The 72,089-nt window shown below is 43.3% G+C and overlaps 2 protein-coding genes across 2 annotated transcripts; both read right to left on the bottom strand.

Moving 5' to 3' along the window:
• Positions 1-7,257: 7,257 nt before the first annotated feature.
• On the bottom strand, positions 7,258-15,745 carry LOC309561973 (olfactory receptor 1G1-like; the record flags this gene model as incomplete). Its single annotated transcript, XM_082266065.1, has 2 exons — positions 7,258-7,333; positions 14,880-15,745. 2 exons carry the CDS (start codon positions 15,743-15,745, stop codon positions 7,258-7,260), a joined length of 942 nt encoding a protein of 313 aa, XP_082122191.1.
• Positions 15,746-35,056: 19,311 nt separating this feature from the next.
• LOC309561882 (olfactory receptor 2A12-like) lies at positions 35,057-56,553 on the bottom strand (the record flags this gene model as incomplete). The annotated part of the gene is made up of 2 exons (XM_082265945.1): positions 35,057-35,530; positions 56,323-56,553. The coding sequence occupies 2 exons, from the start codon at positions 56,551-56,553 to the stop codon at positions 35,057-35,059; spliced, it is 705 nt and encodes a 234-aa protein (XP_082122071.1).
• Positions 56,554-72,089: the final 15,536 nt, after the last annotated feature.

Below are 72,089 nucleotides of genomic sequence, written 5' to 3'. Positions count from 1 at the left end.
TCCACCTTTCCAAGTTGTTGGGGTTCATCTCATACTTCTGAAGGTTTGAGGGTGCTGCCTGTTCCATACTCCCCCTACTCCTAGCCTTTTAGGGGTACAAACAATAGTAATTGGGGCCTAGTGTGGTTGTGTACGTGTGATATACATACACTTTTTTGGGATCATATTTTCTATTCCGCTATTTAATCAAAAACCTTTGGGGATCAGTTAAATTGGGGGATAGTCTGTGTTGGTACGTGTGAGAGAGATCCACCTTTCCAAGTTGTTGGGGTTCATCTCATACTTCTGAAGGTTTGAGGGTGCTGCCTGTTCCATACTCCCCCTACTCCTCATCTAGCCTTTTAGGGGTACAAACAATAGTAATTGGGGCCCAGTGTGGTTGTGTACGTGTGATATACATACACTTTTTTGGGATCATATTTTCTATTCCGCTATTTAATCAAAAACCTTTGGGGATCAGTTAAATTGGGGGATAGTCTGTGTCGGTACGTGTGAGAGAGATCCACCTTTCCAAGTTGTTGGGGTTCATCTCATACTTCTGAAGGTTTGAGGGTGCTGCCTGTTCCATACCCCCCCTACTCCTCATCTAGCCTTTTAGGGGTACAAACAATAGTAATTGGGGCCTAGTGTGGTTGTGTACGTGCGAGATACATACACTTTTTTTGATCATATTTCCTACTCCGCTATTCAATAAAAACCTTTGAGGATCAATTGAATTGCGGGATAGTCTGTGTCGGTACGTGTGAGAGAGATCCACCTTTCCAAGTTGTTGGGGTTCATCTCATACTTCTTAAGGTTTGAGGGTGCTGCCTGTTCCATACTCCCCCTACTCCTCATCTAGCCTTTTAGGGGTACAAACAATAGTAATTGGGGCCCAGTGTGGTTGTGTACGTGTGATATACATACACTTTTTTGGGATCATATTTTCTATTCCGCTATTTAATCAAAAACCTTTGGGGATCAGTTAAATTGGGGGATAGTCTGTGTCGGTACGTGTGAGAGAGATCCACCTTTCCAAGTTGTTGGGGTTCATCTCATACTTCTGAAGGTTTGAGGGTGCTGCCTGTTCCATACCCCCCCTACTCCTCATCTAGCCTTTTAGGGGTACAAACAATAGTAATTGGGGCCTAGTGTGGTTGTGTACGTGCGAGATACATACACTTTTTTTGATCATATTTCCTATTCCGCTATTCAATAAAAACCTTTGAGGATCAATTGAATTGCGTCATAGTCTGTGTCGGTACGTGTGAGAGAGATCCACCTTTCCAAGTTGTTGGGGTTCATCTCATACTTCTGAAGGTTTGAGGGTGCTGCCTGTTCCATACCCCCCCTACTCCTCATCTAGCCTTTTAGGGGTACAAACAATAGTAATTGGGGCCTAGTGTGGTTGTGTACGTGCGAGATACATACACTTTTTTTGATCATATTTCCTATTCCGCTATTCAATAAAAACCTTTGAGGATCAATTGAATTGCGGGATAGTCTGTGTCGGTACGTGTGAGAGAGATCCACCTTTCCAAGTTGTTGGGGTTCATCTCATACTTCTGAAGGTTTGAGGGTGCTGCCTGTTCCATACTCCCCCTACTCCTCATCTAGCCTTTTAGGGGTACAAACAATAGTAATTGGGGCCTAGTGTGGTTGTGTACGTGTGATATACATACACTTTTTTTGGATCATATTTTCTATTCCGCTATTTAATCAAAAACCTTTGGGGATCAGTTAAATTGGGGGATAGTCTGTGTTGGTACGTGTGAGAGAGATCCACCTTTCCAAGTTGTTGGGGTTCATCTCATACTTCTGAAGGTTTGAGGGTGCTGCCTGTTCCATACTCCCCCTACTCCTCATCTAGCCTTTTAGGGGTACAAACAATAGTAATTGGGGCCCAGTGTGGTTGTGTACGTGTGATATACATACACTTTTTTTGGATCATATTTTCTATTCCGCTATTTAATTTAACTGGGCCTCCATGCGAGACCTGTGTGCCTTGTTGCGCTGTTTTGAGTACTCCACCAACATGGCCAGTGGCAATGACGCCGTTCTCAGCTTAACTATCCCACTTCCATGCCTCCTTAAAAAAACAATTCGGGCGATGATGGAAGAGGATGTGGCACAGGATGAGGAGGAGGAGGAGGATGAAGAGGTAACATTTCCAAGGCTTTCAGGGCAGTCATTCGCAAGGGGCTCCGAGGGTGGGTTCCTGCACACGCAAACGCCAGGGACGCAATTGTCCAGCAGGGGCACAGTTCTGGAGGATGAGGAGGATGAGGAGGAGGAGGAGCTGGAGGAGGAGATGGAACCATGTTCACAGCAGGGTGGCACCCAGGCCAGCTCATGGCCATCACTGGTGCGTGGCTGGGGGGATACAGAGGACACGGACGATACACCTCCCACAGAGGACAGCCTTTCGTTGCCTCTGGGCAGCCTGGCACACATGAGCGATTACATGCTGCAGTGTCTCCACAACGACCGCCGAGTTGCCCACATTCTAACTTGTGCTGATTACTGGGTGGCCACGCTGCTGGATCCCCGTTACAAGGACAACGTACCGTCCTTAATTCACTCACTGGAGCGCGATCGCAAGATGCGCGAGTACAAGCGCACGCTGGTAGACGCCATGCTGCTGGCATTCCCATCTGACAGCGGGGCCACAGTGGAAGCACAAGGCAGAGGAGGAGGAGGAGGAGGTCGCCAACGCAACCAGGGCACCGCCAGCACCTCAGAAGGCAGGGTTAGCATGGCCGAAATGTGGAAAAGCTTTGTCAGCACGCCACAACAAACAGCAGCACCAGCAGCTCAGATGGAACGTCTTAGCAGGAGGCAGCATTTTACCAACATGGTGGAGCAGTATGTGTGCACACGCCTACATGTAGTGAATGACGGGTCTGCCCCCTTCAACTTCTGGGTCTCCAAATTGGGCACATGGCTTGAGCTTGCCCTTTACGCCTTGGAGGTGCTGGCGTGCCCTGCAGCCAGTGTATTATCTGAACGGGTATTTAGCACGGCTGGGGGCGTTATAACAGACAAGCGCAGCCGCCTGTCCAGAGACAATGTGGACAAGCTCACGTTCATTAAAATGAACCAGGCATGGATCCCACGGGACTTTTCCGTACCTTATGCAGAATAGGAATGGATACCGACCTTACCCACCCATTGTTCCATTTTTGCTCTTTCTCACTCTTTTGGGGTGTACCCTCATTTAAAATTTTTGAAAAGAAGCAGTGTTGGCTACCTCGTCCTCCTCCTCAGGGCCAGATTAATGTAGGGGCTATTGGAGCTGCAGCTCCAGGCCCCTACCTTTTATATAGGCCCCGGGTTGGCCATATTCACTGTTACCGCTCTTCTGTCACTTGTAAACACAGAAGTCTGGCTTCTATGCTCGCTTCCCCAGGCAGCACCCTCAGAACCTCCCCACACAGCGTGAAGGCCGGACAAGGAGGGACAGTTGGCGATGCATGGATGTGTTTATGGGCTTCAGAGACAGCATCCCATGTTGAATTAGGCATGCATGGCTGCACCCTTCCTCCTCTGGGTGCATGGCAAGGCACGGCCCTTAAGGCCCTTCAAAATCCTCAGCACCAAGCCCATGATGCTGTTAATCCGGCCCTGGTCCTCCTCCACCGCCGCTTCCACCTACACCGCCCATAGGTGTGCGCAGCCTATTGCATTAAGGTGTGCACCCCAAAGTTGAAATACACATGCATGTGTTTGCCAGCAGGGAGAGTAATGTATCGGGGCCATGTACCTGTAGGCAAGGAGAAATAGAGCAGAGCAGGTCCCAGGGAGATCTTTCCCATCTCCTCACTGGCAATGCTATGTGCCCTAGGTGATTAGGGTGTGCCCAGGCACACCCAGCACACCCTGTGCGCACGCCTATGTCACCGCTAGGCTTGTGACGGTATCAGATTTTCATGCTGCGATTAATTGATTAAGGTTTTGCCACGGTATACGGTATTATCACGGTATTCTATTATTAAATTTAAATTATTAAATTTCCACCTCACTTCAATTTCATTGCTGAATTTAGGGGCTTTGGTTCACTTATGCACATTATTATATAGTCAGTCAGTACAGACTCTGTGAACCAGGCCTAAAATAGGTCATCAAGCAGTGTCTGGCCTAACTGGTGATAACTGGTTCTGGCGCTCGGCTCCGATCCGATGGCCTGGTCATTAAGAGGGCAAATCCTTGTGGTCAAGAAGTGGTTAAACCTGAAGGAGGTGTTGTTTATAAATTACTTTACTATTGCTTTAGGCCTGGTTCACATGTATGCGGGTTGGTGGTTCACATTTGCACAGGCATAGCAGCCCATTGATTTGAATGGGCTGCTATGCCCTCATTTTCCGCAGAAAAAAGGTGCATGCAGCATTTTTTTAAAATTCAGTGGCCTTGAAATCCATCCTGCTTTTGCACCATGCGACTAACCTGCAGTTCCTGCTCTGGCAAGCTTTCTGCATTTTTTGTATACGTGGGCACGGCATTTAAAAATAAACAGTTTGCGTGTGCAGCAACGGCAGGTAAGTCGCATGGTGCAAAAGAAGGATGGATTTCATGGCCACTGCATTTTTTTAAATTCTGCATGCACCTTTTTTCAGCTGAAAACGCAGGCATAGCAGCTCAAGCCCATTCACATCAATGGGCTGCTATGCCTGTTCAAATGTGGGCCCCCAACCCGCATACATGTGAACCAGGCCTAAAGCAATAGTAAAGTCATTAATAGATAAAAACACCGGTCCTCCTGCAGGTTTAACCAATTAATGACTTTACTATTGCTTTAGGCCTGGTTCACATGTATGCGGGTTGGGGGCCCACATTTGCACAGGCATAGCAGCCCATTGATGTGAATGGGCTTGAGCTGCTATGCCTGCGTTTTCAGCTGAAAAAAGGTGCATGCAGAATTTAAAAAAATGCAGTGGCCATGAAATCCATCCTTCTTTTGCACCATGCGACTTACCTGCCGTTGCTGCACACGCAAACTGTTTATTTTTAAATGCCGTGCCCACGTATACAAAAAATGCAGAAAGCTTGCCAGAGCAGGAACTGCAGGTTAGTCGCATGGTGCAAAAGCAGGATGGATTTCAAGGCCACTGAATTTAAAAAAAATGCTGCATGCACCTTTTTTCTGCGGAAAATGAGGGCATAGCAGCCCGTTCAAATCAATGGGCTGCTATGCCTGTGCAAATGTGGGCCGCCAACCCGCATACATGTGAACCGCCAACCCGCATACATGTGAACCACCAACCCGCATACATGTGAACCAGGCCTAAAGCAATAGTAAAGTCATTAATAGATAAAAACACCGGTCCTCCTGCAGGTTTAACCACTTCTGGATCGCAAGGATTTGCCCCTTTAAAGACCAGGCCATCGGATCAGAGCGCCAGGACCAGTCATCACCAGGTAGGCCAGACACTGCTTGATGGCTATATAATAATGTAATGTGGGCTGCTAGGCGTGTGTGTGTGTATATATATATTTATTAGAGCTGCACGATTCTGGCCAAAATGAGAATCACGATTTTTTAGCTTGGAATAAAGATCACGATTCTCTCACGATTCTCTGTGTAACAAAAAAAAAAAAAATTGGGATAACTTTACTGTTACGTTTTTTTTTTTTTTTTTATTCATTAAAGTCTAATCATTGCGTTTGAAAGACTGCTGCGCAAATACAGTGTGACATAAAATATTACAACAATCGCCATTTTATTCTGTAGGGTCTCTGCTAAAAAAATATATAAAATGTTTGGGGGTTCTAAGTACTTTTCTAGCAAAAAAAAAACTGATTTTAACTTGCAAGCAGCAAGTGTCAGAAAAAGATCCAGTCTTTAAGAGGTTAAACTTCCTTTCTCCCTGGCAGAGGGAAGGAAAAGATACAAATGTAATCATTTTTGTTTATAGTTAGGAGACTTAATGCTGAAAGGTGTTAGCTGAGTGAGTGAATGAGTCATCCAGCTCACTGAAATGTATCAATTCACAAGTCAGGCAGACTTGACAGAGAAACTCGGTATTTTAAAAATGCCACAATAACAATACCGTGGCTATGCAATACCGCGATATATCGAATTACCGAAAACCGGCATATGTCTAGTCACCGCCACATCCACCACCACCTCAACCTCCCTCCTACTCCATATGGGCCTCGTCCTTCAGAGATGAAGAAGAACATTGTTTTATTTTTCTGTTTTTTTTTGTTGTTTTAAGTTATTTCCCTATCCACATTTGTTTGCAGAGCACTTGCCATGCTCTTAATTACGTTTTGCTGCCATTTGCAGCACTCTAGCCCTTTCCTTTGGTGTTTTAGAGCCATTTTAGTGCCTTAAAGTTCGGGTCCCCATTGACTTCAATGGGGTTCGGTGTCCGGGAAAAGTTCGGTAAAAGTCCGGGACACGGACCCGGACTTTTTTTTAAAGTTCGGCCGAACCCGTCGAACACGGACATCTAGGTGTTCGCTCAACCCTAGTTGTCAATGATCACCCATCAATCCATCGAAAAACAATATATTGGACTTGCTTATCAATAACCATACAGCTCTGGCATATATATAAAAAGTTATAAAAAGTTTCAAAGGAAGACCTCTACCCATGCCACATCCAAAATTCTAATAGGAAAAAAGGGGGTTGCAGGGACACACCCTGCTTGTACTGGACATTTAAAAAAAAAAACACACTTTTTTTTATCTTTTTGTACAGTTTGTGTACTTTACAATTTATTGCATTTCAAAATGTTGTAAAAAAAAAAAAAAAATTATAATTTTATGAAAATTTTCCTGGTCTCGTGTGATGCCATTAAAGTCCAGTACAAGCAGGGTGTGTCCCTGCAACCCCCTTTTTTTTCTCATATAAAAACATACACATATTTGGGGTCCCTGTACTTGGGATAAAAAGGAGAAAACAATTTAGTGAAAAAAATTGGGAATAATATTATTTTATGCAAAATATGTTGCTCATTATTCAAACTAAACATTCTTTTTTTTTTTTTCAATTTATCAGGTTTGTGCCATTTAAAGGCTTTATAGATGCAATTAAATCTTTGTAAAAAAAAAAAAAATATTACAATGGGCAAAATAGTCATTTTGAAGACAAGAAAAGCAAACTGAAACTGCTACATTTGGTCTGTGGGTTACAATGATCCCTGGTCATGCAAGGGTAAGGTCAAGTACGAGCCCCTGGCAGTTTTACATTTTATAAAGGTCATTACTGATATTTTCAGTCAACTGAAAATGGAACAGAAATACAAAAAGTGTCACCTTTTGCAATTATTATTTTCAGAATGATGCCTGGATTAACTTTAAGTGATAATAAGACTTCATAAGTGCCTCCATGAGATCTTTGTTCCTCAGGCTGTAGATCAGAGGATATAACAATGGGTTAGTGAGGGCAGATATGACTGAAAACATATTGCTGGAAGTAGGAATCAAATAAATAAAAAGTATGGAGCCATAAAAGATGGAGACTTCATAGGCTATAACAGTTTTTTAATGGATGGCCTGTTTGTGATTTTGAGTATCTTCATTTTTTACTGCTTTGCATAACCCAATATTTTTAGCCTAGAAATGTCTGGTAATAAATAATTCAACACAGTCTAATATTTTTTTTATTCATCATGTTTACCTAAGGCAAAACATTATTTTAAGGGCTCAACAAGCAAACACAAGGGCGCACCGGCCTAGTGTATTATCCTTTGAAAGGTTTATTTAAAATAAAAGTTAAAATATTCACAAACGAGTTCTTGATAAAAACATATCACACAAGGAACGCAGTCCTCAGCATTGAGATCCATTATTTTAGTGTTGGACAGACTGGAGAGAGATTAGAACACTTGTTGGGTTTTTATTGCTGTTGTGCCGCCATTAGGGAGATTCACCCTCTCTAGTTTTCACCCTCTCTGTTTGTCCTGTTTATCTTTATCATCAAAAGTGAAATTTAAAGAACTTGATCCTCAAAATAGAACTAAAACTTTATTTTAATTTTTGAGAAGGATTAGAACACCTGTTGGGTTTTTTATTTCTTTCTGTGCCACTGTAAGAAAGATTCACCCCCTCCAGTTGTCACCTTCTTTAATTGTCACCGTTATCATCAAAAGTGAAATTAAAAGAAAATCACATATTTTGGGTTTTCCCCAAAAAAAAGTATTAGAGGGGAAACCTTCCAAACGGGACACTAGCTCTGGTGAACTAGGAGGCCCCAATGGATTCCTTTACCTTGCAGGAATTTTCTCTCATTTTCAGTTTTGGCTATGGGAGAGGAAGTGAAGGTAAATCTCCCAAATGGGACACAGATGGCAAACCCCCCCCCCCCCCCAAAAAAAAATACTGGAAGTGGTTATAACCCTCACTTACAAAATCAAAATAGTTTTGCCTATAGTTCTACTTGAATGGTTACAGGTCCATTTGTGTAATAGGTAAAGAGGCAGCTAAATGATGATGCATTTTGCAATTTGGGCCCTTAAAATATAAAAAAAAACGTAAACATAAAAATGTTATGATAGTGTCTCTTTAATATTGTATCCAATGTGTTGTCAATGATAGCCCGTCAACCCATTAACAACAATATATTGGACCTTTGCTGCATATATATATCTATATATAGAGATAGATAGATAGATAGATAGATAGATAGATAGATAGATAGATAGATAGATAGATAGATAGATAGATAGATAGATAGATAGATAGATAGATAGATAGATAGATAGATAGATAGATAGATAGATAGATAGATAGATAGATAGATAGATAGATAGATAGATAGATAGATAGATAGATAGATAGATAGATAGATATACTGTATTTAAATGACTCATATTTGGGAACCCTGTACTTGGAAAAAAGAAGGAGAAAATAGATTAGAAAAATGATTGGGAATAGTATTGTTTTATGCAAAATATGTTGCTCATTAATCAAACTAAAACACATTTAATTTTCACATTTTTTTTTATTTGTCAGTAAAAAAAAAAAAAACTTCTTGCCACTTAACCACTTACTGCATACTGACGTAGGGCTACGTTGGTAAACTTTGCGGTGTTATACCAAGATGATGCCTCTAGCTAGAGGTATCATCCCGGTACCGTGGTTTAGAGCCGACGGTTGGCTTTCCGTCGGTATCGACCGATGCGGCTACCCGGGGGGGCGGGAGGGGACGCCCCCCCCCCCTCCCGCCGCCTTCCGTGGCTTTTACCGGGGCTCCCGTCCCACCGGGAGCCCCGAGCACCCAGCCGGCATGTCCGCCGGCTGGATGAAGTCCCGATCAAAGCCAGAAACGGCTTTGATCGGGTCTCCGATGACGTAACCCGGAGGCGGCGTCCATGACGTCACGTCCGGGTTACTGTGCTGCAAAAGGCGGCAAATTTGAAAAACGGCTGTATGCAAAAATGCAGTTTTCGGCGTTTTGCATACAGGGAAGTGTAGTGGAGGGGTTTGGGGTCTTTTAGACCCTCGATCCCTCCATAAAGTGTACCTGTCACTGCATATTGGTGTCACAAGGGATGTTTACATTGCTTGTGACAGCAATAAAAGTGATCAGATTTTTTTTTAAAAAACTTTAATAAAGTAAAAAAAATAAATAAAATAAATGGGAAAAAAAAAATAAAAAATGTAGCCACCCCCGTCACCGTTAGCTCGCGCACAAAAAAAAACGTATACGGAAGTCGAGCCGCAAATGAAATCGCTGTTCAAACCACACATGTGAGGTATCGCCGCGATCGCCAGAGCGTGAGCAATAATTTAAAAAAAAGAGCTACACTCTAACTCTAAACCGGTAACCGTTAAATAAATTTAAAGCATCGCAGATTGAGATCTCTATTGACCGTAGTTTGTCGCCATCCCATGGGGGGGCGCAATTTTAAACCGTAACATGTTGGGTATCTATTTACTCAGCGTGACATCATCTTTCACAATATACAAAAAAGATGGGCTAACTTTACTGTTTAGTATTTTTTAAATGCAGTGAAATGTGATTTTTCAAAATTTTTCCAAAAAAATGGCGCTTTAAAGACCGCTGCGCAAATACCGCGTGACAAAAAATATTGCAATGACCGACATTTTATTCTCCAGAGTCTTTGCTAAAAAAATATATATAATGTTTGGGGGTTCTAAGTAGTTTTCTAGGAAAAAATACTGGTTTTAACGCGTGAACAAAAAGTGTCCGAAATAGGGCTGGGGCTTAAGTGGTTAAAGGCCTTATAGATTCATAAAAATATATGTAAAAAATAATGGTAAGAAAAAAAGTCACAGAGTTTTTTGAGGTTAACCAAACTATACCGAAACTGCTACAGTGGGGGGGATTAGTATTCGATCCCATGTAGATTATGTACGTTTGCCCACTTACAAAAAAATGAAGATTCTATAATTTTTTTTATCATAGGTGTATTTAATATGATAGAGACAGAATAGCAACCAAAAATCCAGAAAAAGCACATACAACAAATGCTATAAATGAAGTTGCAGTTCAGTGAGTGAAATAATTATTTGATCCCCAAGCAAAACATGGCTTAGTAGTTGGTGGAGAAACTCTTGTTGGAAGCACAGAGGTCAGACGTTTCTTGTAGTTGGTGACCAGGTTTGCACACATCTCAGGAGGGATTTTGGTCCACTCTTCTTTACAGATCTTCTCAAATTCATTAGGGTTTCTTGGCTGTCACTTGGAAACTCGAAGTTTCATCTCCCCTTCATAAATTTCCAATAAGATTAGGGTCTGGAGACAAGGCCGCTCCATGACATTAATGTGCTTCTTTTTGAGCCACACCTTTGTTGCCTTGGTGATATGTTTTGGGTCATTGTCATGGTGGAAGACCCATCCATGACCCATCTTCTGGCTGAGGGATGAAGGTTCTCATCCAATATTTTACAATACATGGTCCAGTACATTGGCCCCTCAATGCAGCAGAGTCAGCCTGTACCTTTATCAGAGAAACAGCCCCAAAGCATAATGTTTCCACCTCTGTGCTTGACTGGTGGGATGATGTTCTTAGGGTCATATTCAGAATTTTTACTTCCTCCAAACATGATGAGTTGATTTAATGCCAAAGAGCTCAATTTTGGTCTCATCTGACCACAGCACTTTCTCCCAATCCTTCTCTAAATCATTTAGATGTTCATTGGCATGGCTGTACATGTGTCTTCTTGAGGAGGGGGACTCGCTGTGTTTGGAGGAAGAAAAATGCTGACTATGAACCTAAGAACACCGTCCCTACAGTCACCTTCCCTACAGTCACCATCCCTACAGTCACCTTCTCTACAGTCACCATCCCTACAGTCACCTTCCCTACAGTCACCTTCCCTACAGTCACCGTCCCTACAGTCACCGTCCCTACAGTCACCTTCCCTACAGTCACCGTCCCTACAGTCACCATCCCTACAGTCACCATCCCTACAGTCACCTTCTCTAAAGTCACCATCCCTACAGTCACCTTCCCTACAGTCACCTTCCCTACAGTCACCATCCCTACAGTCACCTTCCCTACAGTCACCGTCCCTACAGTCACCGTCCCTACAGTCACCTTCCCTACAGTCACCGTCCCTACAGTCACCATCCCTACAGTCACCTTCCCTACAGTCACCGTCCCTACAGTCACCATCCCTACAGTCACCTTCCCTACAGTCACCGTCCCTACAGTCACCATCCCTACAGTCACCATCCCTACAGTCACCTTCTCTACAGTCACCATCCCTACAGTCACCTTCCCTACAGTCACCATCCCTACAGTCACCTTCCCTACAGTCACCTTCCCTACAGTCACCATCCCTACAGTCACCTTCCCTACAGTCACCTTCCCTACAGTAAAACACAGAGGTGGAAACATGATGCTTTGTGTCTGTTTCTCTGCTAAAAGTACAGGCTGACTTTGCCGCATTGAGTGGTCCAATGGACGGGGCCCATGTATTGTAAAATATTGGATGAGAATCTTCTTCCCTCAGCCAGAACACTGAACATGAAGAGAAGAGGGAAGCGCCTCTTGAGTGTGGTAAAAATAGATTTTAATACAAAGCAATGTAGTAACTTACATGTGGGTAAGCATGTCAGTGCATAACGCTCCGAGGGCGGCTGCTGGTGATTGCATCCAAGTGTCCAGGCATAAGCTTGATGTCCGGGAACTGAAGGAGACCCGCTCTAGCCTTCCGGATATGCCATGCAGCGATGGAGACTGGTGCCAGCACTGACATGCTTACCCACATGTAAGTTACTACTTTGTTTTGTATAAAAATCTACTTTTACCACACTCAAGAGGCGTTTCCCTCTTCTCTTTATCTACTGCTCAGAGTCGACTTCACTCTTATGGACAGCAGCCCTGAGTGCCCTGTGACCCATCCATCCATCCATCCCTGGATCAACCCTGTGTCTGCTTATCCCCCATCGGATTCCAGGTCATTTTATCTCCCTTTTCATCCTCAGAGACTTGCACACAGACTTATAATTCCCACCTTGTGCTAGCGTCATCACAGCCTATTAGCAATACGCTGATTATTGTCCTGGTTATCCACCTAGGACATACTATTTCACCCTGCATTGTAACTGTTATCTCCCTGCATAATCTATGAGCGCCATAGTACCACAATAATTTTAAGAACACTGAAGATGGGTCATGGATGGGTCTTCCAGCATGACAATGACCCAAAACATATCGCCAAGGCAACAAAGGAGTGGCTCAAAAAGAAGCACAATAAAGGTCATGGAGTGGCCTAGCCAGTCTCCAGACCTTCATTCTACAGAAAATTTATGGAGGGAGCTGAAACTTTGATTTGCCAAGAGACAGCCAAGAAACCTTAAGGATTTAGAGAAGATCTGTAAAGAAGAGTGGACCAAAATCTCTCCTGGGATGTGTGCAAACCTGGTCACCAACTACAAGAAACGTCTGACCTCTGTGCTTCCAACTACAAGAAACGTCTGACCTCTGTGCTTCCAACTACAAGAAACGTCTGACCTCTGTGCTTCCAACTACAAGAAACGTCTGACCTCTGTGCTCCCATCTACAAGAAACGTCTGACCTCTGTGCTTCCATCTACAAGAAACGTCTGACCTCTGTGCTTCCCAACTACAAGAAACGTCTGACCTCTGTGCTTCCCATCTACAAGAAACGTCTGACCTCTGTGCTTCCATCTACAAGAAACGTCTGACCTCTGTGCTCCCATCTACAAGAAACGTCTGACCTCTGTGCTTCCCAACTACAAGAAACGTCTGACCTCTGTGCTTCCAACTACAAGAAACGTCTGACCTCTGTGCTTCCCAACTACAAGAAACGTCTGACCTCTGTGCTTCCAACTACAAGAAACGTCTGACCTCTGTACTTCCAACTACAAGAAACGTCTGACCTCTGTGCTTCCCAACTACAAGAAACGTCTGACCTCTGTGCTTCCAACTACAAGAAACGTCTGACCTCTGTGCTTCCATCTACAAGAAACGTCTGACCTCTGTGCTTCCAACAAGGGTTTCTCCCCCAACTACTAAGTCATGTTTTGCTTGGGGATCAAATACGTCTTTTACTCACTGAACTGCAACTCCATTTATAACATTTGTTTTATGGATTTTTGGGTTTTGTTTTTTTCCTGATTTTTGGTTGATATCCAGTCTCTATCATATAAAATACATCTATGATAACAATTATACACCCGCCATTTCTTTGTAAGTGGGCAAACTTACACAATCTGCAGGGGATTAAATACTTATTTCCCCCACTGTATATTTGGTCTGTGGGTTACAACGACTCCTGGTCATACAAGTGTAAGTACAACTATGAGCCCCTGACATGTTTATATTTTATGAAAGACGGTACTGAAATTATTTTTATTCATTATTCAATCTAAAACTACATTTTTTTCAAATGTTTTCCATTTGTCAACTTTGTGCCGGTGAAAAGCCTTATAGATAAAAAAAAAAAAAAATGTTGTTAAAAATGATATGCAATATTCTCTAACCTTGTATTCCTTTACTACATTAATAAAATTGTTTGGAATTAAAAAGGATGATAGGCAAAATAGTAATTTTTGAGGAATTGCAAAGCATCCTGAATCTGTTACATTTGGTCTTTGGGTTACAATGCCCCCTGGTCATGCAAGGGTAAGCAGGGCCGATGTAAGGATTTTTGTCTAAACAGGCGAAGGTGCATTTTGCCTAATTCTGCCTAAGCCCCTTTATGCTGATTCTGGCCCTGAGGGTAAGTAAAGCTATGAGCCCCTGACATCTATACATTTTATAAATTACATTAATTAAAATTTTAGCCAACTGAAAACGGCCCAGAAATAAAAAAAAAAATAAAAAATAAAGTTCACAATGATGTTTTCAGTGTGGTGCCTTCATTAAACTTAAAGCGGAGTTCCACCCTAAAAAAAAAAAAACTTTGCAGCATCAGGTAGAGTAAAAAAAACAGAAAAAGAATTGGATAGTTAATAATTATTTTTTTGTTTCTCTTACCTTGTTTTTAATGAAAATTAACTTACCTTCCTTCCTCTTCCTCCTTATGCGGCCGCAGGCCCCCGACGTCACTTCCTCCTTTGCATTGCATCCTGGGAGATGAGCGTCATCAATCCCAGGATGCAATGGCAATGGCCGCTACTCTGATTGCCGATCGCAATCTACAGTGCATGCGCGAGATTGAGATCAGCATTCTGGATAGCTGAAACCAGGAAGAAGGACACAGCGGGGGACACAGCGGCTTCAGATGCCCAAAACGGAGATGGCCGCGCTCTTCAATCAATTTTTTTTTTAAAGGTAAGATTTTATCTATATTAATTTACTGTACACTACTGTAATGGGGGGTTAGTGTTAGTGTAATTGGGGTTAGCTTAGGATTTGGGGGGTATTTTTAGCTAAAAAAAAGTGTATGTGGCCGAAACTCCGCTTTAAGTGATGATAACCCCTCAGAAGTGCCTCCATAAGGTCCTTGTTCCTCAGGCTGTAGATCAGAGGATTCAGCAATGGGTTAATGAGGGCAGATATGACTGTAAACAGTTTGTTTAAATTGACCATATTAGTGGAAGTAGGAACAAAGTAAATAATAATGAAGCAGCCATAAAAGATAAAGACCACGGTGAGGTGTGAGGTGCAGGTGGAGAATGCTTTTATCTTTCCAGTCTTGCTACGGATACTAAGGATGGTACTGAAAATATAGACATAGGGAAGGAAGGTCAGAAGAAAGGCTCCCAATCCAAGACCACCGCCTGCTACAAATACGACCACCGTGTTTATGAAGGGGACAGTACATGTAATTTGATATAAGTGTGGAAGATCACAGAAGAAGTTGTGGATGGAAGCTGTCCTGCAGAAGGACAACCTGAGCGAAAATAAAGTATGAACTAAAGAGACAGAACATCCTACAACCCAGGCCAAAGAGGACATCTGAATACAGACTCTCCAAGACATAATTAGTTTGTAATGTAGGGGGTGGCAGATGGCAATGTAGCGGTCGTAGGACATAGCTGACAGCAAGAAAACTTCTGAGCAAGCAAAGGAGAGATAGAAAAAGATTTGGGCTATACAGGCAGGAATGAATATTGATCGGCTTTTTGTGATCAAATCAAAGAGCATCCTTGGTGCGGTCACTGATGAATAGGACATGTCCAGAAAGGCCAAGTTTGCAAGAAAAAAATACATTGGGTTGTGCAGATTGTAGTCAGTGAGGACCAAGAAAAAAATAAGAAGGTTTGAGATAAGAGTCATCAGATAGATCAGAAGGAAGAGCACAAAAAGCCCATTCATGGTCAGTGGATGGTCTGATAGACCCACAAGAGTAAAGGAGGAAATCTCTGTCTTATTCCTCATATTATTCATTTTTTTCTTTGTTTAAATTCATCGCTATAATACGGTGATAAAATGAAGGATCTGAGGAATTAATCATTGGAAGACATGTCCGGTGTGCCTACACATTACACTCCGGTTTACATGTAGACATCTTTACCAGCGAATGATTTATTCTTATATAAAATGTTGGCATTCCCTCAGGACGGTCTGCTGTGTTGTAAGAACACAAAGCTGAAAGTCTCATTAAAAATCTCTAAAGACATAATTTATAACACCTCTGTGACTTGAGAATCCTCTTAATATAATTTTGTACAGTTATAAACATTTGAATTGTAAATAAAATCCACTGAAATTGTTTTAATCTTTTTTCCACCCTTTTAAAGTTCAATATTTCTTTATTAAGAATTTCTCATCAAATACAAAACACTTTGGGAGCCCTTTTTCTATAATTGAGAAAAGTCTTAAAATATTTAATTTAAAATCCACTAAAAGGCTTTTTTTTTTTTAATATTTTCGTCACCTATTTTAATTATTGGCTAGTAGACAGAGTGACCTAAAACACTACAAAAGAAAATTATAAATCAAAGTTCCAAAATTATTCAAAATGCACCCGCGCCTGGATAATAGTGTAGAACAGCAACGCACGCAATTTGTTGATAAACAAATTTAAAAAAAAAACAACATTAAATAAAGTGAAGACCCTAAGAGCCCATTCACATTAGCGCGACTTGTCAGGCGACTTGTCAGCGTGACAAGTCGCGTTCGGTCACGGTCCATTGAGTAGTACAGGACCCGTTCTAATAGGAGCGACACAAGTCGCTCCGACTTAGAAAAAGGGTCCTGTACTACTTTGGGGCGACCTGGGAGCGACTTGCATTGACTTCCATTATGTAAAGTCTCTGCAAGTCGCGCCGAAGTCACGGTGCACAGCGGTGCACGCGACTTCACAGGTCGCCCCCCGAAGTTGTGTCGCCTCAATGTGAATGGGAGTTAAGACGTAATACTATCATTAGTAAACATTTAAAGCATGAAAAGTCCCAGTATAAAGTTCAAGAAAGGCTTTAGGCACCTCAAATGTGCCAAAGAAAAACACATGTGAATATAAGCCGTCCACACGTCACATGTGAGTACACAGAGGGATTGATTTACTAAAATTGAAAAGTGCAAAATCTGGTGCAGCTCTGTATAGAGACCAATCAGCTTCCAGGGTTTTTGTCAAAGCTTAATTGAACAGGCTGAGGTTAAAAGCTGATTGGCTACCGTGCACAGCTGCACCAGATTCTGCACTCTCCAGTTTTAGTAAATAAACCCCAAAGCCTCTTACCAGCACACATTGACCATTAACCTCCCAGGCGGTATGATTCTGTCAGGAATTCTGTACCAAAAGCGGTACAATTTTTTGCATGGAAATTTGGCGTTATGTATTATAGGCCTACAATTCTTAGTAATTACTGACTTAAACCTGACCAAAACAAGACTCTAGTAGACATCCCAGATGTGATAAATTTGAAACACAAACGCATGAATTATAATCTAATCAATAATATAATTTTATTATATAATATATATATATATATATGTGTGTGTGTGTATATATATATATACATATATACATACATATATATATATATATATATATATATATATATATATATATATATATATATATATATATATATATATTATATATAAATGTTATGTGTTTGTGTTTTGTGCAACGTTTGAATTTCCCTCCCAGTTCCGCTCCCATGCAGCATTGCTGCTGCAGGGAACGGAACCAGGAAGTCATCATACCGACGGACGAGCGGCGGGGATCTCGGCTGGCGGTCACAGCAATGAGAGATCATCGCTGGATCGCCAGGAGAAGGTAAGGGACAGCGCTGCACTCTCTGCACATCCACCCTGAGCGTGACTCGGGGATACCGATCCTAGCATAGAAAATCCACCCCGAGTCACTCTCGGGGATACCGCTAAGGGGGTTAACTTATGGAGGGGTCAAATAACTATAAAGTAAAAAGTTGCCACGCTAAATAAGTGATAATCCAAAAATAACTTTTTCTTAAAACAATAGTCCATATAGTGCTCAAACAGTTAAAAAAAGAATAACGAGCAAACAGAAAAAGAAGTCCTTGAGTGTCCAAAGAAAGTGAGTATTTATCCACTTTACCACCGGAGGATTTTCCAGGCCACTTTTTGCGATTCGGCACTGTGCAAATTTAACTGACAATTGTGCAGTCATGCAACGCCGTACCCAAACAAAATTTACGTCCTTTTTTTCCCCACAAACAAAGCTTTCTTTTGGTGGTATTTTATCATCTCTGCGCTTTTCATTTTTTTGCGATATTAATAAAAAATTGCGACAATTTTGAAAAAATAACAATATTTTTCTACTTTGACAGTTAAAAATATCCAATATATTCAATGTTTGTCATATATTTAGGCCAAAATGTATTTAGCTACATGTCTTTGACAAAAAAATTCTCAATGAGCGTATTTTTAACCGCTTTAAGATTGGAAGATTTTACCCCATTCCTGACCAGGCCATATTTTGCGATTCGGCACTGCATTACTTTAACGGACAATTGCGCAGTCCTGCAATGCTGTACCCAAATTAAATTGACGTCCTTTTTTTTCCACAAATAGAGCTTTCTTTTGGTGGTATTTGATCACCTGTGCGATTTTTACTTTTTGCGCTATAAACAAAAAAAGAGCGACAATTTTGAAAAAATAACAATATTTTTCACATTTTTTTTTATATGAAATTCCCCCCCCAAAAAATGTAAAAATCAAAATTGAACATTTTAGGCCAATTTGTTTTCTGCTACATATTTTTGTAAAAAAAAAAAATTGCAATAAGCGTATTTTGATTGGTTTGTGCAAAAGTTATCGCAGCTACTAATTATGGGAAATTTATGTCATTTTTATTGTTTTTTTTTAACTAGTAATGGCGGCGATCTGCAATTTTTTTTGCGGGACTGCGACATTGTGGCGGACAGATCGGACCCTTGACTGACATTTTTGACACTTTTGGGGGTACCAGTGACATTACTACAGTAATCAGTGCTATAAATATGCACTGTTACTGTAAAAATGACACTGGCAGGGAAGAGGGTTAACTTTTATTGGTGATCAAGGGGTTAAATGTATGCCTGGTGCTTACTGACGTGTGTGGGGGGAGGGGATTGTGTGACACAGACACAGATCGCAGGTTCAGCTATGCTGAATCCTGTGATCTGTCCCTGCCTGTCACTTAGGAGATCTGCCCGCTTTGTTTACACAAGTGGGCGGATTTCAAAACTCGCTCCACGACGATCGGGGAAGAGCAGTGGTGATCACCGCCTCTCCTCCCCTGGCCCAACTCCCGCTGTGTCTGAATACAGTGGGAGCAAGCCTCCGGCGGCGCGCATGCGCCACCCACAAGGGGAGGAGTCCAGCGACGTAGACCTACGTCGCTGGACGATAACGAACCACTTTGCCGCAGTACGCTCCATGTGAGCGGTCGGCAAGTGGTTAAAAGAATACCCACCAGATGCATCTCCACTGTGATAATTAATATAATGTATCCTTACCAGAACTATAGACTCCACATTATAAGAGTCTAGACAGGCATTATACTATGATCCAGCTCTTTGAACGAATCCCTCAGTGGTTTGAAGGTATCATGGCTGACCCAGTGGCAGCCCATCCATTGAGGGCACAGGGGCGTCACCCCCTATATAAATGCGTCCAGCCCCCTAATCTACATGCAGGGCACCAGACGCATGGATTCCAATAGGGGATTTTTTTTTTCGAAGCACGTGATTAGAGCCAGAGGCTCTAATAGGCTTCTGCGCCCTGAGCTCACCCAGTTGTATGAAAATAGTGAATGAATATTCACTATTATCAGGCTGATTTTCTTCCCAGCCAATCAGGAAGAGACCCCTTTCCTGATTGGCTAAAAAGAGAAGGGATTTTACTGGACATTGGCCAGGAAGAGGGAGGGGATGTACTGCCGGAGGAGACTCACAGCCGCTCGGAGAAGGAGCAGGTAAGGATGCTGGCTGTCAATCTCGGCAGCCAGCCGGCCATCCATCCCGGGAGGGGGGAGGAGGGAGGGGGTGGTAGATCTGATTGCCGGCCGACTGGCCGTCCTGCCGGGGGGGGTGTTGGTTTTGCCACCCCCCCAAATTTTCATTCACAAGCCTCCACTGGGCTGACCAGACAGACCCCTAGTAATCCTCAGACGTAACCAGTATGGAAGAGAAAGGGGTCCACATAGTGTAAAACCATAAACACCTTTATTTTGATAAAAGGTCACTAAACACTTACATAAATCCAGTAAAATATCGGCATTAAAACAGTAATTTCCTGAGAAGAAATCCACTTGTATACAAGCTCGGATGGCATGGTCACTTCCGACATAGACTCCGCCCAAATGGTCAAATAGCGCTTAATGTGGTTGTAAAGGCTGAAGGTTGCTTACATTCATGCATTCAATGCAAAAAAGGTAAAAAACCTTCAGTGTGCAGCTCCAACTCCCCCCCCCAATACTTACCTTAGCCTAAACTCAATCCAGCGATGTACATGAGACCCGAAGCTCTCCCGGATCTCTCACTAGTGATTGGCTGAGATGCAGCAGCAGGAACCATTGGCTCCTGCTCATGTCAATCACAGCCAGCAAGGCAAGAGTAGGGGAGGGGCTAAGCCGCGCTCTCTGTGTTAAATGGATGCAGAGAGCCAGCTCGGGAGTGAGCACGCACAAGTGCTCAGGATTACACAACTTTCACTGGAAATAATCCCCCACAAGCTCATCTGAACTGCTCACTTGTGATCCCAGCATTCACTCCACGTGATTCCAAAAAAAAAATCCAGCTTCCATGTATGTCACCCACATAAAAGGCAAACATGACAGCCTCATTGGGCAGTATTTTAAAAACCTCAAAGGTTTTTAAGAATAGCTAAAATACACTCACGTTTGAATAAAATATACAGTATAATGCATAGAAATATCCAAAAAAGTCACCAACAAGATGGCCACAATCCCTGGTGTCCTAGCGTGATGACATCACATGTCCTATAGTTTCACCCTATACATTTTGTCATATGGTGATGTCGTGGTCAATGCGCCTCATCACGCTATAAATGCTCGCAAGCTGGAAGGGCGGCTTCCCATCGCACCGTGTGCCTTCCCGGGACTGACATACCAAGCCAGAACCGAAAATCACTGCAGCATTGCAATGACCAGATAACAGAATGAGTCAAAAGATGGAGGCATCTCACCACCCCCTAATATAGCGGCACCGCAATAATACAACATTTAATAAAGGCTAACTATGAAAAACAGCAAAAATTGAATAGAAGTTGAAATACAATGTTATAGTTACACATCATCTCAAAGTAAAAAGGATACAATTAATCAGACCACTGCCATCTTGTGGATAATAAAAATGTTACATCCCAATAGTAAATACAGTATCGCACAAAAGTGAGCACACCCCTCACATTTTTGTAAATATTTTATTCTACCTTTTCATGTGACAACACTGAAGAAATGACACTTTGCTACAATGTAAAGTAGTGAGTGTACAGCTTGTATAACAGTGTAAATTTGCTGTCCCCTCAAAATAACTCAACACACAGCCATTAATGTCTAAACCGCTGGCAACAAAAGTGAGTACGCCCCTAAGTAACAATGTCCAAATTGGTACCAAAGTGTCAATATTTTGTGTGGCCACCATTATTTTCCAGCACTGCCTTAACTTGGGCATGGAGTTCACCAGAGCTTCACAGGTTGCCACTGGAGTCCTCTTCCCCTCCTCCATGACAACATCACGGAGCTGGTGAATGTTAGAGACCTTGCGCTCCTCCACCTTCTATTTTGGGAGTACCCACAGATACTCAATAGGGTTTAGGTCTGGAGACATGCTTGGCCAGTCCATCACCTTTACCCTCAGCTTCTTTAGCAAGGCAGTGGTGGTCTTGGAGGTGTTTGGGGTCGTTATCATGTTGGAATACTGCCCTGGGGCCCAGTCTCTGAAGGGAGGGGATCATGCTCTGCTTCAGTATGTCACAGTACATGTTGGCATTCATGGTTCCCTCAATGAACTGTAGCCCCCCAGTGCCGGCAGCACTCATACAGCCCCAGACCATGACACTCCCACCACCATGCTTGACTGTAGGGAAGACACACTTGTCTTTGTATTCCTCACCTGGTTGCCCCCACACACGCCTGACACCATCTGAACCAAATACGTTTATCTTGGTCTCATCAGAGCACAGGAGATGGTTCCAGTAATTCATGTCCTTAGTCTGCTTGTCTTCAGCAAACTGTTTGCGGACTTTCTTGTGCATCATCTTTAGAAGAGGCTTCCTTCTGGGATGACAGCCATGCAGACCAATTTGATGCAGTGTGCAGCGTATGGCCTGAGCCCTGACAGGCTGCCCCCCTCCCCCACCCCATTCAAAAGAAAGCTCTCTTTGTGGGAAATGGACATCAATTTTGTTTGGGTACAGCATTGCATGATCGCGCAATGGTCAGTTAAAGTAATGCAGTGCCAAAATTCAAAAAAATGGTCTTGTCATTAAGGGGGGCAAATCCTTCCGGTCCAGAAGTGGTTAAAGACTGACAAACTCCTATGGCCGCTACTGCTGGTTGTATCGCAGATCCAGCAACAGCAAAGGAGGCTTTCAATAAAGATAACCACTTTTTATCTGCTGGAGCTTTAAAAACCTGGGCATTATCCACAGGCAGGTTTAACCGAAGAAATGGCTGCATCCACAGTGGGAATATTCCATCTCTTAGTAAACCTTTTTCTCCATAGGATACAATAGAGAAAGCCTTTCAAGAGAAACAAAAATCCTATCAGGATGGTCCCAATCATTATACATTTCTTGCTCCATGAGCGGATGTATTGGAAACGTTCGAGGACTATGAGGAGGGTGCAATGAGCCTAGAGAGGAAAAAGAGACTACAGCCTGTCTCTAAGGGAGGAAATTTTTATCCAGACCGAACCATTTCAGTAAGAGACTGAACCAACAATCTTTGGGTTTGAGAGGCTGATAGAGACTCCTCTGACCCTGACTCCCCAGAAGTGGAAACCTCAGCTTGACCTTCTACAGGGTCATTTTCAGCTACTTCTTCCACATCCTCTGCCCAATCCTGAACTGATTCAGGGGGTGGCTCAGGTGAGGGGGATCTATCACATTACCTCCGTCCTTGTGATGCTGCAATCATGCCAGCAATTTTACCCTCAAAGCTGGCTAATGCTGATGCCAAATCCTCCTTGGTGACGTAGGTTGCGGAAGAAGCACCTGGGGTGGCTACTATGCCTGACAACTGTAATGGTTTAGATTGGCTAGCTGCCTCTGGCTCTTCAGGGGGAGAAGACACAGAGGAAGCACGGCTACGACTTTCAAGGCCTGACGGTGGCATCACATTTCCCCTTTCAGCTGTGCCCCCCCCCAGCCCTTTTTTGGGCAGAAATTGCTTTGTAGCAAGACAAACTTGAGGTACTAACTTCAGTGTACTCAAGGCCTGTGCCAAGCTTATACAGCTTATCGCACACAGCACTGACTATCCCAAAGATACAGAATCTGTTTGTGCCAGTAAACATACACCCACAGTGACTCACAGAACCCAGCTGCTGCTGCTCTGTGTCCTCTTTAGCCTCTGACAGAGGCCTGCGTGTTGGAAACAGTTCCTTATAAATCGTGCCGTTTTATGCTGTATTGCACATGCATGGAGTGCTAGGTGGCATCCCAAAATGGCATTCAGGTTGTGTCAACTTGCCTCCACTCAGGGGAGATCCAACCAGGGTGGGAGTCTGATACTGAGGTTTCATCATTCGGAGGGAGTATGCCCCATTTTTTGCTTAGTTGCAGTCCTCCTTCCAGAGATTTACCTGCGTATGTGCGGCCATTTTTTAAGACAAGTAGTTTAGTTGGGAACTCCCACAAATAGAAGAAGTGGTTGTTGCGTAGTAATTTAGTGAGTGGTACCAGCTTTTTGTGGACCATCATGCATCATGGTGTATTGGGATAGATCAGTGTAAATTTCTATTCCAGTGTAGGGGTCAGGAAGTAAAGTGTTGTCTTGCAAAGTGCATCAAATTATCTTTCACATGAAAGAAATGTATGCTGGCTATGATGTCCCGGGATATCTTATCAGGAAGGTGCTGCGGTTTGGGTAGTCTGTGGGCCTGATCCACTACAATTTCCCCCACAGGAGTGTCAGGCAGTAGGTCAGTAATAAGTTGCTGTAAAAATCACCTTAATTCAGAGGGAGACACTGATTCTGCTACCCCCCCCTCCCCCCCGCAGTTTAACGTTGTTTCTGCAGGACCTATCCTCCAGGTCTGCCATTTTAAAGCGGAGTTCCGGGCACAAAATCGATCTTTTTTTTGTGCCCATCCGCTTGTTCTCCTTCACCTGAAACAGAATTGGATAGTTAGGTTTTTTTTTTTTTTTTGTACTCACCTTGTAATTGTAGATCGAATATACTCACCTATTCTTCACTTCCTCCCTCTGCGCCGCGGCTCCGCCGTCACTTCCTGGCTTGCAATGATTCCTGGGAGCTGAACGTCATCGCTCCCAGGAATCAATGCGACGGCACCGGCCCCGCTCGTCACTTCCGGGGCGACGCCGCATTCCCTGATAAACAGCTTCTGGGTGACGAGAGGGGCCGGTGCAGGCGCATTCTGGGAGAAGAGGACGCGGAAGAAGACGCAGAAGAGGATCGCGCCGGCTTCAGCTGCCCACAACAGAGATGGCAACGCTGTGGAAGAAATGTTATAAGTGAGTATTTCTTCTTGCAGGTAAGTGCGAACCGGGACAGATCAGATCCTAGCCATTGTGGAATGTACTAGCCCTGACTGTCCCGGGGTTATGTTCACTGAAAAGTTTTTTCTGTGCCCGGAACTCCGCTTTAATTTTAGTGACTCTAATTCCTTGTCTTTTTCCTTATGTGCATCCACTAATTCATTGTGTGCTATTGTGAATTATGCCATTTTACCTAGTGAGAGGACCCTGAAGTGTAAAGGGGCGCAGTGGTTGGCCCCTGAAGAGTTAAGTGTTCAGCATCCAGTGTACAGTGTTGAGAGTTGCAGCAGCACAAGCGGTTACAAGGAGCTACCTCAGCCAGTGAAGGGCTGGAGGGAGCGGTTCATCAGACTTTTGAGCTAAAAAGAGTGTCAGGAGTCAAATGTCCTACAGTCCTAGATCTTCTGAGTTAACCAGTGTGTTAAAGTCGAAGTTCTAGCACAGTTCAGCAGAACAGTATCTTCAAGCGCCAGGGAGCGTTGGCCGGCATTCAGCCGGCGTCAAGAAAGCGCTAACAGGCATTTTTCTGTACAGTGTCCCAGTTAAACCTAGTTGAGCCAGAGGAGTATCCCACTCCTTCCCTTCTCCCATCCCCATTACAAAATAAACAAAACAAAACAAAGATGCCGGAATGGTCATTGTCTCCAATCTCACAATTGGGTTCACAACTTAAATGTGTTGGAAGTGTAACCGGTAACAATGGCAGACCCACCTCAGGCCCAATGCCTGGAAATATTGCAACATAAACATGACTTTTTCATATGGACTGCTCTCCTAGTCTCTATGATACTAACCGTGGTTAGCGCTTTTTTTCCCTTTTCTTACAATCTTCTTATAGCCTACCAGTGTTTCTCAACTCCGGTCCTCAGGGCACACTAACAGGCCAGGTTTGCAAGATAACTGAAATACATCACAGGTGATATCATTTGCTGCTCAGTGATCGCAGTATTCTAGTCTGCATCTCCTCAAGGTAATACTTAAAATCTGGCCTGGTTACCTCTCCCAGCTATTCAACCCCACAACAGGAACACCTCTTTCTTTCCAAACTCTCAAACGAACTTACAATCTACCTACAAACCATTTTCTCTATGTACACCAGCTAACTGCACACGCGACCTCCCTTTGTAGAGATAAGACGAGAAGATTCAGCTCATCGATACTGGACACCATACTCCCCCTAGAGTCTATCAAACTATCTCAACTCTACCGCCCCATCCAATCATTCTTGTTGTCAGCCTCCAAGACTTTGTCACTCACCTCGTGGGATAAAGCTCTGTCTTGCACTGGATCCAAAACGTACCTCCTAAAGGGTTTCAACTCAACCAACACCTTTATACATAATAAAAATAAAATAAAAATAATGAAAAATCGTTCTTGCCAAACCAATCTATTAACCTTCTACGATGAAGTGAGCTGCCACCTAGATAAAGGAAAGCCTGTGGATGTGGTGTATCTGGACTTTGCAAAGGCCTTTGACACCGTTCCCCACAAACGCTTACTGTACAAACTAAGGAAGGTAGGTATGGACCATAAGGTGAGTACCTGGATAGAGAACTGGCTCCAGGGGAGAGTCCAGAGGGTGGTGATTAATGGGGAGTACTCGGATTGGGCGGGTGTGGAAAGTGGGGTTCCCCAGGGTTCTGTCCTGGGACCAATCCTGTTTAATTTATTCATAAATGATCTAGAGGAGGGGATATCTAGTACAATCTCAGTATTTGCAGATGATACTAAATTAGGCATGCCAATATCTTCTATGCAGGATGTGGAAACCTTGCAAGCAGACCTGAACAAAATAACGGGGTGAGCAACTACATGGCAGATGAGGTTTAATGTTGAAAAATGTAAAGTAATGCACTTGGGGGGCAAAAACCAGAAAGAAAGCTACTCACTAGGGGGGGAACCTCTGGGTGAGTCTAGGATGGAAAAGGACCTGGGGGTACTGGTAGACAACAGGCTTGGCAGTGGCATGCAATGCCAAGCCGCTGCAAGCAAAGCCAACAGAATACTGGGATGTATAAAAAAGGGGATTCACTCCAGAAATAAAGAGATTATTCTCCCACTCTACAAGACTCTGGTCCGGCCACATCTGGAGTATTCCGTCCAGTTCTGGGCACCGGTCCTCAGGAAGGATGTGCTGGAATTGGAAAGAGTCCAGAGAAGGGCAACAAAAATAATTAGGGGAGTGGAGGACATCAGCTATGAGGAAAGACTACAAGCATTGAACTTATTCTCTCTGGAGAAAAGACGATTGAGGGGGGATATGATATCAATGTACAAATACTGTACTGGCGACCCTAGCATAAGGAACAAACTATTCAGAGTAAGGGAATACAATAAGACGCGTGGCCACTCACTAAAACTAGAGGAAAGGCGGTTTAACCTTAAAATGCGTAAGGGTTTCTTCACTGTAAGAGCGGTAAGGATGTTGAATTCTCTTCCACAAGCAGTCGTATCAGCAGGGAGCCTTGATAGTTTCAAAAAACTTTTAGATGGTCACCTTAGAGACCACAACATACAGGGGTATACAATGTACAACATACAGGGGTATACAATGTACGGTTAAAAGCAAACACACACACACACATCATAGGTTGAACTGGATGGACTGTTGTCTTTTTTCAACCTCACTAACTATGTAACTATGTAACTATGTAACTATAATGAATTTATAATTTATAATGAGGGAACAGCAACTCAAGATCCTCCACCACGCTTACTCGCCGTTTTCATCTTCACCGTCTCAGAGCTGCTCTTGGTGTCGGACGCACCGCCCCACCCTCCTCCCCAGACTATGGACCTGTGATCGGATTTCGTCCTTCTGGGACCGAGTGGAACTTCTGGTTTCCACAGTTATGGGACTCCAACCTACAAAAAATCCATTCTCACTTCTGTTTGGCTTTCTGGAGGATAGCCCCACCTCACAGCATAACTCGGAAAAAACTGCAAGCCTCCATCTTACAGCGCCACATGGCATGGATTGCAACGTGCTACATGATATCCAGAAGAATTATCCTCAGCAATTGAGCTTCCTCTTCCTCACCTAGTATAAGTGAGCTTAAATCGGACATGGACGGACTCCTCCGAAAGGAACACCTTGATCTAACTGTTTTCCAGTCCAGCCCCCAACGTTACAAAATGGGAGGCGTATGTTGCCAAATTCTATCCCAAACTGCAAGAGGACTGTCGTCTTAATCCGGTTGCTGTTGTAGGCTTGAGGCCCCCTCCCCCCCTTGATCAACATTCCCTCCTCTTCTCCTCTGCCTAAAGGCACCGAATACCCTGCATATGCTTCTCAATTGCCTTCCAGGTCTGGAGGTTACTCGGACACTACCCAATCTTCATTCATTCACTAACCCCCCCTTGGGTAATTTCCCCCCCCCCCTGCCCCTACAGGCCCACTTGCAGTTTGTTCATTTTTGCTCACCTCACTGCTCAGGGCCTCCCTGTTCATTACATAGATGAACACTGTATAGTTACTTTTCCATATTTCTTGATTGTTTCTCTGTTGCACTCTGATTTTGATGTATGTCTTACCTAAAAACCCAATAAAGTTTCTTTAAAAAAAAATAAAAAATCTGGCCTGTTAGTGTGCCTTGAGGACTGGAGTTGAGAAACACTGGCCTAGGCCATCTTTATGTAGAGCAACAATTTTTTTTTTCAGATCCTCAGAGAGTTCTTTGCCATGAGGTGCCATGTTGAACTTCCAGTGACCAGTATGAGAGAGTGAGAGCGATAACACCAAATTTAACACACCTGCTCCCCATTCACACCTGAGACCTTGTAACACTAACGAGTCACATGACACCGGGGGGGGGGGGGGAATGGCTAAATGGGCCCAATTTGGACATTGTCACTTGGAGACCAGTGACACTAATACAGTAATCAGTGCTAAATAATATGCACTATTCCTGTAAAAATGACACTGTCGGGGAAGGGGTTAACACTGGGGGTGCTCAAGGGGTTAAATGTACTGTAAGAGCAGTAAGGATGTTGAATTCTCTTCCACAAGCAGTGGTGTCAGCAGGGAGCATCGATAGTTTCAAAAAACTATTAGATGGGCACCTTAAAGACCACAACATACAGGGGTATACAATGTACAACATACAGGGGTATACAATGTACAACATACAGGGGGTATACAATGTACAACATACAGGGGGTATACAATGTACAACAAACAGGGGGTATACAATGTACAACAAACAGGGGGTATACAATGTACAACATACAGAGGGTATATAATGTACAACATACATGGATATACAATGTACAACATACAGGGGGGTATACAATGTAACACATACAGGGGTATACAATGTACAACATACAGGGGGTATACAATGTACAACATACAGGGGGTATACAATGTACAACATACAGGGGTATACAATGTACAACATACAGGGGTATACAATGTACAACATACAGGGGTATACAATGTACAACATACAGGGGGTATACAATGTACAACATACAGGGGTATACAATGTACAACATACAGGGGTATACAATGTACAACATACAGAGGGTATACAATGTACAACATACAGGGGTATACAATGTACAACATACAGGGGGTATACAATGTACAACATACAGGGAGTATACAATGTACAACAAACAGGGGGTATACAATGTACAACATACAGGGGTATACAATGTACAGCATACAGGGGGTATACAATGTACAACATACAGGGGTATACAATGTACAGCATACAGGGGGTATACAATGTACAACATACAGGGGTATACAATGTACAGCATACAGGGGGTATACAATGTACAACATACAGGGGGTATACAATGTACGGCATACAGGGGGTATACAATGTACAACATACAGGGAGTATACAATGTACAACAAACAGGGGTATACAATGTACAGCATACAGGGGTATACAATGTACAACATACAGGGAGTATACAATGTACAACAAACAGGGGTATACAATGTACAGCATACAGGGGTATACAATGTACAACATACAGGGGTATACAATGTACGGTTAACAGCAAACACACACACATCATAGGTTGAACTGGATGGACTGTTGTCTTTTTTCAACCTCACAAACTATGTAACTATATGTATTCCCTATATGTGCTTTCTAACTGTGTGGGGGATGGATTGAACAGAGGCACAGAGAGATTGGCGATTCAGCTTAGCTTTCTCTGCCTCTCTGACAGAAGAGCCATCTTGCATTGTTTACATACCAGACGGCTCTCCTGTCAGTTTTGCTGAAGATCGCAGGAGGCCGGCGGCGGTTGAGCCCGCTTCTTCCACAGTCTGCCTCCCGCTGTGTCTAATCACAGCGGGAGCACGGCTCCGACGGCGCACGTACGCAGCTGAGACCGCGTGCACATAATCACATAGATCTACGTGATTATGCGCAGCCGAGCTGCCCTGCCGCAGTGAATCTGTGTGGGGAGGTCGGCAAGTGGTTACGGAAACTAAAACTGTGATTTTTTTCTCTATTTTTCAGCTCTTAGGCTGGGTTTACACTTGAAACGTATGCCACTGAAGGGGTAAGGTGCGTCCATGGTCTCCGTTTCAGGGATGAATCAGGCCCAAATTTTTGGCTGAATTCGGATCGGAAATTCAGCCAAAGATGCACAGGACCCTTGAGCCATCTGCTGCGCAGCCGCCCCAGAGATGTGTGAACCGGCTCCATTGAGAACCGGTCACAATCTCCTGTCATGCGAATTAAATGTGGGGAAACCCGCATCCAATTCGCATAAGTGTGAACCCAGCCATAAAGAATCTGATCTGGGAATTTATTAAAACAGTTTCTAATTAACCTGTTTACGACCGCCCGCCGCACATGTAATGCAGCAGGCAGCCGCTCCCAGGCAAATCGCTGTACATGTACGGCGCTCGCTCTTGGGAGACTAGGGGGCGAGCGCGCGCCACCGGCAGCAGGGAAGCCGATACAGCAGGCAGGTGGCTTAGATTGCCGCCTAACACCCGCAATCGCTCCCTGCTGAGAGAGGACGGTCGGATGTTGTAAACACAGCCGACCGTCCTTCTCCCTGGAATAATCACAGAGCGCCTGTGATCCTTCTATATAGGAACACAGGTCTCTATGGTCCTCTCAGAAGCCATGCCCCCCACAGTTAGAATCACTCCCCTAGGCTTACATTTAACCCCTTGATCACTCACAGGGTTAACCCCTTCCCTGCCAGTGACATTAGTATAGTAACAGTGCATATTTTTGTAAGCACTGATTACTGCAGTAATGTCACTGGTCCCCCCAAAAGTGTCAAAAACGTCAGTTAGGGGTCCGATCTGTCCTCCGCAATGTCGCAGTCCCGCAAAAAAATCGCTGATTACTAGTAAAAAAAAAAAAATGACATATTTTTCGTAGTTAGTTGATGCGATAACTTTTGCGCAAACCAATCAAAATACACTTATTGTGATTTTTTTACCAAAAATATGTTGCAGAAAACAAATTGGCCTAAAATGTTAAAAAAAATTTGATTTTTAATTTATTTTTGGGAATGTCATAAAAGCAGAAGTGAAACATATTGTTTTTTTTTTTTTTTTTTCAAAATTGTCGCTTTTTTTTTTGTTTATAGCGCAAAAAATAAAAATCGCAGAGGTGATCAAATACCACCAAAAGAAAGCTCTGTTTGTGGGAGAAAAAGGACGTAAATTTTATTTGGGTACAGCGTCACACGACCGCGCAATTGTCCATTAAATGAATGCAGTGCCTTGTTGAATTCTCTATGCTGCAATGTTTTCCAGTGATTCGTTGTATATAACCTGCTATGTTTTATTAGCATTGCTCTGAGTTATTGTTCTTAACCACTTTACCACCGGAGAATTTTGCTGTCTTACGTCCAGGCCACTTTTTGCGATTCCGCGCTGTGCGAATTTAACTGACAATTGCGCAGTCGTGCGATGCCGTACCCAAACTAAATTTACGTCCTTTTTTTCCCCACAAACAGAGCTTTCTTTTGGTGGTATTTGATCACCTGTGCGATTTTTACTTTTTGCGCTATAAACAAAAAAAGAGCGTTTATTTTGAAAAAATAACAATATTTTTAACATTTTTTATATGAAATTCCCCCCCAAAAAATGTAAAAATCAAATTTTTTTTAAATTTTTGGCCAATTTGTTTTCTGCTACCTATGTTTGGTAAAAAAAAATCACAATAAGCGTATTTTGATTGGTTTGCGCAAAAGTTATTGCGTTTACTAACTAAGGGAAAGATTTTAGTCATTTTTGGTGTTTTTTTTTTTAACGAGTAATGGCGGCGATCTGCAATTTTTTTTGGGGGACTGCGACATTGCGGCGGACAGATCGGACCCTTGACTGACATTTTTGACACTTTTGGGGGTACCAGTGACATTACTGCAGTAATCAGTGCTATAAATATGCACTGTTACTGTAAAAATGACACTGACAGAGAAGGGGTTAATTTTATTGGAGAGGGAGGGGTTAATGTATGCCTGGTGCTTACTGACGTGTGTGGGGGGAGGTGACTGAGTGAGTCAGGGACAGATCGCAGGTTGAGCTATGCTGAATCCTGTAATCTGTCACTGCCTGTCACTTAGGAGATCCGCCCGCTCTGTTCACACAGGCGGATCTCCAAACTAGATTCCCCGACGATCGGGGAAGAGCAGCGGCGATCGCCGCCACTCCTCCCCTGGCCCGACTCCCGCTGTGAATGAAAACAGCGGGAGCGCGCCTCCGGCGGCGCGCGAGCGCCGCCTACAGGGGGAGGAGTCCAGCGACGTAGTACTACATCGCTGGACGATAACGAACCACTTTGCCGCAGTACGCTCAATGTGAGCGGTCGGCAATTGGTTAAAAATTTATAAATAAACCCCTTTCAAAAAAAAAAAGTAACGCAATGCCGAATCGCAAAAGAGGGCCTGGTCAGGAAGGGGGTAAAATCTTCCGGGGCTGAAGTGGTTAATAGTCTTGTAGGTGCATTAATGAATGGTAGACAAATTAGTCACCGTTATTTTGAGGATAACCAAAGTCTATTGAAGCTGCTACATTTGGCCTGTGGGTTACAATGACCCCCTGGTCATGCAAGGGTAAGTACAACTATGAACACCGGACATTCTCTACATAAATCAAAAGAGGAAAAAAAAAAACGCACTAAAAAGTGATATACAAAACAAACAAAAAAATGTCCAAAAAGTAGCAAAAGTTCCAATAGGATTACAAATGTCAATCCTTGATGAGGGGTAGAAAAAGAGGTTATTGGGTATCTATCCCTAACTTTAAACAAAAAATGATCCTCAGGAGGGTCAGTTTATAGGGGAATGGGATTATGCGACACCCAGACAATGTAAGTAATGGAATATTTACAAGAAAGGTGAAAATATGTAAAAAAGTTTGGTATTTTTATTAAACACAACATTCAAAAGGAGAAATACTCCCAAACAAGCAGTGAAAAAAAGGTTGTATATACATTGATCAATTCGGTAAGAACAAACACAACTTGTATCCCCTACAGCATGCAGCAATATTGTTAATCTGGTATGGAACAGAGCATGTGGACAAGGAGACCCCAACGCATTTCAACACAATGTCTTCCTCTGGGGGAAGGATGTCCACCATTTACCAATGTCTGTAATTAACGTACCATGCCCGCAGCACTGCATTCTCCTGTACCATGCCCGCAGCCCTGCATTCTCCTGTACCATGCCCGCAGCCCTGCATTCTCCTGTACCATGCCCGCAGCCCTGCATTCTTCTGTACCATGCCCGCAGCCCTGCATTCTCCTGTACCATGCCCGCAGCCCTGCATTCTCCTGTACCATGCCCGCAGCCCTGCATTCTTCTGTACCATGCCTGCAGCACTGCATTCTCCTGTACCATGCTCACAGCACTGCATTCTCCTGTACCATGGCCGCAGCCTTGCATTCTCCTGTACCATGCCCGCAGCCCTGCATTCTCCTGTACCATGCCCGCAGCCCTACATTCTTCTGTACCATGCCCGCAGCACTGCATTCTCCTGTACTATGCCCGCAGCCCTGCATTCTTCTGTACCATGCCCGCAGCACTGCATTCTCCTGTACCATGCCCGCAGCCCTGCATTCTTTTGTACCATGCCTGCAGCACTGCATTCTCCTGTACCATGCCCGCAGCACTGCATTCTCCTGTACCATGGCCGCAGCCTTGCATTCTCCTGTACCATGCCCGCAGCCCTGCATTCTCCTGTACCATGCCCGCAGCCCTACATTCTTCTGTACCATGCCCGCAGCACTGCATTCTCCTGTACTATGCCCGCAGCCCTGCATTCTTTTGTACCATGCCTGCAGCCCTGCATTCTCCTGTACCATGCCCGCAGCCCTGCATTCTTCTGTACCGTGCCCGCAGCAATGCATTCTCCTTTACCTTGCCCGCAGCCCTGCAGGGCACTGTGGCACTATAGACAGTAGCCTGGTGCGCTCATCTGCCCAGTTTCTACTGCTCTGTCCTGCTCCTGCTGTCACTCTGTACACACTCACACCCCTCTGACTGCTTTCATAGTCCTATAGAATGTGGGGGCCTCTTGGAGGGCGTGAATTTCTTTTTTTGGGGGGGGGAGGGCAGCATTTCATTCTCAGACCCAGGCAGCACAATGTCTTGGGCCAGCCCTGGTGATGATCCAAATAAAGTGTTTCTAACTTAAAAGTCCAACAAATGTGATATTATCAAGGTTAATGACACCACCATCCGCCACCTTGAAGAGTGATCATGTATGTGAGCCCCACCATCAATGAGTGAAAGACCTCCCTTACCGGATCCTATAGACCTCTCATTACAAAAGGTCACAAGCACTTTTGGCTCAAAACCCAGCCAGGGCCTTTTAAACCATCCACAAGGATCTTTCAATGCGATTCATCACACTCCTCAACTCCGTACCATGGATGTTTATCCAAAATATAAAAGGCTCCACATAGAGCAACTTGTAAATATTTATTGTTAAATACTTTGTAATATATTGCACTTACAGAATAGAAGTTTAAAAACGCCTAAAATCACAAACAATAACCCATCCTTCAGGGACTCGTGAGAATCAGTGACGTCAGTGTGTCGCTCCGCCCTATGTGTTTCGTCATACATTTTGACGCGTTTCGTCCGTTTACATTTTCGAAAGGACAATACTAAAATGTTTAACTAAAAATATCACAGAAATACAAAACGTGTCAACGTCACAATGATATTTTGATCATGATGTCTCAGGGACTCGTGGAAATCAGTGACGTCAGTTTGTCGCTCCGCCCTACGTGTTTCGTCATACATTTTGTTGTGTTTCGTCCGTGTACATTTTCGAAAGGACTATACTAAAACGTTTAACTAAAAATATCACAGAAATACAAAACATGTCAACATTCACAATTATATTTTCATCATGATGTCTCAGGGACTCGTGGAAATCAGTGACGTCAGTACGTCACTCCGCCCTACGTGTTTGGTCATACATTTTGTTGCGTTTCGTCCATTTACATTTTCGAAAAGGCAACACTGAAATGTTTAACTAGAAATAGCACAGAAATACAAAACATGTCAATGTTCACAATGATATTTTCATCATGATGTCTGGATTAAATTTAAGTAATAATAGGACCTCATAAGTGCCTCCATAAGATCCTTGTTCCTCAGGCTGTAGATCAGAGGATTGAGCAATGGGTTAATGAGGGCAGATATGACTGTAAACAGTTTGTTTAAACTGAACATATTGCTGGAGGAGGGAACCAAGTAAATAAAAATTATGGAGCCATAAAAGATGGAGACCACGGTGAGGTGTGAGGTGCAGGTGGAGAATGCTTTCCTCTTTCCAGTCTTGCTACGGATTCTAAGGATGGTACTGAAAATATAGACATAGGGAAGAAAGGTCAAAAGAAAGGCTCCAAATAAAATACTACCACCTACTAAGAATATGACCACCATGTTTATGAAGGTGTCAGTACATGTAATTTGAATCAAGTGTGGGAGGTTACAAAAGAAGTTGTGGATAGAAGTTGATCTGCAGAAGGACAACCTGAGCAAAAATAAAGTATGAACCAAAGAGACAGAATATCCTGCAGCCCAGACCAGAGAGGCCATCTGAATACAGACCCTCAAAGACATAATTAGTTTGTAATGTAGGGGGTAGCATATGGCAATGTAGCGGTCGTAGGACATAGCTGAGAGCAAGAAAATTTCAGAGCTAGCAAAGGAGACGTAGAAAAAGACTTGGGCTTTACAGGCAGGAATGGATATTAATCGTCTTTTTGTGACCAAATCAAAGAGCATCCTTGGTGCGGTCACTGATGTATAGCACACGTCCAGAAATGCCAAGTTGGCAAGAAAAAAATACATTGGGTTGTGCAGATGGTAGTCAGTGAGGACCAAGAAAAAAATAAGAAGGTTTGTGATAAGAGTCATCAGATAGATCAGAAGGAAGAGCACAAAAAGTGCATTCATGGTCAGTGGATGGTCTGATAGACCCACAAGAGTGAAAGAGGAAATTTCTGTCATATTCCTCATATTACTCGTCCTTTTCTCTGTTTAAATGTATCACTATAGAAGAATAATAATATAATATATCTAAAGGATTAATAGGAAAAATCGTATGGCATACATACTCATTACACTTTCCATGTAGGAATTTGTATCAGTGAATGATTTATTCTTATATAAGATGTTGGCATTCCCGCAGGATAATCTTCTGTGTTGTAAGAACACAAAGCTGAAGATCTCATTAAAGGTCTCCTAAGATGTAATTTATAACACCTTGGGAGCCCCTTTTCTATAATTGAATACAGTCTTTAAAATTTGAATTTAGAAACCACTGAAAGAGTTTTTATCTTTTTGTCACTATTTTATTTATTGGTTAGTGAACAGAGTGGAATAAAACCCTATAAAAGCAAAGGTGGGAGGAGCGATGTCCTGACGTCACCGCACCGCTCAGACAATCCCGGAAGAACAGGCGCTATTTGATGTAAGTGCAATTTTCTTTTATTCATATAAAATTAGTTTGGTTTTACACTATGGTGAGGATTACCTTTTTTTGGGAACTTCTATGAGATCCACGATGTACGGGAGGATCCTCGCTCTCAGTGCTTTGGGGGATAATTAGATATCCATCCTTTCCCTTTCTATCCATTTGGAACTGTCAGGTCACCTGTGGCCAGGTGACAACTGCACCCTGTTGGGGACAGGGGTGCACCACAAGGTAGTGAACCCAATAGCTGACTGCTGCGGATGGACAGGAAACGTGAGCCCAAGATTCCCCAGGGCGCGGAGTCTAAGGCCCAGCAGGTGTTCAAAAGAAGGCATCTAATGGTGAGGATAGCCTTCGCTGCAGCTGAACCCAGGTCGCGGCCCCTGGAGTCCCCTAGGTCACGCTCCGTAGGAAGAGAGGGGAAGCAGCCACTGAGGACACAAGGGATAGTGATGGGTCAGCCGAGGTCGGGGCAAACAGGCAGATGAGGGTAACCAAGAGACAGGCCTAAGGTCAGGGTCACAGGCAAACAGGAGTAGTCAGAGACGAGCCAAGATCGGTACACAGCAAGGTAGACGTAGCACACGGCAGACAGGAACACAAGCTAACAAACAAAGTTGAACAGCAAAGCAGACCTGCAGTGCACTGGTTAATATAGACTTCCTGGAATGGCCTGGGGTGGAGCCATACAGGGAGGAGAGATGATAAAAGGCAGCCAGAAAGAGAGTCAGGCCTCTAATAGAGACATGGAGGAGAAGGTAAGCTCCCGGAGACTATTGCATGTCCATGACAGGAACCTTGAGGCGTTTTAGAGGCCTAACCATCCTGATGGCAAGATCAAAGGCCCTGGCTGTGTAGTAGCCGCAATTGGGTTTCACCCTCTGTGATAGGGGGTCATTACCGTTCAGTAATTGTGCAATTTATTGGGTGGAGGTTGCACTCATGGTAATCCAATATCGTTACACTGGAGGATTCATTTTTTACTTTATTGTTCATGGGTGTTTTTGTCACTTACTTTCACCCACAAGGACTGAATATTATCTCTGATTTGGGACTATTGCATATTGGGACTACTATTTGAATGTATGCACTCTTTTCTTGAATAAATTATATTTTTTAGAATGTTGCACTAATTATATGTGTCAGGGTTTCTCAACCAGGGTTCCATGGAACCTAGGATTCCTCCTGAGGTTGCTAGGGGTTCCTTGAGCAAAGGACAATTTCTGCCTCTCAGATAAGTTCCCAATGACACCATTGTTCCTTTTAGCTATCTGCAAGGTGGGTAATTCTTCCCAATGATGAGAAGAGTAAGGAGCATTCGTTCCACTGACTGTCACACTAATGTGTCATGAGTTGTAGATTCTTAATTTTTAGCAGGGGGTTCCCCGAGACCAGAAATTATTTATTTCAAGGGTTCCTCTGTGCTGAAAAGGTTGAGAAAAGCTGATATGTGTGTTTAGCGCAGCTCTTTAACATCTTTATCTCTTTACTGTGCATATCTCAGGGCTGAGTTGCTGCCTTGATTCTGCCCCAGCCCCCGATTTCTGGCAGGCTTCTTTAAATTCTGTGCTTACATAGACATTTCTCAGCTTGAGAATGGAGTGCACATGCTCCAATACAGCATGGAGCGTGCTCTGAAATGCATTCCATTGCATACTGGTCCTGCTAACCTCATCCCACTTCTACGCTGCTCTCCATGCTGCTGTCCACTGAGGCTGCGAGAGACACCGGCTGGCTTCCTACTCCTCATAATACAAAATGGATCGGTGCTAATTCTGAATGTTGTTAGGTCTGTGATGAAACTTACAGCGTCCTGTAGGATTTAGGGGTACCATAAGGAGATACATCCACAAGTCTTCTGGGCAGCCATTGGCAGGTGGGGGAAAAAGACTGAAGCAACTTTTCCAAATATATAATGAGAGAAAAGACAACAAGGCGCCTCGAAATGTAGACTGTAGACATTTTATTGAACACAATAGGTAGTGAAGCACTCACATGTTTGAAAAGTTCATGAGCCTGAAAATGATGGGGCAATTAGTCCCTCTATGGCGTCCTGGGCAGTTAGTTTTTGTGCCTGCAGCAGATCCGGTGGTCCGTTCTAATCTTGCTTCCTCTGCGAACGAAAATCAGGGCCAGACCGCACAGTGAACCGCAATCATGCGCCAGTGACGTCAAAGTCCTGCCACACGTTTCGGAGCATGCTCATGAACTTTTGGAACATGTGAGTGCTTCACTACATGTTGTGTTTAATAAATTGTCTACAGTCTACATTCAGAGGTACCTTGTTGTCTTTCCCCTCCTCATCCCTGGGGCACATACAGGGATCTACCTGGCAGCTATGCAGACTCATCCACCATCTGCCATCCCGGACCTCCATCTATGATGAACTTGTTTTATACTTTCATCCTGTAGCCCTCCTTTGGGGGGCTCTAATACATCTTAGCAGTCCTACTGCACTTGGTGGTGCTTCTCCTCTTTTTATCTTGTCTGATCTCCAGAGCCAGCTACAGCTCCCGGATTAGCCTGCCCTAGTGTTTGGATTTCGGTGCATCTAGCTGATTATCATTATTATTGGTATTATTTAGCTACTCGCATTTGTGTTTACCACTTGTCCCCCATTGAGAGACTTTGCCTTTGTGCCTACAACATACTCTCGGAAGCACCAACAAGCCTAACATTAAAGACATGAGTCACAGGGAGGTGTCATTCTAAACATAAATAGAGCTGCAGCCCTTCAGTATGGAGTGGTAGAAATGGGCCAGTGGTACCAAAGTTTGAAGGACTCACCAACAGCCCTAAAATTGAAGCCAGAAATTTTCTTAACCACTTGCCGACCGACGCAAGTACATATACTGCGGCGGCCAGCCCCTCACAGGCAGAGTGACGTATGTGTATGTCACTAGCCTGTGAGGCTCCGGGGAGCGAGCGCGCGCCGCCGGCGGGGTGCTCCCGCTCCCCCGCGGTCACGGACCCCCCCACGCATGTGACCGGCGGACCCGATGTCCGCCGGTCACTCAGCGATCGTCGGGGGAGAGGGAGAAAGGCAGGCGGCTAGTGTAAACAAGCCGCCTGTCATTCTCCCCTGTGTAGAAACAATGATCATACGGTTCTACTATGTAGGACCGTTGATCATTGTTCCTACAGCTCAAGCCACAGCCAATCACAGTTAGATTCACGCCCCTAGGGACACACACAGCCCCTCCCTCTCCAATAAAGTTAACCCCTTCACTGCCAGTGTAATTTTACAGTAACAGTGCATATGTATAGCACTGATTACTGTAGAAATGTCACTGGTAACCCCAAAAGTGTCAGAAATGTCAGTCAAGGGTCCGATCTGTCCGCCCCAATGTCGCAGTACCGCAAAATTAATCACAGATCGCCGCCATTACGCGTTAAAAAAAAAAAAAAAAACAAAAATGACAAAAATCTTTCCCTTTGTTAGTAAACGCGATAACTTTTTTTTTTTGCGATTTTTTTTTACCACACATATGTAGCATAAAACAAATTAGCCGAAAATGTTAAAAAATTTTGATTTTTACATTTTTTTGGGGGGGGATTTCATATAAAAAAATGTGAAAAATATTGTTATTTTTGCAAAATTGACGCTCTTTTTTGTTTATAGCGCGTGATCAAAAAATCGCACAGGTGATCAAATACCACCAAAAGAAAGCTCTGTTTGTGGAAAAAAAAGGACATCAAATTCGGTTAGTTTCAGCGTCGCACAACCGCGCAATTGTCCGTTAAAGTCACGCAGTGCCGAATTGCAAAATACCCCCTGGTCTTTCAGCAGCCAAATCCTCCGGGGCTTAAGTGGTTAAAACAACCTTTGTGCTGCAGCCCTTAGGTTTGGGTGGGAAAATAATCAGCACAGCATTACAGTTAGATGGCAGCACAACGGGCCACAATGCAGAGACAGATGTCAGTGAGGAGCCATTGTGAAGAATGTAGAGCTTCAGCCTTTCTAAACTTGATGGGTTTTTATTTTATCTACAACTTTCATTTTCAGTTGTTTCACAAAAATTATGGAATACAATCTAATACAAGAATATTAATATTCTTTATTGATAAGAGGACCTTTATCTGGATAGTCACCTACTTAACCACTTCCATACTGCTGAATGTCACATGATGTCCTGGGCTTTTAGTGGAGATATCTGGATGGTGGGTGGAGCTGTAGGCATCATTCAGATATATTTTTTTTCTTCCGGCGGTTCCCTGCACCGTAAAAACAATCATAGGGGCAGTTCAGCCGCTTGATTATTTTTACAGGCAGTGGGAGGGGACACCCCCCCATCCCATCACCCTCCGGTGCTTCTACAGGCTCGCTCATACGATCGGCAAACCGGAGAAGGAATCTGTCGGTGCCAGAAGCTTACCATAGAGCTGACTAAAGACCAAATGGTCCCCGGTCAGCTCTATGACTCTCAGAGGCCGGGCACAGCGTTATGAGGTCAAGTCCAGCCCTGCCAGTGTTCGGCTGGAAAGCCTGGGTTTTTTTTTTTTTGTCTCAGGCTTTCCAGCCTAGAGGAGAGAGCTGAGGTCTTATAGACCCCATATCTCTCCATAAAGAGGACCTGTCATTCCTATTCCTATTACAAGGGATGTTTACATTCCTTGTAATAGAAATAAAAGTGATAAAAAAATTAAACAAAATAAGGGGAAAGTGTGAAAATAAAATAAACAATAAAAAAAAAATGCCCTGTCTACTCGTGTTCGCATGCAGAAGCGAACACATACGTAGGAGAACTGGAGAAAGTGCAGAGAAGGGCAACCAAACTGATAAGAGGCATGGAGGAGCTCAGCTATGAGGAGAGATTAGAGGAACTGAATGTATTCTCTCTTGAGAAGAGGAGATTAAGGGGAGATATGATCAACATGTATAAATACATAAGGGGGGATATGATCACCATGTATAAATACATAAGGGGGATATGATCTCCTTGTATAAATACATAAGGGGGGATATGATCACCATGTATAAATACATAAGGGGGGATATGATCACCATGTATAAATACATAAGGGGGGGATATGATCTCCATGTATAAATACATAAGGGGGGATATGATCTCCATGTGTAAATACATAAGGGGGGATATGATCTCCATGTATAAATACATAAGGGGGGATATGATCTCCTTGTATAAATACATAAGGGGGGATATGATCACCATGTATAAATACATAAGGGGGGATATGATCACCATGTATAAATACATAAGGGGGGGATATGATCTCCATGTATAAATACATAAGGGGGGATATGATCTCCTTGTATAAATACATAAGGGGGGGATATGATCACCATGTATAAATACATAAGGGGGGGATATGATCTCCATGTATAAATACATAAGGGGGGATATGATCTCCATGTATAAATACATAAGGGGGGATATGATCTCCATGTATAAATACATAAGGGGGGATATGATCTCCATGTATAAATACATAAGGGGTCCATATAGAGAAGTTGGTGTTGAGTTGTTCACTTTAAGGTCATCACAGAGGACAAGGGGGCGCTCTTTACATCTAGAGGAAAATAAATGTAGTCTCCGAATACGGAAAGGTTTCTTCACAGTAAGAGCTGTGAAAATGTGGAATAGACTCCCTCCAGAGGTGGTTCTTGCCAGCTCACTAGATTGCTTTAAAAAAAGTCCTGGATTCTTTCCTGGGTGTACATAATATAACTGGGTAATAATATTTATAGGTAAAGTTGATCCAGGGAATATATGATTGCCTCTCGGGGGATCAGGAAGGAATTTTTCCCCTGCTGTAGCAAATTGGATCATGCTTTGCTGGGGTTTTTCGCCTTCCTCTGGATCAACTGCTGGTATAGGATTGTGTATATGGGATTGTATGGTTGGGGCGGGTATAGGATTGTGTATATTGGATTGTATGGTTGGGTTTTCTTTACTGTTTTTTGTTTTTTTATTGGCTTAGCCAGATGGACTTGAGTCTTTTTTCAACCTGACCAACTATGTAGGTCGCGTCCGTATATGTAAACGACGTTTAAACCACACATGTGACATATCGCCGTGAACGTTAGAGCGAGAGTAATAATTCAAGAACTCCTCTGTAACTCTAATCAGGTAACCTGTGAACAAATTTAAACCATCGCCTATGAAGATTTTTAAAGTGGAGTTCCGGCCACAAAATGCACTTTGGGCCATCCGCTTGCTGAAAATGACCTAAAAAAGAAATGGATAATTTTTTTTTTAATTTACTTACCCAGGAGTCAATACGCCTGCCCCAGCTCCGCTCGTCAGTTCCGGTGCAGGCGCGTCATTCCCTGCTAAAAAGCTTCTGGGCATGCCTGGAAGCTGTGCAGGAATGACGTGCCTACACCGGACATGACGAGCGGGCCAGTGCAGGGCATTCTGGGATGAAGAGGACACGGAAGAGGACGCCGAAGAGGACGCGCTGGCTTCCTGAGATGGCAGCGCTGGACAAGACATTTTCAAGGTAAGTATTTCTTCTAAAAGGTAAGTGCGACCTGGGACAGATCAGAGGCTATCCATTGTGAAATGTACTAACCCTGACTGTCCCGGGGGGCATTTTTTTTGAAAAAACATTTTCTTGGCCGGAACTCGGCTTTAAGTACTGAAGTTTGGCGCCATTCCACGAGTCTGCACCATTTTAAAGCTTGACATGTTAGGTATCTATTTACTGGGCGTAACATCATCTTTCATATTATAGGAAAAATTGGGCTAACTTTACTGTTTTATTTTATTTTGTTAATTCATGAAAGTGTTTTTTCCCCAAAAAATTGCTTTTGAAAAATTGTTGCGCGAAAACTGTGTGACCTAGAAAATTGCAATGACCGCCATTTTATTCCCTAGGGTTTCTGCTAAAAATATATATCATGTTTGGGGGGTTCTGAGTAATTTTCTAACAAAAAAAAATGAAGATTTTTACATGTAGTAGAGGAATGCCAAAATTTGCCGGGTATGGAAACGATTAAAGATACACCAGGGGCATATAGTAATGCATGATGTCATGGATAGAGTAATGAATTCTCTTAATAAGAATTAGACCAATCATGGCAATGACAGGACATTGTGCTGTGATTGCCCAAAGCATACAGGTCAAGGTGCATGCTTTGGCCAATCACAAGCACTTAATGCACTGCAATTGCGCAGTGCATTACAGGGCACTCATCAGCAGGCGAATTTCCCGCGAAGCGCCCCATATGTTTGTGTGTTCTGTGATATCCTTAGGCACAGGAACACCCGATGTTCGAGTCGAACGTACGTGAACTTGAACTCAAAGCCCATCACTAGTAGTAACCTTTAAGCATTTGATGGTGAGGGCTTGGGAAGTCCTTTCTGTCTTTTCATCACTGCCTATGGGAATTTTTTCTCCATTTTACCCTGTTTTGGGATTATAACAGTGTTGCCAACCGTCAGTATTTTTACTGCCAGCCAGTAAAAAATGGGCACTTTTCTCCTGCCAGTAAATGCCAGTGAAAGGAAAAGTCCACCAGAAAAAATATGGCTGTGACTCTCGGGTTGGAACTACGCATGTGATGTTCCGGTCTGGAGCTGGCCGAGACCATCCAAGTGCCTGCTACAGTGTTTTCAGGCAGCGCCAGCATGGGGGAAGATCTGGCAGAGGCGGTGCCTGAGCTTGTCTTGTGATGTCATGGTGTAAAGGGGCCAAACTGAGTGGCCGGATCTGCGGGATGGGACCAAGGCAAGCCGGGAGCTGTTTGGACTGGAGTGGACTGAAGGGATCACCTGGTGTGTAGAGAGACTTTCACTGGGACTCAGGAAGAGACATGTCATCATCATCTGTGCTGCTGCTGCACAGTGCTGTAGTCAATTTCATGTGTTTGTGCACCTTCCCATTATAATTTATTTCCTTCCTGTCCTGTCCCTAAGCTACTTACTTCCTAAAACTGTAATTTTGTAACTTTTGGAAATGCCAGTAAAAAACATGGCTTTGCCAGTAATTTTTGGGTGTCGTGTCGGTAAAGTTCAATCTGGTAGGTTGGCAACACTGGTGTCATGGGCATGCAATAGTGTCTGGCAGCTTACCTTTTCCTCATGTCTGCATTAGAGGCCAGACTCTTCCTTCTGGCTGCTTTTGTCATCTCTCTTCCCTGTTTGGCTCCACCCCAGGCCATTCCAAGTAGTCTAAATTAACCAGCCCATTGCAGGTCTGCTTTGCTGTACAACAGTGTTTGTTAGTTGTGTTCCTGTCTGCCGTGTGCTTGATCTACCTTTCTGTGTACCGACTTTGGCTTGTCTCTTACTTCTCTTGTTTGCCTGTGACCCTGATCTTTGGTCTGTCGCTTGGTTACCCCCGTCTGCCTGTTACCCGACCTTGGCTTACCTCATCTTCATCCCATGCATCCTAAGTGGCTGCTTCCCCTCTCTCCCTACGGAGCGTGACCCGGGGGACCCCAGGGGCCGCAACCTGGGCCCAGCTGCAGCGAAGTCCATCCTCACCACTAGAGGCTCTGGTGAACACCTGCTGGGTCTTAGACTCCACGCCCTGGGGAATCTTGGGCTAATGTTTCTGTCCATCCACAGCAGTCTGCTATTGGGTTCACTACCTTGCGGCGCACCCCTGCCTCCAACAGGGTGCAGTTGTCACCTGGCCACAGGTGACCTGACAACTGGATTATACACCTCCATATATTGTTTTCAATAGATTGCACATTTGAATATTATAACATTTTTGTTTCCCGCACTTACATTGTAACAGCATCAGAAATATTACCCCAAAAATTAGCCAACATGGGTTTACCTGACAGCTAAGAATGTTGTATTCTGTGGCTGAAGGTACATTAGGCATTCACAGGATACAGAAGTAAGTGTCGGCCAGTACAGGCCCCAAAAATTAGCCCACATGCATTTACCTGACAGCTAAGAACGTTGTATTCTGTGGCTGGAGGTACATTAGGCATTAACAGAAAAAATAATTGTCGGCCATGAAAGGCCCCAAAAATTAGCCATTCAATGGACATGAAATGGCTTTTATGCCGCTGTATTTACCGAAGACAAGGACCATGAATTGTTGTGGGTGGATGGCGGTCTGGCGGATATTTTTGGCCTGTCATGAGGAATTGCAATCAAACCTGGTCTACTGGTCACATGTGTTGAATTCCTCTGAGATCCATGCCTCATTATTGTTTATAAATGTGAGGAAGTCAACACTGTCATGAGCTAGGCGAGTGCGCTTATCGGTCACGATCCCCCCTGCTCCTTTCGGACAGGACACAAGACGGGGGCAAGCCAAGAGTTCCATTGCAAATTGTGCAAGCTTTGGCCAGAGGTCAAGACTGCCCACCCAGTAGTCCAGGGGTTAATCAAAGCGTCCACATCGGCCGTTAACCCAATGTAGTCGGACACCTGTCGTTCTAGGCGTTCAATGATGCTGGATCCGGAGTACAGCTGTCGATGGGTTGGCTGGAAGAATGATTTCATATCTGAAGTGACCAACACATCTTCAAACCGCCCTCTTCTTGCAGGCGCTGTTGGATTGCTACCCGCAAATGTCTCTCTGTGACTGGAAATTCCTCTGCCAGGGCACGCAAAAGCAGAATGCAGCATTTCTCGAAGCAAGGGCTGGAAGTGCTGCATTCTGACCGCCCTCTGTGATGCTGGTAACATTTCCGCCATTTTTTTTTTGTACCGGGGGTCTAAGTATGTTGCCACCCAGTACTTGTCCTTGCCCTTTATGCTTTTTATATGGGGGTCCCCCTTAAAACACTGGAGCATGAAGGCCCCCATTCGCACTAAACTGGAAGCGGTGTAGTGGTTTGGCTCCAGCTCATCATCCAGGATAATGTCATCCTCGTTCTCCTCTCCCCATCCAAGGACAACACCGGGGATACCAGAAAGTCTTAAAGCATGCTCTTCTTGCTCCTCCTCATCCACCCCGGCACCATCCTCCTCTGACTCCTCTTCAGACTCCTGTTGTTGACTTGTCTCAGATTGAGCAGCACCCTCTGGGAAATCATCCAACATTGCGACTTCCTCATCTTCCTGCTCCTGCTCCTCGACGACTTGATCAATGACACAACGCGATGCACGCTCCAGAAAGCAGGCATAAGGTACGATGTCACTGATGGCACCCTGGCGGTGACTGACCAGTTTGGTGATCTCATCTCATGAAATGGCCGCAGAAGTTTGCATGTGTCGCGCATGAGCAGCCACTGGCGAGGTGAAAAAACTCAAGCTCCCCAGAACCTGTCCTGCCGCAGAGTTCCTACAGGTAGTCGTTAACTGCACGTTTCTGCTGGAGAAGCCTATCAAGCATATACAAGGTTGAGTTCCATTGCGTCGGGCAGTCACAAATTAGATGCCTGACGGGTAGGGTGTGTCGACGCTGAATGTCAGCAAGGCAAGCCATGGCTGTGTAAGATCTTCTGAAATGGTCCGAGATTTTCCTGGCATGCCGCAAGGCGTCCTGGACCCCAGGGTATTTGGCAACGAATCGCTGCACCACCAAGTTCAGGACGTGTGCCATGCATGGCATGTGTGTTTTTTTGCCCTGTTTCAGCGTGCTCAGCAGATTGGCACCATTGTCGCACACCACTTTACCAACTGTCAAATTGAGTGGGGTCAGCCACTGATCTGCCTGTGAACGCAAAGCTGAAAGGAGTGCAGGACCAGTGTGGCTCTTGGCTTCCGGGCACAACAGACGCAGCACAGCATGGCAACGTCTTACCTGGCATGTGGAATAGGTTCTGGGGATCTTGGGCGGCACAGCGGAAGAGAAGGTAGCAGCGGAAAAGGAGTAGTCAGCCGAGGAGGAGAGGGAGGATGGAGTAGAAGGAGGAGAAAAAGAGGCAGGCCTGCATGCAATCCGTGGCGGTAAAAAACAAATCTACACGGTGACACGGGTTACATGCTTGATGGCTGTCAGAAGGTTCACTCAGTGGGCAGTAAAAGTTATATACCTTCCCTGCCCGTGTTTGCTAGACCATGTGTCTGTAGTCAGATGTATCTTGGCACCGACACTGTGTGCCAGAGATACATTCACTTGCCGCTGAACATAGCCATGCAGCTCTGGAATGCCCTTCTGCGAGAAATATTTCCTGCCTGGGACCTTCCATTGTGGTGTTCCAATGGCCACGAATTTCCGATGGCAGTAGTTGGCGGGCTATCAGTTCCGACAAGCTAGCAGTCAACCGTTGGGCAAGAGGGTTATCCGGTGTCATCATTTTTTTACACTCCAACATTTGGGCCACGGAAGCCTGCCTTTTTCTAGAACAACGTGAGGACGGCATGATGGAAGGTAGAGTGGAGGACAATTGTGAGGAGAGAGGAGAAGGAGAAGAGGCTGGATGGTGAGAGCCTGGAGTGTGGCTTTGTGGGTTCTGACGGCGTTGCTCCCACTGGGCTCGGTGATGGGAGTCCAGGTGCCTTCTTAAGGCGGTCATCCCTAGGTGAGTGTTGGGCTTACCGCGACTTATGCGTTGACTGAAAAGGCTGCAGATGGCAACACTATTGTCAGCAGCGGACACATTAAAAAGCGTCCTGGGAGCACCAGATGTGACTGTACATAGTTGATGGCTCGCTTCTGATACATAAGCAGTCTTCTTTGTCCCTCCTGTGCAGTCTGCTTTGTCCCTCCTTTGTTCCGCCTGCTTCTCCTCCCTATCTGCCGGTCCGTCTCTCCCTCTGAACTCCCTTCCTCTTCCTCTCTTGTGGGCACCCACGTGACGTCCATAGACACGTCATCATTGACGTCACCTTCCCCACCACTAACATTAGAGATCTCGGAGTAGGCAGCAACAGCGGGGACCAACCTCCTTGGGGTGATCTGGGTACTGTCGTCAGACTGCTGAGTGGCGGCTGTTGATACCTCCTCTTCCTGATCCGATGCCAGGAATGGCTGTGCTTCGCAAATGTCTTGTGATGGATCGGAAAATAATTCCAGTGATTCAAGCGGAGGGTATATGGTGGTGGTGGTGTTGGTGGTGGTGTCTTTGGGGGTGCACACAGCAGAGAGTGAAGAGGGTGCAGATAGAGAGGATGAGGAGGGTGCAGAAGAGGAAGGCTGAGTAAGCCACTCAACCAAGTCTGGTGCGTCCTTTGACGTATTCGAACGCACCTTCTGAAACTTCAAACTTTGGCTCCGGCCTACTGCTCCTGCCCTACCCCTACCACCCCTGTGTAAGGGCCTGCCTCTTCCTCTGCCTGTCATTTTTTTAGTTACCCTGTGACAAAAGTCTCTAGAGAAGTGCAGTATATGTAGAACAAGGTATATAACACCCTGCTTCAATCACCCTGCTTGAGTTAGTTGAAAAAAAGACATCAGTCCATCCAGTTCAACCTATGATGTGTGTGTGTGTTTGCTGTTAACCGTACATTGTATACCCCTGTATGTTGTGGTCTTTAAGGTGCCCATCTAATAGTTTTTTTAAACTATCTATGCTCCTTGCTGATATGACGGTTTGCGGAATTCCACATCCTTACTGCTCTCACAGTGAAGAACCCCCTGCGTATTTTATGGTTAAACCGCCTTTCCTCTAGTTTTAGTGAGTGGCCACGTGTCTTATTGCATTTCCTTTCTCTGAATAGGTTTTTCCATATGCTAGGGTTGCCAGTACAGTATTTGTACATTGATATCATATCCCCCCTCAACCGTCTCTTCTCCAGAGAGAATAAGTTCAGTGCTTGTAGTCTTTCCTCATAGCTGATGTCCTCCATTCCCCTAATTATTTTTGTTGCCCTTCTCTGGACTTTCTCCAGTTCCAGCACATCCTTCCTGAGGACCGGTGCCCAGAACTGGACAGCATACTCCAGATGTGGCCGGACCAGAGTCTTGTAGAGAGGGAGAAGAGGGTGCTTTTAAACTAGGAGACGGGGGGGAGGGCTCAGAAATAGAATCAGTCAGGAGGGAGCAGAGGACTGAAGGCAGTTGTAGGGTCAATAGCGACAGTAGGTCAACAACATCAATTGGCGGGTCTGTGCGGGAGAACAGCAGACCAAACAGAAATAAACAAAACCACCAATCACGTTTAACTTCTGTAAAACTAAGAGGGGTATATGCTAATGCCAGGAGCCTAGCTAATAAAATGGATGAGTTGGAAATGTTAGTACATGAGGAGGACATAGACCTTGTGGGAATAACGGAGACTTGGTTCGACCCCTCACATGACTGGCTGGCCAATATCCAAGGGTATTCGGTGTACCGGAAGGACAGGGTTGGTAAAAGAGGGGGAGGGGTATGTCTCTATGTCAAGAACAATATAAAGGTGCTAGAAAGGAGTGACATTACGGATGGGATGAGCATGGATTTAGAATCTGTGTGGGTTGAACTCGATAGGGAAGAAGATAAGGGAAAAGTAGTTGTGGGGGTTTGCTATAGGCCACCTAACCAAGGGGAGGAGGTAGAGCTGGAATTTTTAGCACTAATAGGTAAAGCGGCAAAACTAGGATCAGTCATCATATTGGGGGACTTCAATTATCCCGACATTGACTGGGAAGAGGGGACTGCACACTCGCATAAGGCCCGGCTATTCACGGAAACCTTACAGGATAACTACATGTCGCAGTTGGTGGATTCCCCTACTAGAGAGAATGCTATCCTGGATCTATTGATCACTAATGACCCAGACATAATCTCGGAGGTAGGAGTCCAGGACAACCTGGGCTCTAGCGATCACAGGATGATCACATTTAGTATAAATAACAATATAAAAAGGCAAGTGGGGAACATAAGAACCCTAAACTTCAGAAGGGCAGACTTTCCAAAATTGTACTCATTGATGGAAAGGGTAAACTGGGACCAAACCCTGGGATCACTGACCACAGAGGAAAAATGGGAATGCTTTAGAACAATATTAAGCAAAGGCATCTTGCAGTGCATTCCTATGGGGAATAAATTTAGAAGAGACAAAGCCAAACCTGGCTGGCTAAACCGTAGCGTTAAAAAACTTATTAGGGGAAAAGAATTGGCCTTCAAGAAATATAAATCAGAGGGCACCGTATCGGCCTTCCAGCAATACAAGGAGGAAAATAAGAAGTGTAAACACGAAATCAAGATGGCTAAAATCAACTTTGAGAGACAAATAGCGGAGGATAGTAAAAAAAAACCAAAGAAATTCTTTAAATATATCAACAGCAAAAAAACTAGGGCAGAGCATATTGCACACATAATTAGCGATGATGGGAGGATGGTTACAGAGGACACTGAAAAAGCAACCGTGCTGAATTCTTTTTTCTCGTCAGTCTTTACGCAGGAAAAGGAAGGGTACACTGACCATGACTGTATGGTTAGTAGTAATACACAGGACTTGACACTATGGCTAACAGAGGGGGAAATCAGGGAAAGACTGGATAAACTTAACACAAACAAATCACCAGGCCCGGATGGCGTACATCCGAGAGTGCTCAAGGAACTCAGTATGGTTATATCTAGACCACTGTTCCTGATCTTTGCTGACAGTATTAGGACAGGAGATGTACCAGGGGATTGGAGGAAGGCTAACGTGATTCCGATATTCAAAAAGGGCCAGAGACATATCCCGGGAAATTATAGGCCTGTCAGTCTGACATCAATAATATGTAAACTTTTGGAGGGGATGATAAGGGACTATATCGTAGAGTATGCTAAAGACAACAACATCATCAATAGTAATCAGCACGGGTTTACAAATGGGCGATCTTGTCAAACCAATCTCTTAGCATTCTACGAGGAAGTGAGCTGTGAGCTAGATAGGGGGAGACCAGTGGATGTGGTGTACTTGGATTTCGCTAAGGCGTTTGATACAGTTCCCCACAAGCGCTTAATTTATAAAATAAGGTCTGCAGGTATCGACAGCAGGGTTTGCTCTTGGATACGGAATTGGCTAAAAGGCCGTGTCCAAAGGGTAGTAATAAACAGCGCATACTCAGACTGGTCTGAGGTAGTAAGTGGGGTGCCCCAGGGCTCAGTCCTGGGACCAACCTTGTTCAATTTATTCATAAACAGCATTGAGGAAGGGATCAGTAGTTCGTTATCAGTTTTTGCAGATGACACAAAATTGGCCAGGGCAATAACTGCACAGCATGAAGCAGATATCCTACAGAATGACCTGGACAAAATTACGGAGTGGGCAACGACATGGCAAATGAGGTTTAATGTGGAGAAGTGTAAGGTTTTGCACTTGGGGACTAAAAACATAAAAGCACAATACACGTTAGGAGGGGAACCCTTGGGGGAATCAAAAATGGAGAAAGATCTGGGAGTCTTAGTTGATGATAGATTAGGCAACAGCATGCAATGCCAAGTGGCAGCTTCCAAAGCCAACAGAATATTAGCATGCATAAAGAAAGGGATGTATTCCAGAGATAAGACTATAATCCTTCCACTTTATAAAACTCTGGTCCGACCGCATCTGGAGTATTCTGTCCAGTTCTGGTCGCCAGTCCTCAGGAGGGATGTGTTGGAGCTGGAGAAAGTCCAGAGAAGGGCAACTAAACTGATTAGGGGGTTGGAGGACCTTACCTATGAAGAGCGGCTGCAATCGCTCGATTTATTTTCCCTGGAGAAAAGACGTCTGAGAGGGGACATGATAGCAATTTATAAATATCTTAATGGGGATCTCAGCTTAGAAGAAAAGCTGTTCATTCGAAGGAATTGCATGAGGACTCGAGGACATACAATGCGATTAGAGGAGAAGCGTTTTAACCTCAGGCAACGTGGGGGGTTCTTTACTGTTAGGGCTACAAGATTGTGGAATTGTCTACCACAAGAGGTGGTTTCTGCGGGTAGTATGGTGACTTTCAAAAGACTCTTAGACTTACATCTCAAGGAACAGGAGATTGAGGGCTATGTTAGATGATTACAGTCACACACACCTACACAGGTTGAACTGGATGGACTATTGTCTTTATTCAACCTCACCTACTATGTAACTATGAGAATAATCTCTTTATTTCTGGAGTGAATCCCCTTTTCTATACATCCCGGTATTCTGTTGGCTTTGGCATTGCATGCCACTGCCAAGCCTGTTGTCTACCAGTACCCCCAGGTCCTTTTCCATCCTAGACTCACCCAGAGGTTCCCCCCCTAGTGAGTAGCTTGCTTTCTGGTTTCTGGCACCCAAGTGCATTACTTTACATTTTTCAACATTAAACCTCATCTGCCATGTAGTTGCCCACCCCATTATTCTGTTCAGGTCCGCTTGTAAGGTTTCCACATCCTGCCCAGAAGATATTGGCACGCTTAGTTTAGTATCATCCGCAAATACTGAGATTTTACTCGATATCCCCTCCTCTAGATCATTTATGAGTAAATTAAACAGGATTGGCCCCAGGACAGAACCCTGGGGGACCCCGCTTTCCACACCTGCCCAATCTGAGTACTCCCCATTAATCACCACCCTTTGCAACCTCCCCTGGAGCCAGTTCTCTATCCAGGTACTCACCTTATGGTCCATACCTACCTCCCTTAGTTTGAACAGTAAGCGTTTGTGGGGAACGGTGTCAAAGGCCTTTGCAAAGTCCAGGTACACCACATTCACAGGCTTACCTTTATCTAGGTGGCAGCTCACTTCATCATAGAAGGTTAATAGATTGGTTTGGCAAGAACGATTTTTCATGAATCCATGCTGATTACTACTTATAATACCGTTTTCATTACTAAAGTCTTGTATGTGGTCCCTTAACATCCCCTCCAAAATATTGCAGACTACTGATGTTAGGCTGACCAGCCTATAGTTACTCGGGATATATCTCGGCCCCTTTTTAAATATTGGTACAACGTTGGCTTATTTCCAATCAGCTGGCACCATACCCGTCTGTAAACTATCCTTAAAGATCAAGAATAATGATCTGGCAATCATCTGGCTGAGCTCTTTAATCTGTGGTATTGGGGGTCCACTGGTCTATCACACCAGTTGTACAAAAAATTGGCCAGTAAGATTGGCACTGTGTGTAGCAGAGTTAACGTAGTAAAAGAGGCAATATTTTTGCAGGACACAAATACACTTATAAAAGTATACTCGGATAACACCCCACTTCAATCTGTGGTATTGGGGGGCCACTGGTCTATCACACCAGTTGTACAAAAAATTGGCAAGTAACTGTTGTCACTGTGTGTAGCAGAGTTAATGCAGTAAAAGAGGCAACATTTTTGCAGTACCCAAATACACTGTTAAAAAAGTATATTGTTAGATAACACGCCACTTCAATCTGTGGTTTAGGGGGGCCACTAGTCTATCACACCAGTTATAATACTTTTTTAAAAGTGCTTTTGTTCCTCTTTGTAGTTGTAGTATTGCTGCAGAAATGCTCACCACACCAGTCACAATGCTGCACAGTGCACAATACAAATCCACTATAATATGCTTTCTATATTAGAAAGTATATTATAAGTGTATTACACCCCTATATAGTGCACTGCACACCAAAGAATAGTACACCTATACCAAATACCAGTCCTTAAAAGGACTTTTGTGGATCTTAACAGAGCGATTTGTGTCACTGACAATCTGTCCCTGGTGCACACAGCAAACCTCTCCCTACACTGACAAAAAGCAGAATGTGAAATTGCCGCCAGCTCAGTTCTATTTATAAGGTAGGGGGTATGTCCATGTGCTGAAATGTCTCAATTGGCTGTCCTGTTCCACCTGATATATGTGTCATGGGTCAAAGTTCTCCCCAATGTAAACTAATATGGCCACCGCGAACAACGCCATGTGTTCGCAAAATCGGCTGACTGCGAACAAGCAAAGTTTGCCGCGAACTGAACGCCGGGCGAACTGCAAGGCCATCCCTATTACTAGATACATTTCTTCTTCGATATCAACCACCATGACCTGTAATGGAAAGGATTCCCCCCACTCAAAGGTCAACTCGGTCTTGAGACCTGGAACATGAGCATCATCAACAGCATTACTAGTTTTCACAATATCACAACCACCAGTATGTACCTCAACATTAGTGGGGTTTGTTGTCGGCAATTCTGGACCAGCCTCCTTTAAAATCGAGACCTGTAAAGCCCAGAGTCTCTAATTTTCTTTACTTTCTAGAAAGGCCATTCTGTACCTGTTTCCATAGTTCAAGAAACAATGAACATTCTTGTCCCGCTATGATATTATGTGTCAGACTGTTCACCACCCTAACCTCTTGTGTCACAGAAATACAACCATAGACTATGGACACTGGAACTGGAATGGACTCCCTGGTGTCTCCATGGATACATACTATCCACTTACACTTCTCACTAAAGTGGATCTTCCGCCAGGTTGAGATATGTGGGGCATGCTCTGCCCACTATGGACTCTCCTGTTGTAATTCTCAGTAGCTCAGACAATATTCACAGCAAGGTGCCTCGAAGACTCTTCCATGTTCATGTGGCTTTATTTGCGTTGCCCATGTTAGGGAAAGATTTAAAGAGGCCAAAGTGTAGTAGACTCTAGTAAACCTAATTATTTAAGTTAAAATTGCACTCACCCTATATACATTTGTAAAATTGCAATTAAAAACACAACAGGTACCTGGATTTGCTTCCTTGTGCATCACTTGAGCACCTAGTCTGCCTCCGGCTGCACCCTACGCGTTACATCACATTCAAAAAGGTTTGGCTGTCTTGGGCAGATCAGTAATGTGCCTAAACAAGGCTCTCCTGCCAATTTTGAGTCCTCTTGTCTCCTTCTTCCTATCGTGCTCCCCTCCTCTTCCCCCTTCTTCTTGTCCCACTTTCCTCCCTCCCTCCTCCCTCCTCCCTTATCTGCTGTTTTATCTGAAATGCACCATCCAGATTTGCTTACTTGCTATTTGTGGTGCATCACAAATGCTGTTTTTGTATACTTTTTGTATATTTTTGTCATACCTTTAATATTGTTTGGTTGTTTATGTTACTTATGCCATGTGTAATAATCAATAAATTCTTATTCATAAAAAAAACACATTAAAAGGTAGCTAAATGTTGACGCGTTTGGCATTAACTCCTCAGAAAACTTCAGTTTTGCGTAAAGCTTTTTTAAGTGTCTTCTTTGGCATCTAAAAAGTTCTATTAATTTAGTAAAAATTATTTGTCTTCATTTTTTTTCTATTGTATAGACTGCTGTAAGGAATAATCACCCATCCACCCACTGAGTACAATATATTGCTGATCAACCATAAAGATCTAAAACAGGGATCCTCAAACTACGGCCCTCCAGCTGTTGCTGAACTACACAATCCATGAGGCATTGTAAAACTCTAGGCATGATGGGAATTGTAGTTCCTGAACAACTGGAGGGCCATAGTTTGAAGACCCCTGCTCTAACATATATCAAAACATATATCAGGGTTCCTGTACTTGGGAGAAAAAGGAGAAAATTTGGTGAAAATATTTGAAAAAGTATTATGAGTTGCTCATTAATGAAACTAAAAACTGCATTTTTTACAGATTTTTCTCTATTTATCAACTTTTAAAGAATGCAAGGATCACAATGATATTTTCAGCATGATGCCTGGATTGACTTTAAGTAATAATAAGACCTCATAAGTGCCTCCATAAGGTTTGTGTTCCTCAGGCTGTAGATCAGAGGATTCAGCAATGGGTTAATGAGGGCAGATATGACTGTAAACAGTTTGTTTAAATTGAACATATTGCTGGAGGATGGAACAAAGTAAATAAAAATTATGGAGCCATAAAAGATGAAGACCACGGTGAGGTGTGAGGTGCAGGTGGAGAATGCTTTCCTCTTTCCAGTCTTGCTACGGATTCTAAGGATGGTACTGAAAATATAGACATAGGGAAGAAAGGTCAAAAGAAAGACTCCCAATAAAATACTACCACCTAATAGGAATACGACCATCATGTTTATGAAGGGGTCAGTACATGTAATTTGATATAAGTGTGGAAGGTCACAAAAGAAGTTGTGGATGGAAGCTTTTCTGCAGAAGGACAACCTGAGTGAAAATAAAGTATATACCAAAGAGACAGAACATCCTGCAACCCAGACCAGAGAGGCCATACGAGCACAGAACCTCCAAGACATAATTAGTTTGTAATGTAGGGGGTGGCAGATGGCAATGTAGCGGTCGTAGGACATAGCTGAGAGCAAGAAAACCTCTGAGCCAGCAAAGGAGCAGTAGAAAAAGACTTGGGTTATGCAGGCAGGAATGGATATTGATCTGATTTTTGTGACCAAATCAAAGAGCATCCTTGGTGCGGTCACTGATGAATAGCACACGTCCAGGAATGCCAAGTTGGCAAGAAAAAAATACATTGGGTTGTGCAGATTGTAGTCAGTGAGGACCAAGAAAAAAATAAGAAGGTTTGAGATAAGAGTCATCAGATAGATGAGAAGGAAGAACGCAAAAAGTCCATTCATGGTTGGTGGATGGTCTGATAGACCCACAAGAGTGAAAGAGGAAATCTCTGTCATATTCCTCATATTATTCTTTTTTTCTCCGTTTAAAGTTATCAGTATAAAATAATAATACAATTATGGATCTGAGAATTAATAGGAAAAATTGTATGGTGTACCTACCCACACTCGGGTTTATATGTATTCATTTCTAGTGGCTAAAGGTTTATTCTTATTTAAAATTGTTGGCATTCCCGCAGGACAATCTGCTGTGTTAGAAGAACACAAAGCTGAAAGTCTCATTAAAGGTCTCCTAAGATGTAATTTATAACACCTTGGGAGCCCCTTTTCTATAATTGAGTACAGTCATTAACACTTAAATTTAGAATCCACTGAAAGCATTTTTATCTTTTTGTCACCATTTTATTTATCTGTTAGTGGACAGAGCGATAAAAAAATAAAAATATAAAAGGAACACTGATTTTATTTTCACATCCATCGTTTTGTAGGTACATTTCTTAAGGGCAAAACATAATATAATAAAGGGAATCCTTAATCCAAACAATGATCACTCAGCCGCGCATTTAAACAAAACTATTAAGTGAAAATAAATAAATCATATAATAATACTAGACAAAGGTGCAACAGATTGAGTTTTAACAAACCAATCAGTGACACTAGCAGCGCTAAAAAATCTGAATTACACATAAATAGTTAAAACATCATTGCACATGAATGGTTAAAAGATCAACAACTGAATGTCCATCAGGAATAAAATGCACTCGCTATAGAGTAGGATTATCAGTCGGCCAAAAAGCAGTCCCATATACCAGTGCAGGTGATATATTAGGATGAAAGTGCAGTTAATTGTATAGTCCGTGTGCCTTCACCAACAAGCCGCGCTCACCCATCAAAATGGACCTGTTGCACCTTTGTCTAATTTCATCCATTTATTATAGCAGCAGCTTTAGCCTTTATGGTCTTTTCATCTTTCATTTAATACATGGTGTTTTAGCGCTGGGTGAGTGAGATTTTTATATCATTGGTGTTTGACCTTTTGCTCCTTTTTTATATATAATAATTCTGACAAGAGGTTAAAAAATACAATAAATGAGCAGTAATCTTCAAAGAAGATGCGCACAAAAGCCAGTCCACACTTCGCACACACTGCAGTTCATAAAGTGAATAGTAATCAGATGCTAAGAGTCCCGTGATGTAGTTGGGTCACCCAAAATCCACCACCTTCTTGATACCGCTCCCATCAGCTGGCAACTCACTCTATATTATTGCCCCCCATTTTCATGGTCAGGGCTCATGTGCAGTGGAATACTTATACTAGTTATACGCGGGGGGGGGGGGGATCGTCTTTAAATTGTCCACCTCGAACGGTTCCTCCTCTCTCATGAATAACCCACCATAGAAAAAAAAAAGAGCTCCACTAGTGCAATATGGTCTTTACATTTATTTATTAACTCTAATTAAAACCCATCACAAAATGCACTCACAAGATGTTACATAATATAGCGCATGTTTAAAAAATAGGGGGTCTGGTGTGTTCCCACAGTACTCATCACCTCCACGCTGGCGAAACGGACCCTTGGGAACCACCTCCAATCCTCCGATCAATTCTCCGGTGTGCCGTGTAGCCACACCCAGACGCGTTTCATCACTTCTGACTTTGTCAAAGGGGGGTGGAGGTCAAAGGGCAAAACATAATTGAATCACACAGTTGATATTCAATAAAGAAAGTAAAAATTGTCCAGGGTCAATACAGTTTGGTAGAAGCAACAACAGTCCAAAATGCAGAAACACAAGACACAGGCAGCTGTCTTACTGAAAACCATTGGTGCTTCATTCCTTAAATTGGGGGTGACTAATAATTGGGCAGTGTTCAATGGACAAAAGCACCAACAAGCCTAAAATTGGAGACATGAGTCACAGGAAGGTGTCATTCTAAAGATAAATAGAGCTGCAGCCCTTAGGTATGGAGTAGTACTAACTGGCCAGTGGCTAAAAGTTTGAAAGCCGCACCAATAGTCCTAAATGTGAAACCAGAAATCTTCATAAAAACATCGTGCTGCACCCCTTGGGTTTGGGTCGGAAAAAAACGAACACACCATCACAGTTAGAAGACAGCACAATGGACCAAAATGCAGAGACAGAATTCACAGTCAGGAGTCTTTATAAACAATCTATAGCTTCAGCCCTTTTAAACTTTATGGGTTTTTATTTTATCTGAAAACTTTTGTTTCTGTATGTCACAAAACATATAGAATACAATCCAATATAACATTATTAATATTAATCATTGATAAGAGGACCTGTATCTGGATAGCCACCTACTTAAAGATACTCTAGGGGCATATAGTAGGGGGAAATCAAAGATGAAGGTACCAAAATGAGTGCACTAGTTGATAAGTTGACCACGTTTCCCATTTGTCATTGAACTGTTGCATGGTGTCATGGATAGATGGATGAATTCACTTAATAAGAATTAGCAAGTCTATTATATTTAGGACTTGAGCCATGGGGGTTTATTATGAAATGCCAATGTAAGGCGATGACCCATTGTACCACACTGAAAAGGAGATGTAAAAAATTTGTCATGATTAGTGTTGAGCGAACACAGACTGTATTATTCGGGTTCGTACCGAATAATTGGATTTTTGTTACCCGAACATGGACCCGAAAACTTTACTGTATGTTTGGGTTTAAAATCCGTGTTCGGTAATTTTATTTCCTGTTTTGTATGTAATGGCGTGCTTTTAATGGCGGGCTTTCAACAGCCAATCAACAAGTGTTTAACTGGTGTGCGCCATCACAGCCATGCCTACTAATGTATTAGTAGCTGTGATTGGCCATCTGAAGCATGTGACCCGTGTCTTTATAAGTTCGAGAGCCACAGCGCGGCGCGTCATTCTGCTGTAGTTTAGGGAGAGAGCACACATCATACATGCTGGCTGCTGCTGATTAGGGACAGACAGTGAAAAATTGTGCCCAAAAAGAATGCAGGGACAGGTCGGAGTGTAGGCCGGGACAGTTATTTGAGCATTTTAGGGACAGGCTGGAGAGATTAGGCAGGGACAGTCTACATCGATTTTGCTGTGTGGGGGGTGGTGCAGTGAACGATCTTTTTGCCCTCACTTGAGCCCACTGAGGAGGAGGAGGAGGAGGAGGAGGGAGAAAAAAAATCTATTTTTATCAGTCTGTTGTGTGCAGCGTTCATCTATATTTTACTACAGATTGCTGTTCTAATCTGCTATTTAAAAATTGAAAATTTAAAGGGGATTTTTTTTAAGAGCACTTGCCATGCTCTTAACTACACTTTGCTGCCATTTGCAGCACTCTAGTTTTTTCCATTGGTGTTTTAGAGCCATTTTAGTGCCTGAAAGTTCAGGTCCCCATTGACTTCAATGGGGTTTGGTGTCCAGATAAAGTTCAGAAAAAGTCCGGGACACGGACTCTGACTTTTTTTTCAAGTTCGGCCGAACCCGCCGAACACGGACATCCAGGTGTCCGCTCAACTCTAGTCATGATGAGGGAATAGGGGCCAAGAATAAACATATACCGCAACAAGAGCTAGAGTAATAGAACTGTCAACTAGACAACCAAAGCTGTAACTTGCTGCCACTGTGTGCCTAACATTGGACAGCTACAAAAAATGTTCAAAGGACCCAGAAGAGAGAAATTCCCCTAAAACACTTTCAAAAAACTTCAGGAAAATGGTGGGAAGTTTTTGAGGGATCATACATATACCATTTTGTATGTAATGTTTATCGAAGTTTCGAAGACTAAAATCAATCCTGTGCATTTACATAAGTTAGTGAGCATTGTGTCCTGAACTTGGGGGGTGAAAGTTACACCTTTGTTGGTTTCCCAAGTAATCATCAGGACAGTTCTGGGGGTTGTTTGATCATTATCCACCTATAGATTAGTGTGTGGTTTGCCGCCGTCCCTGTCGTATTGTTTGTGGGGTTAGGTACCTCAGGCCTAAGAAAATGGTGGGACTTTATGGGCAAGGTGTAGATAGTAGAAATGAGTACAGTACTTAGTAAAAATAAATTTGTTTACTGTATGTAAAAAACATATATATATACAGTATACAATGGTAGTGGTGAGGGGTTGTAGACCCCTGAGTGAGAAGGGTGAGGAAAATGATAGAATAGTGACAGTGTGTAAATAGTGACTTAGGTAAGATAGGAAGTTTCTCTATTTCGTTTAAGAGAGTTTTTCCTCTTTTTGCGTCCCAACGCGTTTCGGCTCGCTCCTGGAGCCTTTTTCAAGGGTGTAAGTCACATAGTATTCCTGAAATAGTCAGATAGATACTCTCAGTTACAAATTGGTGATACCTATTGATTGGTATATCAAGCAATGGTATCTCCATAAAATATTGTTACATACATTTTGTTTTGCCGCGAGTAGAGATGGAGTTCCCTCATGAAACAGCGAGAGCGTGAGCCTTATAAGCCTGCAAGGTATTGAGTGAGTTTTAGGAAATCATATTTGTATCGACCAGTACTGAGTGTTATTGGGGTTAGACTTACTAGCTATGTGGTGGGTTTCGGTGCCCAGGATTGCCCGATGGGACATACAGAGAGGTCCCATTCAGGTGATGCTGGGGTGTCTTGCTGGGTTGTACTTCAGATTAGATTAGTATATCCAGTCAGGGACAATCTCTGAAAGAATGAGGAGTTAAATTCAGTGTGTGGGAATTTATAGTGCGACCGGCATGAAAAGACCCTTTCAAAGGCTGGTACCTTATGGGTTCCTTACTTGCGCTGGGGTCAGGCACCTGATTGTATGCCTGTTGGAGCCTGTTGGATGGTATGCTCCGATCTGCAGGAATGCATGGATATAATGTATTGTATGTTATATGGAAATAATATATAAAGAATATATATGAATTATATATAAAATATATATAAACAAAATGTATAAAAAGAAAAAGAAGGATGGACGGTAGAGTGGTATAGGCCACTCATGCTCGTTCTGTTTGTATTTTAGGATAATGTATGTGTAAAGCCATCTAGGGGCTTTGGAAATTCTGGCTATGTATTAGACACTTCTTACATTAGTACATATAGGAGCATCTTAACCGTGCATCTTTGTGGTGATAGTTGCTTCAATTTAAGCGACTGTGTGTCGCTGAATGCATTGCGATTCCTGGTACAAGGTCGGCAAAAATGAATGGGTTTGCTTGGTATGTAGAACCCAATATTTATCAGGTAAGGTTCCATCTATGCTGGGAAGTGTATATACTGTTGGCTGCAAACTGTATATATATATATATATATATAAACATATATATATATATATGCAAGACCGAAAACCTCACAGTGGGAGTCTAAAAGTACAATGTGCAAGAGTTGTGACATGTTTAAACAATGCTGGTCTGTTGGGGCCAGTGACTCACTTTTAAGAACTGCAGGATTGTGTCTCCAAATGCGGGCTGTTAGCGGCTCCTGGGTGTTCCTCTCCTCTCAGCTCCTGGGTGTTCCTCTCCTCTCCTCTCCTGCAGTTCTTAAAAGTGAGTCATTTGGAGACACAATCCTGCAGTTCTTAAAAGTGAGTCACTGGCCCCAACAGACCAGCATTGTTTAAACATGTCACAACTCTTGCACATTGTACTTTTAGACTCCCACTGTGAGGTTTTCGGTCTTGCATATATATATATATATGTTTATATATATATATATATATATACAGTTTGCAGCCAACAGTATATACACTTCCCAGCATAGATGGAACCTTACCTGATAAATATTGGGTTCTACATACCAAGCAAACCCATTCATTTTTGCCGACCTTGTACCAGGAATCGCAATGCATTCAGCGACACACAGTCGCTTAAATTGAAGCAACTATCACCACAAAGATGCACGGTTAAGATGCTCCTATATGTACTAATGTAAGAAGTGTCTAATACATAGCCAGAATTTCCAAAGCCCCTAGATGGCTTTACACATACATTATCCTAAAATACAAACAGAACGAGCATGAGTGGCCTATACCACTCTACCGTCCATCCTTCTTTTTCTTTTTATACATTTTGTTTATATATATTTTATATATAATTCATATATATTCTTTATATATTATTTCCATATAACATACAATACATTATATCCATGCATTCCTGCAGATCGGAGCATACCATCCAACAGGCTCCAACAGGCATACAATCAGGTGCCTGACCCCAGCGCAAGTAAGGAACCCATAAGGTACCAGCCTTTGAAAGGGTCTTTTCATGCCGGTTGCACTATAAATTCCCACACACTGAATTTAACTCCTCATTCTTTCAGAGATTGTCCCTGACTGGATATACTAATCTAATCTGAAGTACAACCCAGCAAGACACCCCAGCATCACCTGAATGGGACCTCTCTGTATGTCCCATCGGGCAATCCTGGGCACCGAAACCCACCACATAGCTAGTAAGTCTAACCCCAATAACACTCAGTACTGGTCGATACAAATATGATTTCCTAAAACTCACTCAATACCTTGCAGGCTTATAAGGCTCACGCTCTCGCTGTTTCATGAGGGAACTCCATCTCTACTCGCGGCAAAACAAAATGTATGTAACAATATTTTATGGAGATACCATTGCTTGATATACCAATCAATAGGTATCACCAATTTGTAACTGAGAGTATCTATCTGACTATTTCAGGAATACTATGTGACTTACACCCTTGAAAAAGGCTCCAGGAGCGAGCCGAAACGCGTTGGGACGCAAAAAGAGGAAAAACTCTCTTAAACGAAATAGAGAAACTTCCTATCTTACCTAAGTCACTATTTACACACTGTCACTATTCTATCATTTTCCTCACCCTTCTCACTCAGGGGTCTACAACCCCTCACCACTACCATTGTATACTGTATATATATATATGTTTTTTACATACAGTAAACAAATTTATTTTTACTAAGTACTGTACTCATTTCTACTATCTACACCTTGCCCATAAAGTCCCACCATTTTCTTAGGCCTGAGGTACCTAACCCCACAAACAATCATCAGGACAGTTTTCTGTTTCAGTTTTGTTATTGGGGTTTTAAAATGCAAATTGAGACATACATAGGCAGGTTAAACCCTTGCCCAAATGAAGATACAAAAATCAAAGAAAAAAAAAATAACATGACATTGTACGGTGTCAACAAGATAACAATAGTAACATTCAATTGAAGAAATGCAGGGGCATCAGGGTAGTTTTATATGACAGGTGAAGGCTCTTCAAATATTGGCATAGCATTGATATAATCCCACCTTGCCTGTAATAGTAGAAAAGCATATTTGTTCAACTATATAGGGGGACGGTAGGTTTAAAGGAGAATTGATGTGTAAAAAAGTGTCTGATTTGTAAGTATCAATATTCCCCCCCCCCCCCCCCCACCATATTAGTGTTTTTCTGTCATTTGAGAGTTTCTATAAAGACAGAGCTGTCATTTGGTATATAGATATGGTGAAGTCAACAAGAATAATATTTACTTCAATGAAAAGCCAGTGTGAAAAAGGGAATAAACCAAATAGGATATCTGCCAAGAAGCTAGTTCAGCTAATACTAATTCTTATACAGCTAATGCTAATCCTTCTGCAACTAACGCTAATTCTTCTACAGCTACTACTCATTCCCATTCAGCTAACTCTCGTGCACATGTACCAGCACACAGACGAGCTCATGTCCAGCGTGCACTGACATGTAGGCGAATCTCCGTGCGCCAGCACGCATGTCTTTGCGCAAACGGCTTATTTAAAGGAGACTCTGATGGATGCTAGCTGCTGGATGTTCTTCAACTTCCCCTAATCCGGGTTCCTGTGTTCTTACCTTTGCTGACTGATCTTCAGTTGCTGGCTAACCTCGCTCTGTGGATTCTGACCCTCGGCTTGCCTCTGACTATTCTCTGCCTGATCTCCTGGTTCTGACTTCGGCTTGCTACTGGACCTTACTCTGCCTGCTTCCCTGATACTGACCCGACCTGCCTCCTGACCATCCTGCTGTCTTACTGTGTATGACCTTGGCTCACCATGACTACGTCCCTGACTGTAGCAATCACCTTCTATCAAGCTACCGGCACCCGTGTGTCTTTGAACCTTGCACCTCCAGGGGTTCTCAAAACATAGCCACAAGGGAATCCCTCTCGTCAACTCTGCCTCCAACCAAGGTACATGACAATATCAGAGGTGAGATAGGAGAGGCTGGATCATACTTCTTGTGGTACTGCCAGCAAAGGCGAAAGGAGCGAGGAACTATTTCATTAAGCAACCTTATAAGTCCTCATAATGCATTGATTTGGCACATTGTAGAAATAATAAAATATCGATTGTTGTGTCAGGGAATGCCTGAATTAATAATTTAGTCAGTCAAATTGACCGAATAATGTACCTGACTTAAGTAACTATTTTGAGTTCATTTTTAGCCAAGCAGAATTCTTTAAAAACACAAACCAGATCAGTGTAAGCATGGACTATCAAAAATAAATGATGCAAACATCAAAAATAATAGCCCAATTGTTATTTACATAGACGCTAAGATAACTGTATAAAATTACCAACATTTTTTGTAACAATAGATTACAGTATATATATTACATAGTTACATAGTTAGTCAGGTTGAAAAAAGACACAAGTCCATTCGGTTCAACCAAAAAAAAGAAAAAAAAAAAAAAAAACAGTATTGAAAACCCAACCATGCAATCCCATATACACAATCCATACCCGCAGTTGATCCAGAGGAAGGCGAAAAAAAACCCCAGCAAAGTATGATCCAATTTGCTACAGCAGGGGAAAAAAATTCCTTCCTGATCCCCCGAGAGGCAATCAGATATTCCCTGGATCAACTTTACCTTAAAAAAAATGTAGTACCCATTTATATTATGTACACCTAGGAAAGAATCCAGGCCTTTTTTAAAGCAATCTACTGAGCTGGCCAGAACCACCTCTGGAGGGAGTCTATGCCACATTTTCACAGCTCTTACAGTGAAGAAACCTTTCCGTATTTGGAGACAAAATCTGTTTTCCTCTAGACGTAAAGAGTGCCCCCTTGTCCTCTGTGATGACCTTAAAATGAATAACTCAACACCAAGTTCACTATATGGACCCCCCTTATGTATTTATACATGGAGATCATATCCCCCTTATGTATTTATACATGGAGATCATATCCCCCCTTATGTATTTATACATGGAGATCATATCCCCCCTTATGTATTTATACATGGAGATCATATCCCCCCTTATGTATTAATACATGGAGATCATATCCTCCCCTTATGTATTTATACATGGAGATCATATCCCCCCTTATGTATTTATACATGGAGATCATATCCCCCCTTATGTATTTATACATGTTGATCATATCCCCCCTTATGTATTTATACATGGAGATCATATCCTCCCCTTATGTATTTATACATGGAGATCATATCCCCCCTTATGTATTTATACATGGAGATCATATCCCCCCTTATGTATTTATACATGGAGATCATATCCCCCCCTTATGTATTTATACATGGAGATCATACCCCCCTTATGTATTTATACATGTTGATCATATATCCCCCCTTATGTATTTATACATGGAGATCATATCCTCCCCTTATGTATTTATACATGGAGATCATATCCCCCTTATGTATTTATACATGGAGATCACATCCCCCCCTTATGTATTTATACATGGAGATCATATCCCTCCTTAATCTCCTCTTCTCAAGAGAGAATAAATTCAGTTCCTCTAATCTCTCCTCATAGCTGAGGTCCTCCATGCCACATCAGTTTGGTTGCCCAAAACTAAACTGCATATTCCAGATGAGGTCTTACTAATGATCTGTACAGGAGAAAAATTATATCTCTCTCTCTCTGGAGTCCATGCCTCTGTTAATACAAGAAAGGACTTTGCTTGCTTTGGAAACTGCAGCTTGGCATCGCATGCTATTATTAAGTTTATGATCTACTAGAACACCCAGATCCTTCTCCACTATGGATTCCCCCAGATCCTTCTCCACTATGGATTCCCCCAGTTCTACTTCCCCTAGTATGTGTGATGCATGCATATTCTTAGCCCCCAAGTGCATAACTTTACATTTATCAACATTAAACCTAGTATACCACATCCACTGTCCAAGTATACCACATCCACAGCCACCCCTCTGTCCAAGTATACCACGTCCAACAGCCACCCCTCTGTCCAAGTATACCACGTCCAACAGCCACCCCTCTGTCCAAGTATACCACATCCACAGCCACCCCTCTGTCCAAGTATACCACGTCCACAGCCACCCCTCTGTCCAAGTATACCACGTCCCCAGCCACCCCTCTGTCCAAGTATACCACGTCCACAGCCCCCCCTCTGTCCAAGTATACCACATCCACAGCCACCCCTCTGTCCAAAGTTTTACTTACCTCATAAAAAGAAATCAGGTTTGTTTGACAACTTCTGTCTTTCATGAATCCATGCTGTCTGTTGCTTAAAATATTTTTTTTCCAGCAAGAACTCATCTATGTGGTCTTTTATTAAACTCTTCAATATTTTCCCGACTATAGAAGTTACACTAACAGGTCTATAGCTACTTGACAAATACTTTGATCCCTTTTTAAATTTAGGCACCACATTGGCCCTTTTGCAATCTGTCGTTCATTTAGAATTTTTGCGTCCCTAATTTCCTTTTTACATATTCTGTTATATTCTTTGTAACAATTAAACTTGTTTTCTGCTACATATTTGTATTAAATTTGTTTTCTGCTACATATTTCTGGTAAATAAAAATCGCAATATGCGTATTTTGATTGGTTTGCGCAAAAGTTATTGTGTTTACTAACTACGGCAAAGATTTATGTCTTTTTTATTTTTTTTTTACTAGTAATGGCGGTGATCTGCGATTTTTTTTGTGGGACTGCAACATTGCGGCGGACAGATCGGACCCCTGACTGACATTTTTGACACTCTTAGGGGTACCAGTGACATTACTACAGTAATCAGTGCTATAAATATGCACTGTTACTGTCAAAATGACACTGGCAGGCAAGGGGTTAACATTATTGGTGATCAAGGGGTTAAGTGTGTCCCTAGGGGCGTGATTCTAACTCTCGGGGGGCATGGCTTGTGATGTAATCACAGAGACATACGATCCTACATAGCAGGTTCGCATAGCCTCTGTGCTTACATCAGGGAGAAGGACAGACGGCTGTGTTTACATCAGCCATCTGTCTTTCTCCCTCTCCTCTGGAAGATTTTGAGCGGCCGGCAGACATCGGAGCCACCGGTCACTCACGCTGGCTAGGCAGGGAACGAGCAGGGTGGGAGCACCCTCGCCCCCTACAGGCTCGTGGGCGAGTGACGTAGGTCTACGTCGCTTTGCCCAGGAGAGGCTGACTGCTACAGTAAATAGTCGTGCGGCGGCCGGCAAGTGGTTAAGTATGGCCTTGACTACAGAGGCCGAGAAGCATCTCAGGTGGTCTGGTGTGCAGTTCTATTTCCAAAAAGATAGGATAGGGCATAGGCTGGTGGCTAGACTTACTCCCAAATCCCGTTCTTTTTCCTTCCCCAAAATTTGTGCTAGCTCAGGCTCTCTTACCCAAAAGAGCACATCTGAATAGTTTTCAGTTTAAAATAATACGCTTTATCTGCGTAAATAAAGGCTATCTCTGCCCTAAAAGTGTGCTCTTTAGATTGAAAACTCAAGAGGGACTTGCCCTTCCAAATTTATGGTGGTATGGTGGTACTACCAAGCAGCTCAACTAGCACAGATCTCCATTGTATATTTACTGGGTCCCAAACCAGACTGGATTATAATGGAAAAGAAAGCGGTCCCTCACCATACTATTGATTTTCTACTGTGGTGTCCTTCCAAATTCCCCGATCCTTACACCTACTCTCTTATACTCCCTAACCTTATGCAATATTTTACATAAACAATCCTTGTTAATCTCTGAACTTTGTCCCTTGGCTCACCTTTTCCATAACCCACAATTTCTCCCTGGAACGAACATTAAAGCTTTTCAATGGTGGCTAAATAAAGTATTGATTAGGATAGGCCATTTTTTCAACTGGGGCCTCTTTCAGTTGGGTATTGTGTAGTAAACTTGAAATGCCCCAATCAGAGAGATTCCCAGAGTGTTCTCTATTCCACACATTGTCAGGACCTGGACTTGAACCTAGGACCCCTGCTGTGTTTGGCAGTATCTCTGCTTGCTGAGCCACCTGGAAAGATGGACAGTTCCTAAGACAATTCCTTGAATGATCCTGCCATGAATCTTATATGCCTTGAACCTTAAACTCTTTGCTCCTCCCACAAACGTCCTGATTTAAGCCATGTCTCTGCACTTCCTGCTTGCCAGAATATTGTGCCTTCTCCAGCTAATATCTCGCTTTTTGTCTCTCCTACTGCCCCCTGTATCTTTGCTACCATGCGTTACCGACATTTGACTTGCTCCTTGCTCCTTGCTTCTGCTTAATCCCAACCTGCAACTATTCGTTACCGCCCTTTGGCTTGTTCCTTGACTATGCTCCTGCTTGATGCCTATCTGCTATATCTGATACTGGACCCTGGCTTGCTCACCTCCTGGTGGGGTGATCCTGAGGACCACGAATAGGTGCTAAGATGCAGCAAAATCCATCTCCACCATCAGGAGCTCTGGTGAACATTGGTTAGTACTTAGATTTCGCACCTCAGATGAGCCTGCGTCATCTGCCAGGGTGACCTGCCTGTATTCCTATCCTGCTGGTTCCTGTGTGAGCTTCCACTGCTATAGCAACTGGTCTTCGAGCCTGACCCCCTGATCGTGACACACGTGGTTGTCCAGTCCCCGAATCTGAGGATTCTGGAACAAATTCGTCCAGATGTTACGCAAGGTCACTGGCATAGCTATCTTGAAAACCCAAATTGTTCTAATTCAAAGAGTTAATAACACTCCTAAATACACACAGGCTCTTCTATTACATCTTCTTAGGAGCCAATAGCCGGAGCATGGAAACAGTCCTCTGTTTCCTTGGTAGCTGTAAAACAAAAGAGTAGGATATTGATGCAGGGAAAACTCATAAGCATCTTACAGGACAAGGTTCTGAAATATGAACCTATTTGGGAATCAGGGGCGGTATACCTAAACACCCCCCTAGGACATGCCTTCCCTTTTTATTATTTTGCCTACTACACAAATACACTTATAAAAGTATACTCTTAGATAACACCCCACTTCAATCTGTGGTATTAGGGGGGCACTGGTTTATCACACCAGTTATACAAAAATTTGGCCAGTAAGTTTGCCACTGAGTGTAGCAGAGTTAACACAGCAAAAGAGGCAACATTTATGCAGTACCCAAATACACTGTTATAAAAGTATATTGTTAACTAACACCCCGCTTCAATCTGTCATTTAGGTTGGGCCACTGGTCTATCACACCAGTTATAATGGAAAAACTGCAAGGGTTAGAGGTACCAATATCACAGGAGGAGATAGAGATGGCTCTGAAAAATTCAGCGACAGGGAAACGCCCCAGACCGTTATTATAGGATGTTTAAAAAAATATTAGTCCAAAACTTACGTAAATACATGAACGGTATAGGAGAAGGAAAGGTAATGAGAGTAGAATCATTGAAGACGTTTGCTATGGTAATACCAAAGGGAAAGACGCCACCTTGTGTTTGGGTTGTAGGCCAATAGCGCTACTAAACTGTGACACAAAGTTACTGTATATGCAAAAGTGCTAGCTACTAGATTAAAATATCTGATGCCTGATTGGATACATGCTGATCAGACTGTACTTGTTCCAGGGTAGAAAGGGGAAGGATAATGGGATAAGAACGTTACTCCTATTACATAAAAGTAGAGGCATTAGGACCACAGATCTACTACTGTTAATAGATGCTGAAAAAGCATTTGACAGGGTAGACTGGGGGCTTTATGCTAGAAACAATAATAGTCTTGGGAATTGGCCCCAGAATGATCCAATGGATAAAAGCTCTATATAGGAACCTGACAGCAATGGAAAAGTGAACGGCAGTCTTTCACCTCCCTTTGGAATGAATAACAAGACGAGACAGGGAGGCCCACTCTCACCCTCTCGTTGGAACCTTTGCTAACCTCCATAAGGAACAGTAGGGATATAAGGGGAGTAAGGGTGGACGAAGAGGAACATGAAGCAGCAGCATTTGTTGATGACATCCTATTTTACATCATAAACCCTATAACAACAATTCCAAACATAATAAAAGAATTAAAAGAGTATGGAGGACTTTCAAACTTGAAGATCAATAAAAGATTACGGATAATGGTCTGGTATTGATTTTGGGGGAGACTCTATGTCAATTAAAATTATTTTTTTTTTTTTTGGCGTGGGGTTTCCCTTAAAATCCATACTAGACCCAAAGGGTGGGAGGATTTTTTTCAGAATGTTTATGTGCCAGCAACTGTTCTGTTTACATTCAGCTGTCAGCTGGGAAACCCGCTGAAAGCTGATGAGTCATCAGGTTTTAAGGACGCGGCCGCTGCCTTCCCGGCCCACAACCAGCCATTCTTCACACAGAATTGAAATCGGTCAATCAATTTTCAACCGATCCAAACTCAAATTGCTCCGAAAATTTTGATTTATTCAATTTGGAATTCATCACATTTCACACTCAAATCTATTTTCAGCCAGGTCAAGATGTGTGGCGCACAGTCTCTGTACATGAAGCTTTACTGCCAGCCTGGACCCAATCCAGGGTCTGACAGGGCTTTCTACATTGGTGCTACTGCTGGCATTGCTGCCCTTGGTGTGGGTTCCCAGCTTGGCAGGCTCAAACAGGTTTTCTACCACTCTGTATCTCTTGACCATCTTGACCAGTTCACTGTTGTTGGGTCTCCATGGCTTACTCAGAGCTTTAGGTAATCTGGCAGAGACCAGTCATGAAAGACCCGTTCCAACATTTGATGACCCATTAAATTCTCTGGTTGCAGCCATTTCTTGACCAGCTAAACCAGGTCATGCATCTGGGACCTTGATGGCCAGTCAGGTTGGTATTTCCAGTGGTGTTTATCTGGGCCCATATCACAGTTAGTCACCCCAAGGTGAGTCAGTACCTCTACCTTCAATGACTCATAATTCTGGGTGTCCTCTGTTGTCAGGTCAAAATAGGCTTTTTGCAGATCACCAGTAAGTAAAGGAGTTATAAGACCAGTCCATTTGTATGAAGGCCACCCCTCTCTCTGTATGCTATCCTCTCAAAAGGTGTTATAAACACCTCCACATAATGATTGTGTGTCAGTTTCTGCAAGTAGTGGCTATCCTTCATGGCTACCTAAATGCTAGAGGCAAAAAGCACTAGCTCTTGTCCCTGAGTAAGACACTACACCGTCTCCTGCTAGGCAACCACTTGTGCTTGTGTACTTTCCTGCTGTTCTA

The sequence above is a fragment of the Pelophylax lessonae genome, assembly GCF_965119305.1.
Source record: "Pelophylax lessonae genome assembly, chromosome: 8".
In the NCBI taxonomy this organism is placed as follows: Eukaryota; Metazoa; Chordata; class Amphibia; order Anura; family Ranidae; genus Pelophylax; species Pelophylax lessonae.
Note: the sequence above shows the minus strand (reverse complement) of the source record. Positions and strands in the feature narration are given on the sequence as shown.